General features: G+C 39.3%; 1 protein-coding gene across 1 annotated transcript; it reads right to left on the reverse strand.

Annotated features, from left to right (window-relative positions):
- Positions 1-19,220: 19,220 nt before the first annotated feature.
- On the reverse strand, positions 19,221-47,931 carry DGKE (diacylglycerol kinase epsilon). Its single transcript, XM_036755350.1, has 12 exons — positions 47,804-47,931; positions 45,690-46,161; positions 36,293-36,449; positions 34,677-34,796; positions 33,401-33,544; positions 32,808-32,965; positions 31,592-31,643; positions 31,129-31,242; positions 29,287-29,358; positions 28,021-28,148; positions 27,646-27,757; positions 19,221-23,655 (listed from the first exon to the last, which is right to left on the reverse strand). The coding sequence occupies exons 2-12, from the start codon at positions 46,145-46,147 to the stop codon at positions 23,488-23,490; spliced, it is 1,683 nt and encodes a 560-aa protein (XP_036611245.1). The 5' UTR covers positions 46,148-46,161; positions 47,804-47,931; the 3' UTR covers positions 19,221-23,487.
- Positions 47,932-65,820: the final 17,889 nt, after the last annotated feature.

Genomic DNA, 65,820 nt, shown 5'->3' on the forward strand with positions numbered 1-65,820 from the left:
ACATTTTTTTACTTCATATGGCGGGAGGGGGGTGGGGCGGTCCATTGTGGCACACAAGGGATAATAGATTTAACTAAGCAAGAGTGGTTTATTCTACACACTATCCCGATGCAACTTGCATGACTACCACTTGTACAACTTGTGTGGCTTTTAATCAGCTTGTGTTTCAAGTCACATCCACTGGTGGCCATCTGCTAACTTGCCCCCTCTCTATGAGCACTTACAGAAAAAGATTACTATCGTGTATATGTTAGGCCTTGATCAAGGTTGAACTACTCTCCAGTTCAGGGGTGGGGAATCTTCAGCCTCAAGGCCACATGTGACCCTCTAGGTCCTTAAATGTAATGGTAGTAAATTAGACAATCTGATCAGTCCTTAGGTATGTACAAAAGGAATAAAAATTATTTATACCTATCTCTCAGGGTTGTTGGGAGAAACATATAGTGGTGAAGTGCTTAACACAGTGTCTGGCTTGATTCCTTTGGCTTCAGTGAAAGGGCCACACTTGAGGACCTAGAGGGCCACATGTGGCCTCAAGGCTGCAGGTCCCCACCCCTGCCCTAGTTCTAAGCCCACCATAGCTTTCACCAAGGAAACTGTGCCCAGGTATGACCCACTTGCCTACATGGACTGTGCTGGGGGAATTTCATCTCATCTCATTCTCATCCCATTGTATTTTAGAAATGGCCTAATTTTCTCCCTTTGGCTTTATCTGCAGACAAAGGTGGGGAATGATAGATGAATTGATGAAATTTGTGAATGACAGTTGTGAACAGATGAAATTTGTGAATAGTTTAAAACTTCCAGATGAAATTTTGAGGCTAATATATGAGAAAAATAGCAATTATCTAGCCTCAAGCTCTAATTAGTGAAATTTTGCTGTTTGAGGAAGAATCTCTTGGGACTTTGATTTGCTGCTATTCTAAGTCTTGAATCCAGATATAAGTGTCTGGTCCTTCATAAGGCTGCTGGTTCACTGTCGAAGGGAAATACCATGTGCCTCTGTAGTCTGAGGACTGCTATAGGTGGATGTCTGGCCCTGGGAAAGTTGAGAGAAGGACCTTGTGAAGGTGAACGTAGGATTCTCTTGACCTATCCCCACCTTGCTAAATAAGACATTTTCCCACCTGCTTAATTCTGAACCTGGCTATGACATCCTGTCATGCAATTGGCTGCCTATGACTCATACCTGAAATCAAATAGAACAAATGCTACTATGTCCCTGCCTTTCTCCTCATACAGCAAATTCCATTGACAAGATGACAAGATGGGACAAGTAAGCACAACACCTTCATCATCATCCTCCTCCTCTCCACAAATGGTTCCTAATCTACCTGTTCCTGAGCCGGCAGTGATTGGAACTTCAAATCCTCTTTTTCAGTCAGTCCCCTACTTTGGTTTTGTTCCTCTACTGATAGCAATGACTGATATAATACTGGTAGTTCCTTTGTTCATGAAGCTGAATCGATTTCTCATTTTCCTCCACTGTCTATGCTACCTCTGTCTACTTCTGTCTGTGTTGTCTGCAGGGATGTGGCCTTTCCTCACCATAATGGAGAGGCTGTTTGTCAAAACTGTGCATCATTTTCACAAATTCAGATTTCCAGAGGCTGTATCTAGGGCGAACAAAGCTCACTTTGTGATTGAACAAATGCTCTGTGGTCCCCTGATGTACATATCTTACAGGGCATGTTTCACTAGGAGGGACCTGTCTCTCGTGGTTCTTGGTCACTGAAAGTCACCTTGGACATTTATTGAGTTAATGTTTAACATTTTCCACCTTCTCTAATGTCACCTTTTCAGTGGGGACTGCCTCCTACTGGTTTGGCATCGCCCATGAAGGACTGCCCTCCATAGTTAACAATCCAAAGAAAGACTGGGGCCTTTCTCTGGATCAAAGCGGGGAATGAGGAAGTTAATTCATTTGGACCCTTACTCTATTTCAATCAGTAACAATCTGATATGATTCCATAGGGGTAGTGATCACAAGTTCTGTATATTAGGTCCCAGAGCTGTGAGCTAAGATCACTTGTGTAATTGTAGGAAGCTAACTAGAGGCCCTCCACTCTTGTTTTCCCTTGTCATGGTGACCAAGCCCAGGAGGTGACTCAATTACATGGAAAGTCCTCCAATTTATTTTTGTACCTCCAGACATACTCTTTTGTCCAACATGAGCAGGTGACCATCTTATGACCACTTAGTCAATGAAGATACCCCATGCTTCAATCAACTCATGACCCTACTGATAGATCGTTTTTGCTTATTTTGTTCTATGTCAATCAATGGAATTATTCTGTATTTGGTATAGCAGTTCTTGAATGTTTAGACATCTTGGCCATATAAAAATAGGGCCCTGGAAGGAGCCATGAGGAAAACCTGAGGTCCACTTCATTAGAGGGGAATTTATACTAAAGTGCCACCAGCTCAGAGCTCTGCCTTAGTTTCCCATATTGTAGGTTGGACAATTTTACTCCCCATAAGAGCAGAGAAAGTATTTGTGTGAAATGCTACAGAGAGGCCAAGAAATATCAAGAAAAAGGAATAAGAATCAAGAAAAAAACTAGATTTGATAAATAAGAGATTATTGGTAATCTTGGAGAAAGCAGTTTCAAGTTGAATAAAAAAGCTACATTGCAAAGGATTGAGGAGTTAGGGAGAAAAGAGGAAGTGGAGGCAAAAAGGATAGGCAGATTTTTCTAGTTTGCTTGTGAAAGGGAGGAAAGCATTCTCCAGGTTAGTATGTTTCTATTTTGGTATTTCTGGCTTGAAAAAAAAATAATGTCTCTAAATACATGTTTGTGAACTACAAAAAAAGATCATTATAGAAAGGTTCTGTATCTTCAAAGATAATCCTAATTTACTGTGCAAATTTGGAGGAGGTTACCTGCAGGACCTCATATATATTGTGTTCTGATGATTTACTGGTCTAGGAATTTCAGAATGACCTTGTGCAATTTTGCAAGGGATAGTTTGGTGGGTTTTTTTTTGTCCTTTTCAGCTTTAAATCTATGATCTTATGAAGATTTGATTCCAGAATACTCCAGCAGTATATCTTTATACAAATTGAGGGGTAAAGTAGTTAAGTCTGTGGTGAATCAGGTTGGGAGGGAAATAACGAGGGTCTTCAGAAAAGTCCAACCACCAAAAGTAACCTTCAGATGCTGCTCCAGTCCTCTCCACTGCTCCCATATATAACTATCTGGGACAGGGTTAATAATCAGATGTGACACATAGAATCATTGTTAGGACTTCATAAGACTCTCATAAGTACTGAGGAGCAGGCCAATAGCCTTACCATTTTAATTGTTTCTATGATTTGTTCTTTGACCCACTCATTATTTAGGATTAGGTTATTTAGTTTCCAATTAATTTTAATCTATCTTTTCCGTGGACCTTCACTGAATGTGATTTTTGTTGCATTATAATCTAAAAAGGATATATTTAATATTTCTGCCTTTCTGTATTTGATTATGAGGGTTTTTATGCCTTAATACATGGTCAATTTTTGTGTAGGTGTCATTGTACCATTGAGAAAAAGGTATATTCCTTTCTATCCCCATTCAGTTTTCTCCAAAGGTTTATCATATCTAACTTTCATAAAATTCTATTCACCTCCTTAACTTTTTTCTTGTTTATTATTTTGGTCAGATTTATCTATTTCTGAGAAGGAAAAGCTGAGTCTCTCACTAGTATAATTTTACTATCTATTTCCTCACTTCTCCTATACAAATTTGGATGCTATATCATTTGGTGCATATATGTTTAGTATTGAAATTAATTCGTTATCTGTGGTACCTTCCTTATCTCTTTTAATTAGATCTATTTTGCTTTTGCTTTGTCTGAGATCATTATTGCTATCCCTATTTTGTTTTCACTTCAGCTGAAGCATGATAGATTCTGCACCAACCCCTTACCTTAATCTGTGTGTGTCTATCTACTTCAAATGTGTTTCTTGTAAAGAACATGTTGTAGGATTCTGGCTTTTTAATCCACTTTGTTATCCACTTACATTTTATAGGTGAGTTTATCCCATTCATATTCACAGTTATAATTTTTTTAAACATCTAATAGTATTTAATTTTTTCCAATTACATGTAAAAATAGTTTTCAGCATTCATTTTTGCAAGATTTTGAGTTCCAAATTTTTCTTCCTCCCTCTCTTCCCTCCCCCCTCCCCAAGACAACAATCAATCTAAGTCATACATGTACAATCATGTTAAATATATTTTCACATTCATCATGTTGTGAAAGAAGAATCAGAACAAAAGAGGAAAACTACAAGAAAGAAAAAAACAAAAAAAAACCAACAAAAAAGTGAAAATAGTATGCTTCAATCTGCAATCAGACTCCGTAGTTCTTTCTCTGGATGTGGTTAGCACAAGTCTTTTGGAACTGTCTTGGATCACTGTATTGCTGAAAGAGCTAAGTCTATCATAATTGATCACGACACAATGTTGCTGTTACTGTGGACAACGTTCTCCTAGTTCTGCTCACTTCACTCAGCATCAGTTCATGTAAGTCATTCCAGGTTTTTCTGAAACCCACCCACTCATCCTTTCATTATTTCAAATTTTGATTTCAGTTACATTTGATTTCATTACATTCATTCTAAAATGAGGTTATTTAAATATTTTATTTCCTTTTCTGTTAATCTGGGCAATTTATATACTTGTAAATATTCATCCGTTTCACTTAGATTGTCAGATTTATTGGCATACAGTTGAGCAAAATAGCTCCTAATTATTGCTTTAATTTCCTCTTCATTGGTGGTGAATTCACTGTGTTAATTTTTTACACTGATATTTGGTTTCCTTCTTTCTTTTTTTAAATGAAAATAACCAAAGGTTTATTGATTTAATTTTTTCCATAAAACCAGCTTAGTTTTATTTATTAGTCAAATAGTTCTTGCTTTGAATTTTATTAATTTCTCCTTTGATTTTCAGAATTTCTAATTTGGTATTTAACTGGGGATTTTAAATTTGTTCTTTTTCTAGATTTTGTAATTGCATGCCTAATTCACTGATCTCCTCTTTCCCTATTTTATTTATGTAAGCATTTAGAGATATAAAATTTCCCCTAAGAACTGCTTTGGCTGCATCCTATAAGTTTTGGTATGTTGTCTCATTATTGTCATTCTCTATGATGAAATTATTGATTTTTTTCTATGATTTGTTGTTTGACCCACTCATTCTTTACAATTAGATTGTTTAGTTTCCAATTAGTTTTTAGCCTATCTTTCCATGGCTCTTTATTACACATAATTTTTATTGCATCATGATCTGAAAAGAGTGCATTTAATTCTTCTGCCTTTCTGCATTTTATTGTGAGGTTTTTAATTCCCTAATACATGGTCAATTTTTGTGTGGGTGCCATATATCACTGAGAAAAAGGTATATTCTTTTTTATTCCCATTCAATTTTCTCCAGAGTTCTATCATATTTAACTTTTCTAAAATTCTAATCACCTCCTTAAATTCTTTTTTGTTTATTTTGTGGATAGATTTATCTAATTCTGAGAGGGGGAGGTTGAGGTCCCCCACTAGTATAGTTTTGTTGTCTATTTCTTCCTGTAATTCACTTCTGTAAAAATTTAGATGTTATACCACATGGTGCATATGCTTAATATTGATATTACTTCCTTGTCTATAGTGCCTTTTATCAAGATGTAGTTTCCTTCCTTATGTCTTTTAATTAGATCTATTTTGCTTTTGCTTTGTCTAAGATCATGATAGCTATTCCTACTTTGTTTTTTTTACTTCAGCTGAAGCATAATAGATTCTGCCCCAGCCCCTTACCTGTATTCTGTGTATGTGTCTCTGCTTCAAAAGTGTTTCTTGTAAACAACATGTTGTAGGATTCTGGTTTTTAATCCACTCTGCTGTCCACTTCCACTTTATGGGTGAGCTCATCCTATTCACATTCACAGTTATAATTACCATGTATTTCCCTCTATCCTATTATACCCACACCCTCTGTCTATGTATACTGATTCTAACTGCTCTAATACTAATAAAATTCTTAAGAGTTACATCTAAGTATCATCTTCCCATGTAGGTGTGTAAATAGTTTAACCTTGGTGAATCCCTTATGTTTTCTCTTTTTTGTTTATGTTTTTATGCTTCTCTTGAGTCTTGTATTTGAAAATCAATTTTTTTTTGTTCAGCTCTGGTCTTTACACTAGGAATGCTTGAAAGTCCTCTATTTCATTGAATACCCATTTTTTTTCTTCTGAAGGATTATAGTCAGTTTTGCTGGGTAGGTAGTAATCATAACTTTTTGCCCTCTGGAATATCATGTTCCAAGCCCTCTGATCCTTTAATGTAGAAGCTGCTAAATCCTGTATAATCCTGACTTTGGCTCCATGATATTTGAATTGTTTCTTTCTGTCTCATAGCAGTATTTTCTCCTTGATCTGGGAGTTCTAGAATTTGGCTATAATATTCCTAGGAATTTTTATTTTGGTACCTCTATCAGGTGATCAGTGGATTCTTTCAATTTCTATTTTATCCCCTGGTTCTAGGATATCCTTCATAACATGGTGTCTAGGCTCTTCTTTTGATCATGGCTTTCAGGTAATCCAATACTTAAATTATATCTCCTGGATCTATTTTCCAAGTCAATTGTTTTCCAATGAGATATTTCACATTTTCTTCCATTTTTCTATTTTTAATTTTGTTTTATTGTTTCTTGGTGTCTCACACAGTCATTAGCTTCCACTTGCCTAATTCTGATCTTTAAGGAATTATTTTCTTTAGCTAGCTTTTCTACCTTCTTTTCCATTTGGCCTATTCTACTTGTTAAGGAGTTGTTTTCTTTTCTTTTTTTATTTTAAATTTATTTATTTTTAGTTTACAACATTCAGTTCCACAAGCTTTTGAGTTCCAAATTTTTCTCCCCCTCTCTTCCCTCCCCCCTCCCCAAGATGTCATGCAATCTGATGTAGGCTCTACAGATACATTCACATTAAACATATTTTCACATTAATCATGTTGCAAAGAAGAATTATAACCAATGGAATGAACCACGAGAAAGAAGAAATAAAACAAAACAAAAGAGAGAGAGAGCAAATAGTATGCTTCGATCTGCTTTCAGATTCTGTAATCTTTTCTTTGGATATGGATAGCATTTTCCATTATGAGTCTTTTGGAGTTGTCTTACAACCTTGCATTGCTCCGAAGAGCCAAGTCTATCAAAGTTAGTCAGTGCACAATGTGGCTGTAACTGTGTACAATGTTCTCTTGGTTCTGCTCCTCTCACTCAGCATTGGTTCATGTAAGTCTTTCCAGGTTTTTCTGAAGTCTGCCTGCTCATCATTTCTTATAGCACAACAGTATTCTATTACACGCATATACCACAACTTGTTCAGTCATTCCCCAATTGATGGACATCCCTTCAGTGTCCAATTCTTTGCCCCCACAAAAAGAGCTGCCGGAAATATTTTTGTATGTGTGGATTCTTTTCCCATTTGTATGATCTCTTTGGGAAACAGCCCTAGAAGTGGCATTACAGGGTCAAAGGGAATGCACATCTTCATAGCCCTTTGGGCATAGTTCCAAATTGTTCTCCAGAATGGTTGGATCAGTTCACAACTCCACCAACCATGCATTAGTGTTCTAATTTTTCCACATCTTCTCCAGGATTTATAATTTTCTTGTTTTGTCATGTTAGCCAATCTCATAGGTGTAAAATGGTACCTTAGAGTTGTTTTGATTTGCATTTCTCTAATCAATAGTGATTTAAAGCATTTTTTTCATGTGACTATAGATAGCTTTAATTTCTTCCTCTGGAAACTGCCTGTTCATATTCTTTCACCATTTATCAATTGGGGAATGACTTATATTCTTATATATTTAACTCAATTCTCTATATATTTTCGAAGTGAGGCCTTTAACAGAGACACTGGTTGTAAAAATTCTTTCCCAGTTTTCTGCTTCCCTCTTAATCTTGCAACCATTGGCTTTGTTTATACACAAACTTTTCAATTTAATGTAATCAAAGTTATCCATTTTGCATTTCATAATGTTCTCTATCTCCTGTTTGGTCATAAATTCTTCCATTCTCCATAAATCTGCCAAGTAAACTATTTCTTGCTCTCCCAGTTTGCTTATAGTATCAGCCTTCATATCTAAATCATGTACCCATTTGGACTTTATTTTGGTATACAGCATAAGATGTTGGTCTATGCCCAGTTTCTGCCAAACTATTTTCAAGTTTTCCCAGCAGTTTTTGTCAAATAGTGAATTCTTATCCCAGAAGCTGGAGTCTTTGGGTGTAACAACAATGTTGCTAGCAGCTGCTTTGGGGGGAAGACCAACAATACCAGCACACAGAAAGGCTGCTAGCACAGGTTCTTTTGATCTGCTTTTCTAAGGAAAGCAACTTTAACGGGTTTACAATCTCATTTTAATCAAACCTGCATATATCATTCACTTAGTTCAGGAGGAAAAGCCAGCACCCTGAACTTCAGAGAGAGTACAAACAGAAATCACAAGCATACATTATGCAAACAGAGCAAATAAACACTAATCAGCAGACAGGCTTCTGTCTGTCCAAAGAATACATAGTTACCAGAGAAGCACCAACATCTGGGTTTCTTCAAAGCTGGGGGGCTCCTTAACAACGGCTACCCAGAGTCTCATCTGATCAAATCACACAATACTCCTCCAGTGAGTGACAACCCCAAGCAAAAATGCTAACCTCTGAGTTTTTATACCCTGTTCAGGGCTCAGAGCCTACTTAACAGAAAGGTGTGGGCCTGGCGCCTGGCGCCTGGCACCTAGTTAGTGAAAGCGTGTGGGCCTGGGGTTTCCACACCTAGTAAGACTTAATCAAAGGCACTTGATTACTTTAGCATTCTAAAAGAGAAAACAGTACAAAAGTCCCACCTAAACTACCAATACATTGGGTTTATCAAACAGTAGATTACTATAGTCCTTGACTACTGTGTCTTGTGTACCTAACTTATTCCACTATTCCACCGCTCTAGTTCTTAGCTAGTACCAAGTAGTTTTGATGATTGCTGCTTTATAATACAATTTAAGATCTGGTACGGCAAGGCCATGTTCCCTAGCATTTCTTTTCATTAATACCTTTGATATCCTGGACCTTTTCTTTCACACGAATTTTGTTATTTTTTTTCTAGCTCTGCAAAAGAAATTTTTTTGGTAATTTGATTGGCATGGCATTCTCTCATTTCTCTGTACCACATAATTTAGCAGTCCATAACAGTTTAATAGACATGGCTGTCATGTGATGAGGATGTAGACAAATATACCAGAATGGGGCAGCTAGGTGGCACAGTGGATAGAGTGCTGGGCCTGGAGTTAGAAAGACTCCTCTTCATGAGTTGAAATCTGGCCCCAGACACTAGCTGAGTGATCCTGGGCAAGTTGCTTAAGTCACTTAACCCTGTCTGTCTGGGTTTCCTCATCTGTAAAATGAGCTAGAGAACTAAATGGCAAACCACTCTAGTATGTCTACCAAGAAAAACCCATGGGGTCGCAAAAACTCGGACACAACTCAATAACAACAACAAAGCTTTCTAATACTTTAAGGTTTACAAAGCACTTTACATATACTATATTATCTAATTTGATTCCACCAACCACCCTGTGAGGTAGGGGCTACTATCAACCCTATTTTACAGATGATGAAACTGAGGCTATAGTGCTTAAATTACTTATCTGGGTCATGTGGCTAGCATCTTATGCAGGGTTTAAACTCAGGTCTTTTTAAGTCCAAATCCACACCCTAGCTATTACACTATCCAGTCGTGCATACAATTTGACAAATTCTTGAGAAGCCTTATTCAAAGTACTTTTTCTTTTCTAATAATTGGAACATAGGGTCATTGTAATTAGACTATCTGAACACAGACACTGGTTTGCTCCTAGACAATTTGAGGGAAACACTTGACTTAATAGCTCAGCTTAAAATTATGGGGAAATTAAAAGGAAAAAAATGCTACAGTCAAGTTTACTATATCCTCACAATTGGTTTCTTTTGGAGTTTACTGCTATTTTCCTCCTATCACTTTCCAATTGTCAAAGGAAAATATTAATACTAGGCAACTACCTGTTGCAGAGGCAAGAGCTGCAGCCAGGAAGATCTGAGTTCAAATCCTGCATCAGACAACTAATAGCTGTGTGACCTTGGGCAAGTCACTTAACTTTTGTGTGAGTCAAATGAATCATAGTTACAGTTAGTAGCTTTGTGGATTAAATGGATTACGGTTACAGTTAGGAGCAAGAAACTCATGAATATGCTAGCTAGGTCAAGAATGTCCTTTTTCATTTGGCCAATTCTACTTTTTAAGCAGTTTTCCAAGCTGTTGACTCTTTTTTCATAATTCTCTTGCATCATTGTATTTTTGAAATTTTTCTTCTACTTCTCTTAATATGATTTTTAAGCTCCTTTTTGAGCTATTCCATAAGTTCTTTCTGGGCTTAAGACCACTTTCCATTTTTCTTTGGAGTTTTGCCCATAGCTGTTTTGACGTTGATGTCCTCTTCTGAGTTTATGTCTTGGTCTTCCCTGTCTCCATAACAACTTTTTATAATCAGATTCCTTTTGTGGTTGTTTTTCCTTCATTTTTTTTTTTTTGGCCTTTCCCCTTTCTTTTAAATTTGATCTCTGCTCTCAGGGTGGAAAGGGCTGTGCCTCAGGCTTCTTGTGCCAGTGGCTACAGGCCCTGGCTGCTTACCTGGTGCTGTACTGATGTTGCCCTGAAGCCCTCAGAGGACCCACATGTCTGGTACTGTGTTGAGGGGGTCGCTGGCACTGCTGGAGACCAAAGGGGTCTGGCAACTTACCTGGTGCTGAGCTGGGTTCCTAGTGGTAGTATTAAGCATGTGCTAATCCGGTGCGGTTTTTCTGCATTTCCCCAGAGCTACACTGAAGTACTTGGAGGTCTGGCCACTGGAAGGTACCTGTTTGCCCCGGACCAGGGGTGGGGAGCCTGCAGCCTTGATGAAGCCACATGTGGCTTTCTAGGTCCTTAAGTGAGGCCTTTTGACTGACTCCAAATTTTACAAAATAAATCCTTTTTTTAAAATACATTTTGTTCATCTTTCATATTTTTATTTTAAAGATGAACGTGTTTAAAATACCAAAGAATAAAATAAGTTTCAACAAAATAATCCTCCCAGATTGACCAGCACAATTAGAACATTAGTAAGACATAAGGGCTAAATTAACGGCCGTTACACTCATTATTCAGTTCTAACTTCCCCCAACTGACTGGCACCACTACTGCATGGGGCTGGTTGGTGAAAGTTTATGTGGGTCAAGTACACCAGTCTGTTATCAGCTTTTGACAATGGTGCACTGTGTTTGTTTGGAGTGGAATTTGTGAAGGATTGCACAGTTTAACAGTGTTTTTTAATTCTGTCTACTTAATAGCCCATCATGTCAAAGAAGACCAAGAGAAGGCTGAAGGAAGAAAACAGATTTTTAAAGGAGGATTGGGAATTTCAGTACTATTTTGTTTCTGCTAAAGATAAGATGATTTACTTTCTTTGTGATATTCCAATATCAACATTAAAGAAATTCAGTGCTTACCAGCAATAGAACACTCATAAAGACCACAAATATTTCAAATTAGAGGGAGAGGCATGAACGGTTGTATTGCAAAAATTAAAAGATGAAAAGCAAAGACAATTCTTTCAAGCAACAGTAAGACCTGGAAATAACGCCACTGAAGTGACTTATAAAGTAGCTTATATACTCAGGTGGAAAAAAGGAAGCCATTCAGTGATGTAGAAATTGTGAAAAGGTGCATTGTCAGACTTGTAGGATGCTTAGACCCCCCAATAATGTTTCAAAGTACAAATAACTGCTTCTTTCAAGGAGAACCATAACTGATCAGCAGCATGAAGTAGCCTTCAACTTAACAGAATAACGTCATGCAATTCTTCAAAAGGAAAATATATATTAGTCAATTGCTTTGGATGAATCAACTGGTACTGCTGACTTGATGCAGGTTTTATATTTCATTCAGGTCATAACAGATTTTCTTTGCTATGAAGAGTTACTTGCTATGGGCATTCTTGAGAACAGAACACAGGGAATAGAGGTTGTCCACAACTTTTTAAAAAAAATAATTAATTTATTTTTAGTTTTCAACATTTACTTCTATAAGGTTTGGAGTTTTAAATTTTCTCCCCCTCTCTCCCCAAGATGGTGTGCAATCTGATATAGGCTCTACATATACATTTAAATTAAATGTATTTTCACATTAGTCATGATGTAAGAAGAATTAAAACCAATGGGAGGAACCACAAGAAAGAAGAAACAAAACAACAAAAGAGGAGAGCAAATGGTATGCTTCCATCTGCATTCAGACTCAAAAGTTCTTTCTCTGGATATGGATAGCATTTTCCATTGTGAGTCTTTTCAAGTTGTCTTAGATCCTTGCATTGTGGAGAAGAGCTAAGTCTATCAAGGTCAGTCATCGCACAGTGTGGCTGTTGCTGCGTACAATGTTCTCTTAGTTCTGCTCATTTCACTCAGCATCAGTTCATACAAAGTCTTTCCAGGTTTTTCTGAAGTCAGCCTGCTCATCATTTCTTATAGCACAATACTATTCCACTGCATTCCCATATCACAACTTATTCAGCCATTCCCCAATTGGTGGACATCCCCTCAATTTCGAATTTTTTGCCACTACAAAAGAGCTGCTATCAATATTTTTGTACATGTGGGTCCTTTTCCCATTTTCATGATGTCTTTGAGATACAGCCCTAGAAGTGGTATTTCTGGGTCAAAAGATATGCACAGTTTCATAGCCCTTTGGGCATAGTTCCAAATCGTCGACAACTTTCAAAATAAATGTCGTGAAGTTGGACTGAATTTGGTAAATTTAGTGATTGTATGTACAGATGGTGCACCTTCCATGACAAGAAAACATGAAGGCTTTATTGCAGATTAACAGGTATTAACAGATCCAAATGCTCTCATTTCTTCTCATTGTATCTTGCATCAGCAAAATTTCTGTGCTAAAGATACTTTTTGAAGTGACGCTTTGTAACAAGTTACAGATATCATCAATTACATTCATGTAAATGCAACACAGCATCGTCAACGTAACACGTTAAAATTGAATGATGAGGTATTCAGTGTGGATTTGCCATCTCATTTTCAAGTGTATTGGCCATCGCAGGGACAGGTGTATTAGCCAAAACTTTATCTTTGCAAGAACACATAGTTAAATTTTAAGAAGAACATTATCAACAATGTGAATTATTGAAAGAAGATTGCTATAGGAATGCTGCATTTCTGTGTGATATCATGTCAAATCAAAATGAATTGAATACTTCTTTGCAAGGCAAAACTAAGTCTATATATGATATGTGGCAAAAAATCAAAATATTTTTTTAAAAAAGCTATCTGTTTTCAAAACATTTCTTCAAAAGGAAATTTTGGATGAACATTTTCCCCAGTTAGCAAACCTCACTGATGAGGGGAGTGATCTATGCAAATCATGTGAAGAATCCACAGCTGTTATAGAAAGGTTCACTGACTGAGAATCATGACATCACACTCAAGTTAGCGTTTCAGCCTCACCTAGTTGATATCACCAAGGCACCTAAAGAACTACAGATGGAATTGATTGGGCTCTCAGAAGATGACATTTTAAAGTCATTGGTTTGATGCTAAGAAAGATCCAGTTGAAATATGGGAAAATGCAGTAGAATGCCCACGCCTTGGGTAACATGCCTGAAAAATGCTTTCTTGCTTTTCAACCACTTACTGCTGTGAATCTACATTCTCCTACCTAACCCAAACTGAGATGCCCTTAAGGTCACAAATGACTGATACCCATCTGGAGGATTAATTGAAACTGTGGACCTCCATGCTGCAACCAAATATTCAAATGCTTTCCAACAAAAAACAGACACAACAAAGTCATTAAAAGGTTAGTTAACTTTAAAATTAACAAGTAGTTTTCATTTTATTATTAAGTCCATAGTACTTAAATTTTTACAAAAAATGTACATTTTAAAGTATTATCTAATTGGAGTTTCTTGAATGTGGCCTTCTTTGATTATAGCTAAATATTAATGCAGCTTTCCAACATGAAAAGGTTCCCCACCCCTGGCCTAAAGCTAGAGAAGGCACATGATTGGCATTGCAGAAGAGGAGTCTGACCAAATGGGAGAGAATGTTGCTATGTCGCAGAGGAGAAAGTGGCCTTGAGAGAGATAATAGAAGACGGATGAGATGTGATAGCAGATAGCACTTTGTGAACCTTAGAGCCTTATAGAAATACTAGATATTATTTTGGGGATGCTTGCAGATGGGTGATTGAGAAAAAGATGGACATTAGGGCGTGTGTGTGTGTGTGCAGGGAGGGGAATGAGTACAAATCATGCCATGACTTAAGGTTTAATGACCATATAGTAAGGGGCTAGGGATGACCTGATGTTACAGTTGGGGGGAGATCTTTAGGCAAGGGGCTTTTGGCATTGGGAAAAAGGAGTGGTACAAGGACACACTAGTTGGGATGACGCCTACATGCATCACTTAGAGTACAAGGTATCTTAGAGGTCATCTAGTCCTAAAGTTTCATTTTCTTTTTTTTTTCTTAAATTTAAATTTATTTATTTAACATATTTAGTTTTCAGCATTGATTTTCACAACAGTTTGAATTACAAATTTTCTCCCCATTTCTACCCTCCCCCCTACTCCAAGATGGCATATATTCTGGTTGCCCTGTTCCCCAGTCAGCCCTCCCCTCTCATCCCCTTTTCCCTTCCTTTCTTGTAGGGCAAGATAAATTTCTATGCCCCATTGCCTGTGTATCTTATTTTTTAGTTGCATGCAAAAACTTTTTTTTTTGTTTTTGAACATCTGTTTTTAAAACTTTGAGTTCCAAATTCTCTCCCCTCTTCCCTTCCCACCCACCCTCCCTAAGAAGTCGAGCAATTCAACCTAGGCCACATGTGTATTATTATGTATAACCCTTCCACACTACTCATGTTGTGAAAGACTAACTTCATTTTGCTCCTTCCCAACCCATCCCGCTTTATTGAATTTTCTCCCTTGACCCTATCCCCTTTCCAAAGTGTTTGTTTTGATTACCTCCACCCTCATCTGCCCTCCCCTCCATCATCCCCACCCCCCTTTTATTTTTTTTTTTATCTTCCTCCCTCTTCTTTCCTGTGGGGTAAGATACCCAACAGAGTATGTATGGTATTCCCTCCTCAGGCCAAATCTGATGAGAGCAAGGAAAGTTTCATTTTACAAATGAGGAAACTGAGGCCCAGAGAGGTTAGTTGCCCAAGGTTGGCTTTGGTTATAATTAGCAGAGCTGGGCTTTGAAGTGAAATCCATCATAATATCTCTCCTGATTACAAATCTGGTATTTTTTCCTTTATATTTCATTTCTACTGGGAAGAACTATAACCTTTGTTTTTGGCTTTCACCTGGCTACCATAGCAGGAGCACACCTTTGTCCTTGTTCAGTTGTTTTAGTCATGTCCCCATGCCCACATAGTTTTCTTGGCAGAGATACTGGAGGGGTTTGCAATTTCTTTTTCCAGCTCATTTGACATGAAGAAACTGAGGCAAACAGGGTTAAGTGACTTGCCCAGGGTCTCACAGCTAGTTAAGTATCTAAGGCTGGATTTCAACTCCGGCCTCCGTGACTCCAGGCCTGGCGCTCTATCCACTCTGCCACCTAGCTGCCCAGGAGCACAGCAGACCTGGTTAAAACTGATGAGGGTTGCATTGAATCAAAGCAAACAAGCTCTACAAGGTTAAAATGATAGTTCTGCTACTTACTATATATTTGTAAATTTGTAAAAGTTTGAATGTGTGTAAATATGTGTAACTGTGTAAATTTGAATGTCACCTTTCAGGGCTTCACTTTCCTCATTTGGAATAAGGTGCTTTGATTAAATTATCTCAAGGATCCTTTCCAACTCTTAATTACTAAGGTTACTCAGAAGCAGGCCATGCCCTAGTCTTGTCTTTGTAACTAATTAATAAATTATGACACCTTGGGTAACTGGAAAGGAGGGGGTTAGATGATCTGAAATCTTTTGGAAATTTAAACATTTTACATTCCCTGTTCTAACATTCCATGCTTTGAGATTCCTTGAAATTCTGACAGTCTGCGGTATCCTGTAACATTCTATGTTCTAAGGTACCTTCCAGTTGTTCCATTTCTCCATTATTCCCATCCTTATTCAGAAAGACCTGAGTTCAAATCCCAGCCTCAGCACTTACTGCGTGACCCTGGGCAAGTCACGTAACCTGTTTGCCTCAGTTTCCTCATCTGCAAAATGAGGATAAAAATAGCACCTACTTCCCAGGGTGGTTGTGAGGATTAAATGAGATAATTATAAAGTGCTTGGCACAGTGCCTGGCATATAAGAAGTGCTCTATAAATGTTAGCTATGATGCTGATGCTGATGATGGCATCTAGGTGGCATAGTGGGCCTGAGTTCAGATCCAATCTCATTTACTAGCTGTTTGCCTCCTCTGTAAAATGAGCTGGAGAAGGGAATGGCAAACCATTCTAGTATCTTGCCAAGAAAACCCCAAATGGAGTCACGAAGTCAGACATGACTGAAACACAGTAATAATAGCGAGCATTTATACATCCCTTTGATGTTTGTAAAGATTGATGGAGGTGCAGCGGACTGGATTCTTGCTTTCACTGGTATGTTTCAGGGGTTGATGCACAAGAAAGCCTCAAGACCCAAAGAATTATCACGCTTAACCCTTCTGACAATTTTCAATGAGAGGATTCCACACTGAGGATGATAGACAAGACTTGTCAGTTTTGAGATGAAAGCAGGATTACCTCATCATATTTAGGAATCAATTACATGGCACCATCTTGTTGAATGAAGGATACTCCCAAGACATGTATAGGTTTCTTCCACCAATAATTAATGCCATGAGCAACAATAAGAGTGATGAACTTTCCTAATTCATTTAATGTAATGGACTAGTTGGCATTGCCTGTTTACTCGTTGGTCCTCAGCATTTGCATGTTGCTGAATGTTTCTAAGCAATTGCTTATTAAATAAAATTCAAAAAGAAATGGGACTTTTCTCAATGACGTGCATTGCAGGACGGGTCAGATCAAGGTGTAATATTTACTTACTGCAAACATCCTCACAATGCCTGAAAAGTATTGGGCTGTTGCTAAAAGGAATCCTTTTTAGCCTTTGCACATTGTGATTCTTCATCTCTTTTGTCATGGACATGGGTCCAAAAGAGCCATGTTGCTCACTGCCTTTTAGATTGTCAGCTGTAGAGGAGACACCACTGATGGACTTATTGTTGTCAGAGTCAGAGGAAGAATAATTCTTTCTCTGCCTTGTACGTTGCATTTGTAGCATTTATATAATCAAATTCGCTATGTGAAAATTCAACATCGGATGAATGGGATGGAGTATTTCTGACTAGTTTTAAAGCCTGTTCATCAGGGAGTGTCTCATTTTATCAGTAAGGATGTAAGCAAAACTATATTATGACAAGCTATAAACTTCAACATCTTCTGCCAGAGAGGTGATGAACTTACAATGGAGAAGAACCATACATTTTTGGGCATGGCCAACGCAGGAAATTTGTTTTGCTGAAACTTCTAGTCTTCTGACATCTCACTCCCCACTACATACTCTTTAATTCAGTGACACTGTCTTCCTGGCTGCTCCTTGAACACAGACACTCCATCTCTCAGCACTGGGAATTTTCTCTGTCCCCCATCACTGCAATGCTTTTCTTCCTCAACTATGCCTTCTGATCCTTTTCAATTATACATTTCAGTGAACTGCTTTATTTCACTTCTCGTGTATGGTTGGTGCTGGTGGTATGCTACAGACTTCATGTCTACCATGTGTTCCTCCACTGTTCCCTGGGCCATGCGCAATTTTGTTTCTTTGTAGAGAATAGTATTCCAAGATTCAGAGCCATATAGGTTTCATCATTGGTAGAATATTGATGTTAAAAAAGAGGAGTCTTCAGGTTGGGATGACTGAAAAACACTGTGCAGTTTCTCAAATGCTATTTAGTCTCTTCTATCCAATGCTGGCTGTGTATCATAACCTGGGCAGTCGTCTTCCACTTGAATTTTTTCTTGAGTGGCTTTAAGCATCCCTTTTTAATGTCTGTAGAAATTATCAAGACCAGATGATAAGCTTTAAAAGTAAAGCAATATGCTGTGAAACAACCTGAACCATTTAATAAGTTAAAAAGCTTGTTAAGAGGTTGAACACAGTCTGTTCACTCCTATACACGACACCACGATCAGGAGCATAGATTTGGAGCTGGAAGAGACCTTACTGGCCCCTGAGGCCACCCTCTACACCCTATTTGTTGTTGGAGTAAACTGAGGCACAAAGCCCGCTTACCAGTCACATAATATTGTTTTCTATTAAATGCATTTCCCACCCCTACTCACCCCCATACTTAAAAAGAATGCTTTGGTCATTTGAGAATAAGGAAAGTAAGCTTTCCAACTAAACTTTTAAGTGTGTCTTATGTACTTTTAGATTCTGCAGCCTTCTGCACAGACTTGTGAGAACATAACACACAGGGGCTTCAATCCTTAAGGGCAAGTACGCTAGTAGGTGATTGATTTGCCTAGGGTCACTAAACTACTAGGTGTCTGAGCCAGGATTTGAACCCAGCTCCTCCTGACTCCAAGTTCAGTGCCCTATCTGTTCTAGCACGCTGCTTCTGCTCAATCAGTTTACATATATCTATATCATCATTGTTTAGTTGAGTCCAACTCTTTGTGACCCCATGGATCTTTCTTAGCAAAGATACTGGAGTGGTTTGCTGTTTCCTTCTTCAGTATGTCCCCCTTAACACAGGCAAATAAGGGTTAAATGACTTGCCCAGGGTCACACAGCTAAGGACTGAGGCTGGATTTGAACATCTGGGGATCCATGCACTGCCCCACCTATCTGTATACATGTTTATAAGAGTTTGTAAGTTCTTTAAATGTCTATGTATAGTTTAATGCCAACTAAATTAGAATTTCCTCGGGTAGGATTATGTATTCTATTTTTTTTTCATATCTTCTTCTTTTCCACATGTCTCATAAACTTACATCCTTCCTCACCCCAAAAGTAGGTAATCTAGAACTCACTATGATAGGCAATGGAATTTATCAAGGCTGTTGACTAATTTAACTGAATCCAGATCATTTTGGCTATTTTACCTGTGTCTGTAAAGTTGTCAAATATATTGTAAGACCAGACATTTTTTAAAGGTACAATTTTATTCTTCTGAAGAAATAAATAATTCATGCCTGAAGTTTATTAAAATGTTTTAATTCACATTTTAATTCACATGACAAAAGCAGAATGTAGCAGTTAATTGATGGATGGTCAGTGGTATTTTAAATAAATAAATATTAATTTACACATCTAAAAATAATAGAAAACAAAGGAATCACTTCTGCACTTTGCTAGAACAAAGGAAGAAGGGGCTAAAGCCAGTGCTTTACTACTCATCAAACATATCTTAACATCAGGAAATGACCAACTCACCACTGCTTCAGAAAACCTCCAACAAAAACAAAATAAAACAATAGAAAAAACTTGTGAATATAAATGAAAAATCAAAGGAGAAATAAAAGAGTAAGAAGTAAAAATAACTGTACACGAGTCACCAGTTACTAATCATACAATATTTTATGTTTTCTATTAAACACATTATCCTTTCCCACCTTGTCTTAGAAAGAATGCTTTGGGTATCTGAGAAAAAGGAAGGTTAAGTCAGCTTTTCAAGCAAATTTTAAGTGTACCTGATGTGCTTTTAGATTCTGTGGTTCTTCTGCACAGACTAATGGGAACAGAAGATATAGGGGGCATAGGCCCTAAGGGCAATTACAGCAGCAGGCTTGTCAATTTCTTTAAAATGCAAACAAAGCAAAACAAATCATACTCTTTGTACTTGTGTCTAGGAATGCACCTTTACAGAGCTTGGGCTGGAGTAAGAAAAAGGGCATTTCCCCCACTTTTAAGTTTTTGCTTAGTTTTCTTAAACTCCATTATGCCACACTCTTATCTCCTCAGATTTGCCAGAAAGGTTTATCTCTAAATAAAGTGCCGATTCTCCCTTCTCCATCAACATTCAGTGTGGGGGAAGGCCTGGAAACTTCACCCCTCTCACTACTCATTTGGGACAAACAAAAGTTTGATGCGTTCAGACCTACATTGATCTGTAAAATGACAGAGCTTTAAAAGAAGTTCTATTTAGTGCAACATTAGAATTTCATAATACATATCAAAATAAAAAAAATTACTTATATTACAACTCTAAGGGATTTCCAAAAAAAGGAATACATTTTCACTTCTGACATGCTGGTAGTTTCTGGGTTTACATGGCAAAAAGGACTTAGCTTCTGAGTCACAGTATTTTACAATACCAAGTAAGCTATTGTATTTCAAAATACAATTACTACACGTTTCTATGACAGACCTTAAAACAACAAAAAATAAACCACTTTGCCTACAAAAATCCTAAAAATGTTAGTAAATTCACTGCTAATGACTACAGAAAACAAACATTTCAGATAATAAAACAAAAGCTGGTGGTACTCTTAATATCAGATCGTCTTTTTTAAAAAACAGTCAAACTGAACTTAAAAAACAATCTTAAATGACTACAGTCCTATTTATCTAAAGCTCAAAGAGAAGCGCAAGTGCCTCAAAAATTTTCAAATAACCACACTTATTAGGAATTAGGGATGTATCAAGATAGTGAAAGAGGAGAGGAATCTGGATATGTACTTATTTTGCACAAATGTTCTCTTCCTGAGAAATTATAAGTTGATTTTTTTTTTTAGGAAGGGAAGTATATAAAAGCATTTTTTAAATGAACTAGGAGAATGCACAGTGAACAGTTCTATGAAATGAAACATCCCTTGTGATGCAAACACTCCTCTTAAGACCAGGCCCTGCCACTTTGGACTTTCTTCATTAGATTTTCTTAAAGTGAAGTTCACCTGTATACACATTTATACTGCTTGGCTGTGTGTCCAAAAGCTTAAGCATACTTTGTTAAAACAAGATAGGAATACTTTTTGTAGGACATTTTCCCTCCTTAATACACAATGACATCCCATAACAACTTTTCAAATAACAAATTTTGTTTAAAATCTTCACTTTAGTGACACTAGAAATGACACTGGAAAATGGTATGTATAAGGAAAGAGAACATTGAATGGATGAACTAATTAAGATACAGGGCTATTTCAAAATCCACTAGGTGATTTTGCTTAAAAAACAGTTCTTAAAGGTTACTTTATGCAGTGGTCTGACTTACGACTATGATTGCTTGAGAGAAAATTATGGATGTGAGACAGTGTTGAATGAGAGAAACATTCATTTAACTAGTTCCTTTGTCCCTACCCTTAGCACTATGAATTCCAGGAAAAGGATGCTTCACCCCTATGTATTAATCACAGGAAAACATGAAATGTGCTAGTGGCCCAGGACAGAATGTTGATTACGGATCAGATCATATACCTAATTTCATTATACTCATACATGATTAATCTGTTCAAAAGAACAAAACAAAGCAAAAAACCAAGCCTGTGAAATTCTACCACTACTATGATAAAGTTCTTCACCAGATCTTCCAATGCTAGAATCAGGGTTCACTCCCTGAAACTTGGAAGAGATAAAGTTAGGACAAATAAAAATGGCACACATAGCTCATTATCCCCTAAACCAATTTCTAAATTTTATATACATATACACACATATATGTGTGTGTATGTGTATATATGTATGTATACACACACACACACACACGCACTCATGTTCAATTATTAAGAGAAGCTAGGAGTGTTTGTGGTGTCAGAGGTACATTCTTAATATTTTGAGGCTGATGCCAAAGAGAAACAACCATGCCTCTTCTAATAACTGTCAGGACTTTGTCATGACACAATAAGCTGGATGGAAACCCAGTGGGCCAGTCTGCTTGCACCTGTAAACAGTGGCAACTTGGGGACCAGTCCTGTAGCACGACCTCTCACATGACTTTACTAGGCTAGACACAATACGAGAGCTTGGTGACACAATCCAATCCAAGTAATGGTTTACAAATGTGCCAGTTATCCAAAAGTCACTTACGAGTGCTTTTGATTCTTTTTTGAGTTTTTAGGAAGGCTATAATTGGAGAACAATAATATTTAGGTAAGCTGTGGTCTCCCATCCAGGCAAAGGCTATGGATTTCCTTAAGCAGTCACTGGGCTGGATTTAATTGCCATCCAATAAATTTCAATCTAACAGAAGTAGCTACCACAGTGTATTAAATAAACTGATATGTGTTGCACAAACACAGGCACATACCAGGCAAATAAATAAGTAAAAATATATATACACACACATATATTTCTTATTTTAAACAAATCAGAAGATGTAAACACATTCATTGGTTTTTTTAAAAATGGGAGAACAACAACATTATATTTCAAGATATCTGAGAATATTAAAAATGCCTACTTACCATACTCCTGCATTTTTTTTCTTAAAATTTCCTACTGCATGTAAAATGCATCAATTATTCTTGCTGGACAATGCCTGTTAACAAATTTCACTTGCACATTTTAAATACTACCTTAAAATTTCAATGTCTCTTTAAATTACCATCTGGAAGAGAGTGAAGTGACAAGCACGGATTTCAACGGATAGTGAGTTTTAACAGTGCTCATACAAAATATTCAACTATAGGTTTTTTCCCCCCCAATTCATTTTTAGTATTTTTTGGTTAAAAGAATGTTACAGGGATTCTGAAACCAAACTCTTAACTTATCATCAGTTGGTTAACCAATTAAAAGATGGTCACTGGCCTGCTGTCTGAAAATGGTCCTATAATAAAATTTATGGGTGCCATCTTTCTTTAATGGCAGTCTTTTTTAGTTTCCTTAGAATAAGTATTTGTGGATGGACTCTCTGCCTGGTAACATAGGAATCTTCACTTAAACAAATAAAGTGCAGCCAAGTAGATGGACATTTTTATCGGTGTCTAAGATTTCTTTAAAATTCCATGCAGTCCTAGCTTAAATCAGTGCATTTCCATAAAAGTAATAGATAAGTTTTTAAATGCTCCAATGCTATCAACTAAAAAATGGCAAAGGAAAAAACTCAATTTTTTCAGATCACACCTTGATGCACATAAAATGTGCACACCAGATGTTTGCTACAAGAAAAAAGAACGAGATGGTATAGACTTAAAAGAATGAATATCTCTCACTGAAAAACATACAATTAAAAAAATACATTTTGCAAATGGTGTAACTTCTATAACTTTTAGTTGAAGAGCATACAATAGAAGTATTTTGCTGAAACAAAGCATTGAGTTTTTTCAAATAACTAAAAGCTTAGTTTTCTTCAGAATGTCTTTTTTTTTTTAAACCAAGCTGACAACATTCTAAAGAAACCGAAGAGTGGAATAGGATCTTGATGGTTGGCCTTATGTAGTTAATCACATGTCTTCATCAGTAGTTTGAGTCTCTCAGGTGTGCTCCTGCTCAGATGTGCTGGAGGCATCGTCATCAGTTTGCTCCCCAGAATAATACAACATCTTTGCACGTGTCTTATGAGTTATGGTAACTGTGCAGGGCCCTTGAGCCCAAGGCTCTCCATCTATCTGCATTGGCATCTTTGAGCTCTTCAAAATTAACTAGATTGGGGTGGGGGGTAAAATTAGAAAAAAATTAGTGATCAGTGGCAGTCCACAGAAGCCTTGCTAACTAATGCTTACCCAACTCTAGTGAATTGTTCCATCAATAGATGTGTTTAAAAGGAAGCTAGATAACTACTTGTCATGAAGGGAATTTATGAGTTATGTAGGAGCTGGATTACAAGAGGGATTCTTAACCTTTTTCATGTCATAGACCCATGGGTCCCTTCTCAGAATAATGTTTGCTGCCTGAAGAAAATGCTAAATTTTACTTAGAGGTTAGTGGGAGTGGGGGGGGAACATTATTCCCCCCACCCCATTTAAGTTCTTCTGAAATTTATCCACAGATCATCTGGGAGCCCCTGGACCTATGTTAATGTTTCTCTACCCAAACTATACTGAAGAAGGATAATATCTAAATTTTTTACCTTGGACTACTCTAGTTCCTAGTGTCTGAGGAAGTGGCTCTTAGCATTTTGGTGTGAGGTAGGTAGGAAGGGACTAGGAACTTGGGGAAAGGAGAGAGCTAGGCTTGGATGAGCAGAAGTTAGGTGGGTTTTCTGCTTGTTGACACATCTTAAGAAGTAAGTACTAGATCTTAAACTGTATTGTAAAGCAGCAATCACCAAAACTACTTGGTACTGGGTAAGAAACAGTGTAGTGGGTCAGTGGAACAGGTAAGGAGCACAAAACACAGTGGTCAATGACTATAGCAATCTACTGTTTGATAAACCCAAAGACTCCAGCTTCTGGGATAAGAACTCACTATTTAACAAACACTGCTGGGAACAGTATCGCAGAAACTAGGCACAGACCAACATCTTACACTGTATACAAACATAAAATCAAAATGGGCATACGATTTAGATGTAAAGGCTGATACTATAAGCAAACTAGAAGAGCAAGGAATAGTTTACCTGACATATCCATGGAGAAGGGAAGAATTTATGACCAAACAAAAGATAGAGAACATTATGAAATGCGAAATGGACAATTCTGATTATATTAAATTGAAAAGTTTTTGTACAAACAAAGCCAATGCAACCAAGATTAGAAGGGAAGGAGAAAACTGGGAAAGAATTTTTACAACTAGTGTCCCCACTAAAGGCCTCAATTCTAAAATACAAGTCATTCTCCAATTGATAAATGGTCAAAAGACATGAAAAGGCATTTTTTAGATGAAGAAATTAAAGCTATCTATAGTCATACGAAAAAATGCTCTAAATCACTATTGATTAGAGAAATGCAAATCAAAAAACTCTGAGGTACCATATCACACCTATCAGAATGACTAACATGACAAAACAGGAAAATGATAAATGTTGGAGAAGATGTGGGAAAATTGGAACACTAATGCATTGTTGGTGGAGTTGAGCACTGATCTAACCATTCTGGAGAGCAATTTGGAACTATGCCCAAAGGGTTATAAAAACTGTACCTACCCTTTGACTTAGCAATACCACTTCTAGATCTGTATCATACAAATAGGAAAAAGGACCCACATGTACAAAAATATTTATAGCAGCTCTTTTTGTGGTGGCCAATGACAGGAAATTGAGGGGATGCCCATCAATTGATGAATGGCTGAACAAGTTGTGGTATATGAATGTAATGGAATACTATTATTCCATAAGAAATGATGAGCAGGCTGACTTCAGAAAAACCTGTAAAGACTTACATGAACTGATGCTGAGTGAGGTGAGCAGAACCAGTAAAACACTGTATACAGTAACAGCAACACTGTGCGATGACTAAGTTTGATAGACTGAGCTCTTCTCAGCAATGCATGGATCTAAGACAACTCCAAAAGACTCATGATAGAAAATGCTATCCACATCCAGAGAAAGAACTGTGGAGTCTGAATGCAGACTGAAGCATGCTATTTGCTCTCTTTTTTTTTTTTTTGTTTCTTCTTTCTTGTGGTTCCTCTCACTGGTTCTAATTCTTCTTTACAACATGACTGATGTGAAAATATGTTTAATATGAATGTATATGTAGAGCCTATATCAGATTGCATGCGGTCTTGGGGAGGGGGAGAAAATTTAGAACTCAAAATCTTATGGAAGTGAATGTTAACTAAAAATAAATAAATTAATGATTAAAAAAAAAAAGAAGTACCTTTGGTAGTAAACATTTTGTGGACTAGATGTTGAAGAACCTTTTAGTCCCTTCTGACTCTAAGCTTCTGAGGATTTAATTCCACAACAATTCTACATTAACTTGTATGTTGGTGTTATTGAGTCATCGCAGTAATGTCTGACTCTTTGTCCACATTATTTCTACCACAGGTGTGACCATGTCATACCCTTACTTGAGAAGTATCAGTGGTTCACTATCATCTCTAGGACAAAAGACAACCCCACTTTGGGCATTTAAAGACCTGCGAAACATGGCTCCAGCCTATCTTTCCAGATTCTGGTTCCCAGTCACACAGGCCTAGCTGATGTTTCAGTACATGACATTCCATCTGTTTCCATTTTTTTTTGGGTCGGTAGGTTGGGGTACAAGCTTGTTTCCCACTCTCTAGAAAGCCCTCCCTTCCCAACTTCTGCCTCTTAGAAAATCATCCACTCCTTGGCTCACATGTATAGCCACTGAATCTTGTCTTTTCTATCTCCACATCTCTCTCCTCTGTTCCTTCCCTCTCTTCACAGCCTCCAACCTAGTCCAGGCCCTAATCGCCTCTTGCCTGGATGATTGCAATGGTCTCTTCACTGCTCTCTCTTCTCTCTCCAATTCATCTTCCACATGGCTGCCAAACTGATTTTCCTAAAGCATATGTCTGGCCTCCACTACCCAAGTTTTAACTGCTTCCTTTTACCTCTAGGACCAAATATAAAGCTCTCTGGCACGTAAAACCTTTCCCAACCTGGCCCCAACCTACCTTCTTGATGTTATTAGTAATAAGCTCCTCCCTCTCATGCATGTTACAACCCAGCCAAAATGGACCTCTTTAATGTCTCCCCATGTCTGACATCCCATTTCCTGTCTCCAAGTCTTTGCATTGGCTGTCCCCTTTATTCTGCCCTGAATATTTGCTCCTTACCTCTACCTCTTAAAATGCTTAGTATTCTTTAAAGTATTCAGAAACATGAAGCCTTTCCTAATCTCACCAGCTGCTGGCCCTGCCCCTCACTCACAAATCACCCTATTTTTATTTTGTACTTGTTCACATGTATAAATGTTACCTCTTTCAACAGAATGTAAACTCCATGGGAGGAGGCCCGTTTCCTTTTAGTCTTTATATTCCCATAGCCTATGACAGCGCCCAGCATATAGTAGGCCCTCTAGTTCTCTTTGAGGTCCAATTACAGTGCCAGCTCTTAAGAGAGGCTTAGAGGTTTTTCTGGATTCCTTCCATTTTTAGTGACTATCCCCTCCCAATTTCTTTGCGTTTATTTTTTATATATTCCACATTCTGCTTATATGATTCCTCATGATTCACCACCCCCCACCCTCACCCCCAACATGCTGTTTTTGCTAAGTGGAGTATAAGCCCTTCAAGGTCAGGGGCTATGTTTGTGTTCCTATCTTAGCACGTGGTGCAGGGTCACATACCCAGTCAATGTTAAGCAGCCACAGTCACTTAGTTAGAACCACAACTTTTATGTTTTCTATCCCACATTATGTTCCTCCCCGGAGGCCTAACCCTGCCACCTTCTTGTAGGACAGAGGCAACCTTGGTCTCTGAAGGCCAAGACAGGGGCAAGCGGGCAGCTCCTACAAGTTGGAAAGGCCCCAGTGCTACACCCGCTGAGGCTTTGGTCTTTGCTATCTGGGGAGGTGCTTGGCAGCATGCTTACTCGTAGGTGATGCATAGCATTTCATGAAGACCAGCAATAAGAGAAGGGAAACCACATCAAAGAAATCACTGATCCTTCAAGTACTTGAAAAAAAGAGTCACATTACTTCAAGAATGGAATATTTAAGAGTGACCTTAAACTGACAGTTAAGAAATGAATAGGGATAAGCCTATTCCATCATACTCACCCGAACTGTATGTGCCTGTCCTATTCGGACAGGATTAGCCAATTTCACTTGAATCTGAGCACAGTGGAAAGACCCATACACTCCAACTACTTCTAATAACCCATCATCATGCCTAAAATTGGAAAAGCAAACAGTGATTATACAAGAGTATAAAATAAAATCACTTTGCCAATTGCAGTTCAAGGCAATGCCTGATTTTAACAGGGTGGCAACACACAAAATTCTATTAGCTTGCCATTGTCATTAATGTTATTTATTCATAAAAAGATAGACAAACAGAAAAATCTGCAAGGGAAAATATTTTTCAACTTAGGATGGACACAAGAATCCTTTAAAAACCACTGACAAGATAACATGAAGGATGAGCTTACATACCTGGCTAGAGGATAAGTCTCATCTCCCATTCCTTCCCACAGTCTGCAGCCGCCTCCCCAGTATCCAATATTGAGAACTATGATTCCTTCCAAATTAGGCAGATCTACTCGCTCACCGTCCAACTCTAGCTTTAAAGAGATACAACAAGTAGTAAGTAACTAAGAAATAAACTGCCCCCAGATGTACTTAAGTCATGCTTAAAAAATAAAAAATGAAACAAAAAAATCCAAAATCTTTGTCCATGGATAGATGGCATAATAACTGCTTATTATGATTACAGGGGAGAAGAAAGAGACATGATGGATAGAGGACTAGTCTTGGAGCAAGGGTCACCTGGGTTCTGTCTCTGCATCTGATACATACTGGATGTGATCCTGGCCAAATCACAACCTCTAAGTGCTCAAGGCAACTCTCTTAATCTGTAAGTTACAGAAAAAATGCCAATCTGAACTGGTAGAATGTCCTTATCAGGAGTTCCTGAAATCAATGAAATCACAGGTCCAGTTTCTCTCCCTATCTATAAAGAAACCCATGGGCATTTCCATCAGTACTGCATTGAATCTATAATTCACTTGGGAAGTCCTGACATTCTGGAGAGAGAGAGATTATATTCACTACCCATTTGTCCTATTGATATGCAAGGGACATCCTTCCAGTTGGTCAGTGATTAGGTACAATTAACACTTGCAATATCAAAACTAGTCTAAGGATGGATATCCCTTGATTAAACTGACTAATGTTGAAGGCACGTCTGAGGACTATACTACTGTCTGGGTATGCTATAGTAGGGATTCCTTCTCTTCCAGGTCCCAAATTCTAATATATTTTCTTCGCTTACCTTAGATATAATTTCAAAAGTTGTAGTTTATTGAGCACCTATCACATACTACATGACGCATGCTCCCTGTCTACAACACTAAACAAACATGTGATAATTACAATCTAAGTATATATAACAAAATGGCAAATTGTGTGATCTGAACCACAAAGAACTGTCAATGTTCAGAAAAAAGGGAGATAAATAATGATAAAAAAAAAATCTCATGAGAGGATGAATTCTGTTATACTGTGGTAATTACTAACAACTTCCATTGCCAATAAACTTTGTTCATAATTTTTACTTTGTAAATAGGATAAATACCCAGATATCTAATTGGGTCACTAGAAATCTAGACATGTTGGGAATGCAAAATTTTGCCTTTTTAAACAGGACTCTTAAAAAAAAAAAAAGAAACATAAGAACTGGAAGGAATGTGAATGTCTTACCTCAACTTTTTTATTCAGATCTTTACATTCTTGCACTAAACAATCTTTGGTTCCATAGAATAAATAAACAGCCTACGGAAAAATGAAAGAGAATATAACATTAAACATGTGAGAAGAACTTTAAATATTAAAACACTACACTAAGCTTGCCTCTTTGACATATGATGAAAGGGAGGAGATACTAAAATAAAGATGTTCTCTGACATACTGTGAGAATTCTGTGTAATTCCAGTTTATTGCTGCCTTTCTCCTGGAAAAAATACCCCTCAAATCAACCCAACACTCTTTTTTTTCTTAAAAAGAAAAGATTCTGGATGAAGAATTTATGCAAGGTCTTCAATGGAGACTTAGGATGAAGTAATGGAAAGATGAAAGAAGCTATATTATGTTTTATTCTATTACGTTACTGGTAGTTTGAAAGTGCTAGCAAACTCTGGAATGGCAGGTTAAATGACCACTCTTTTAGTAAAAGACTGACTTAACATTTCTTAGTTGTTTTCATGCCTTATCCCCATTGAGAGTAGGGGTCATTTAATTCTTTGCACTTGTATCCCCAGCACCTAAGACGATACCTGGCACAATTAGGTACTTAATAAATGCTTGCTGATTGAATGAATGTATATTTTGACTCATTTATTTTTTATTTAATTTTTTACTTCAAAAGGCATATCTAAATTTATGAATTAAGCTGTATTTTAAAGGAAGTAACAAATCATTTCACTCTAGCAAATTGGTCATTGGTTTTGAAGGTAGAAAGCTGAAGTGCTTGAGAAGGTGAGACAATTCAAAAATCTTGCAAATAATCATCTTTGTAATAAAAATTGTCAAAAGTGAAGGTTTAAACCCATGGTACCTGAGTGCAATGGAAATTTACTGTGTTGTAAGAAACAATGAATATAAAGAAAAAGGGGAACATAGGGAGACTTATATAAACTATAATGTAAAATGAAATAATTGGAACCAAGAAAACAAGATACACAAAGTGATGAAAACGGAAGAAACTACAACAAAACCATTAAAACGGAATGCTCTGAAATTATAATGGCCAAACTGGGCCCCAAAGAAGGGCTATGAGCAAGCCCCTCCCTTCCCTTCTTGACAGAGGTGGGACAGGACGCATGTTGTCAGCTGGACTGACATGTGGCTTGGTTTTATTTGACTGCTGTTTTTCCCTCCTTTGATACATGGATGGCTCTGGGTCGGGGAGGAGGGTAGGATATGCTGGGAAACAAAGGGGTGGCAAAAAGTAAGATATCAATACATTTTTTCTTTTAAAAGAGAAGGTTTTAGAAATGTGTAACAAGACAAAACAAAATGATTCTGCATTTATTTTGTATGTCCTGTTGCTCAGGCTTTGAAAATCATGTTGAAAACTTCCAAAGGAAATTGATTTTATGAGGAAGTTAAAGGAATAATTCTGGCTAATGGCCACAGCAAACAAGCCATCTCTATTTTTGCTGTGAATTTTTGTCAATTCAACAAAAATATTTTTTTTTTTTTAATCAGTAAAGTAAATGTTATTTCACCAAAAACTTCTTTTGGTTAAAATTTATTCTTGATTTTGGCTGGCATCTAGTCAGAACAAGTTATGAACAAAATATGCTAACTTTTCATTTTAAATGACTGGATGGTTGTTATAAATTACATTGGACTTGATGGAAAATTTTCCCTTTATTTAAACACTCAATTTGACAATTTTAAATGATCACACACATTGCAGAATGTGTACAAATGTTTTTATGAGTTAATTCAGTACTTCAAAGGATGCCAAATAAGAATGGAACTGTTTATTTTTACTGTACCTTCAGCAATAAGCAGGAAATGTTATTTTATCCAACACACCTTATTAATAATTCTGCTGGAAAACAGGGATGGCGTCTTCTCACGGTGAGCATGAAAATTTAGAGCCATGAGAGCATCAGGTCCAACAGAAAAATAGTTGTTCATTGTGAACACCTGCCAAAAAAAAAATCAGGAATAGTAACATACTGTTCTTCAGCCCAAGATTTTGTCACACACTCAAGTATATGAGGTTTTAGTCTTCATGCCTATTGAAAACAGTAATACTTGCAATATTTGTTTTTTCGTGTAAGACTCGTGTATACTGAATCATAGAATTTTAAAGCTGGGGGGAACCTTTGGGATTATCTAGTCCCTTTCCACCCCTTTACAGAGCAGGAACCTAAGGACCAGAGAGGAAAAGTGACTTGTCCAGACCACAAAGACACTAAACAGAGATATCTAAGTGGCAGTTCAAAAACTGATGATCCACCGAATATACATCTTTGAAGAACACAAATCATACCTTTGGCTTCCTTAAATTATAATATCCTTTCTTCGTTACCTGGACTTTCCACCTAAGAACAAGAGAAAAAGATGGTACTCCCTTGGCTCCATTGCTTTCTTCTCTCTTTTGGGTAAAACAGTCCTTTGCTTGATTTTTAAAGCAATCTTGCCCCATTCTATTTCCAGCCTTAGCTTACATTGCTACCCTTCACAAGCTCTATGTTCCAGTCACCTTGGTCTTTTCTCTTGATGTCCCACATGCTCATCTACCTCTGTGGCTTTGTGTATGGTCTTCAAAGCTACTGGGACCTCCAAGGTCACCTTGTCCAGCTGACACCAGGTTGAGAATCTCTTCTACATTATTGATAAGTGGTCAACTCGTCTGTGCAAGAAGAACTCCAAAGATGGGGAACCAACTATATTCCAAGACAGTTCATTTCACTTTTGGATGGCTTGAATTTAAGATGATATTTTCCCTTACTTCAAGCCTAAATTACTATATAATTCATTGCTCCTAGTTCTCTCTGAAGCCGAGCAGAACAAATCTAATCCCTCTTTTCCATGACAACTCTTTAATTACTTGAACCATCACATCCCCCTCCTAGGCTCCTCTCCTTTAGCTCCTTCAAATATTCTTCCTATAGAAAGTGCTCCAGTCCTATGCTCAGAATGTATTCTATCCCCTCTTTGCTTATCGAAGTCCAACTAACCTTTTAAAACCCAATTCAGGGGTATCTTCTCTGCACCCTAAGCCATTAACAACTCCTTCCCATGGACTTCACACAGCACCAAATTTGTATAAAGTCTCTAATGCTCTTAGAACGTAATATCTATAATAATTATACTTATCTAAGCTTCTGCCTTTTCTTCCCTACTAAACTGTAAGCTCCATGAAGGTAAGCACATGTCTTATCTACATTTTCCATCTCTTAAGAAACTAGTGCAGGTTTTCAATAAATGTCTTAATATTTCCAATATGTCTTAATACATAAAACAATCCTGTGGTACAAAGTTGGCAGCATTTCTGTTCCTGTTTTTGAAAGAGTCTTAATGATTCACTCTTATCTCTCTGGTATTACTTTTAAATATACTCAAATCTCAACAGCTAAGTGTACCTGGTACGCTGCTGCTCAGCACTGAAATTGTGGTTTGCTCATTATGGCTGCAGTTCTTCAGATTTGAATGTCAGCAATACTCCTAAAGCTCAGGAATTTTATTTTTCCTTTATTCCTTACCGATCAAGTTCAATTCCATCTGCTTCCATTACATTTCTTAAAATCTGTGCCACCGGAATTTCACCAGCATATCCTGCGCCCCAGCCCAATGTATTGGCCAGATCATTACCCGTTCCGAGAGGCAAGATAGCAACTTGTGGAATGTACTGTTCTTGTCCCTAGAATTTGGAATGGACACATTTTAGGTTTTCTTATTTCTAGGTCACCACATTTGACAGAATTCAAAGTCCAAAATGATAAGGCTAAGGATATAAGCTAGATTATTATATTAAAGCATATACTAAGGAGAAAACACAGGAAAAAAAACTTAAAAGATTCAATTTAATTTTTCCTAGTTGACAATGACTTCAGAAATCTACTTGTATCCTTTACAACCAAGGTTAGTCTTCTACTCTATATCACCAGAATTTTAAGTTTCCTTATCCTTTTAAATTTTATTAATATAAGATGATCATATTCTGACAGGAAACCAGTTTATCAACTTCTACATCTATGACACTAAAGTTGCCTCTGGCAGGGGGAGGGAGGGGGAGTCTCATTATGGTAGCATATGAGGTTGAGTAGTCGCAGTACCTTAAAAAATATTTAAATACCTTGATCTTCATTTCATCAATTGCATCCAGGACCCAGCCTACAGTGCCATCCCCACCACACACAAGAACTCGAGCACAACTATCAGGAAGAAGAAGGCAAAGCTGCAAGGCCTTGGAGGGGGGAATTTCGGTCAGATCAAAAACCTTGAGAGAAAGGAATACCAAAAAGATGATTTTATGATTCAGTACCTTCCAAATCTTAAGATGACTCAGTGATAGTGATTTATGTTCATCCCTATGTCCAGGTGTAGCTAAAAAGATGATCTTTGCTATATGAAATGTAAAGGGTTTTCTTTTGTCTGGAATTGCAATTGATATGAAATACAATCTACTTCCTCACCCTGATGCCCAAATCTTACTCATAAGACTGTCCTATGCCCATGTTATTTTTCCCTTTTCTAAAATATTTCATTTTAGAAGTATGGCTTGCAATTCATGGGCACGGAATATTTAGACTACAGTATATATATAGTTTGGCCAGATACCACAAATGGATAATAAACTGGGCCCTGAAATGAATAGAAAGGAAACATATGGGATTGCTTTTGGGAAACTGAACAGGGATTTTAATGACCCAAAACTTCTCCATGAAAAAAAGGCTCACCTTTTTAATGTTAACATTCTTCCAGTGATAAATAACATGCAGCTATGAGTCATAAAATGCTTCAGTCCAGGAAGAATGAAAGTTTTGGGGCCTCCAAAGGACAATGAAGAAGTGCATGGGGGGAATCAGTACACTGAAATACATTACCAATCATTGCATAGAAAAAGTGGTACAGAGGATTTCACTAGAAAGATGTATGTCCTGAAAGGGAGGTGGGGTGGCCACAGAGTATGAGCAAGGCATAACCAATGGCAGTCAGCCTGCGAACTCCACTGGCAGCCACCCCATGTTCAGAGATGGAGAGGAAAGCACCAAACCCTTTGGGGGTCTACACAGAATGAGGTGTGGATAGGCTGTTATTTGCTCTGTTGGAAAGAGCTTTCTCACTGACAAGAGCATAGATCCATTAAAATAAGGTAAGTTCAAAGACCATCTTTGCGACTTTGCATTTTCAGTACCTTCAGTACCTTTACTCAAAAAACTCTGTTTCTGAATGACATACTGTGGTTTTTCACAACTAAAGATGGCAGTACATAAATACAACTCTAAAATGAATCACGTAATTCCTTTATACTCATTGCTTATCTCTACAATAAAATGGCTAACATTTAGAAGGGCTAACAGTGTATGTGAGAACAAGAATTTAACAATTAAGACTTTTCCAACAGTTACCTGGACTGGGTTTAGTAGCATCTTAAATTCTCCCAGTAGGCCTTCCCCCATGTTATTTCCACTACGAGTATTGGCTAGGATGATTATTGGGGTCCACTGTATTCCAAAGGGTAAAGCTAGCTATAGAAAGAAAAACACACAAAGAAATAGGTGTAATAGATAAGAGGTGGTAAGAAGTGAATTTTCCATTCTCTTTTATCATAAATAACCTGTGCTTTTAAAGTGATCATTGCTATAATGTGCTAAGAGACAAAAGCAGAATTCTCAGTACCAATACCACAGCATACCAGCATAGGTCTTAGGAGAAAAAGACCTGAAGTGATACAGTCCAAACTCCTAGAAAATGAAGAAATCACATCTACATTAGCCCCGATAAATGGTTTCCAGAATCTTAGGACTATTCTGGTGACAGGTAGCTTACTAATTCATGAATGAATGAAAAAAGGATTTACTTAGTATAGCACTGTGCTAATAAAGTGATCTGTTTCAATGCTGGACAACCTGAATTGTTAAATTCTTATGTATTGTGAACCCAAAGCTACCTCCCTCTAACTTTTAGCCATTGTCCTAGCTCTGTTCTTAGTGACTTCAGGGAATATGGTTCCTTTTCCATATAACAGTGCCTCAAATAGAAAAGAATACTATATTATTCTTCTCATTAGCCTCACTATTCTTCCCTTAGCCTTCTCACATTCCAGTGTGGACATCAATCATTCCTCATGATACGGTTTCCAGACCCATCCCCATCTTAATCACTCCCTCCCTTGGATGTCAGTGCCTCTCTTAAAGTGTGGCACCCAGAACGGAACACAAAATACTAGATGCTGAAAGGCTGCTACATAGAACAGAGGTCCTTAACCTTTTATGTGTCATGATTGTTGTACCAAAAAACAGTTTTGGCAGTCTTCAGGTGAAGCACACAAATCCCTTCTCAGAATACTGTTTTTTAAATGCAAAAAATAAAATAAATTGGGATTACCTAGGAAACTAACTACACTAAAAATTGCCAAAACATGGGGAGTGGGGGGGAAGTACATGGACTGTAGGTTAAGAATCCCTGATGTAAATACAGTAGAAGAATACTTTTATTTCCTATTATTTAACCACTTTTCCCCTTTTCTATTTCGCTTCTTCACAGATGTATCGACTGTGACTCTAGGTCACAGCTTTGCTCAGTAATTCTTACCTTTGAGTTGATGACACCCCCAAGGTATTTCTAATCATCTCAAAGAGTGTTGCAAAATATATATTTTTAATAAACATACATACATTTGGTAGTATATATAGTTGCTAAGAAGGCTAGCCTTAGAATTGGGATGATGTTGGTTCAAGTTCTGCCTCTGATCCTCATCGGTCTGGGATCCTAGCTTAGTCACTTGACCTCTGAGCACCCTAGGTAACTCTCTAAGACTCTGAGTTGTTCTGTGATTGTATCTTTCCTAATGGATGTAGTAAATCTAAAACACGGAAGAGACTGTGGGCATTTTGGTCCTCAGGCTCAGACTGAAGACTGGCCAGGCACTTACGGTGTAAAGCCTGATGCTGAACCTTTGCCCTAACACTGAGCTCACAGTAGGATATTTTAGAGAGCTATTTTGACAGGAACTGTTAAGTACCTTTGCATAATCATTTTTTTTGTCTATATCCATCCGACTGATGTCTTTCAAATAACCTGGGGGAATGATGAGGCTTCTGAATTCTCCAAAATCACACTTTTCATCCTTTACGCTTTCCAAACACTCATCATGTACTGTGCGCTGACACCAAATGCACCTGTAGAAGGGAATATGAGGAGAAATTAAATTTTTACAGAGACTGTAAAATGTTCAAACACTGTCATTCAATTTAACAGACAATTATTTTGGGACTCCTCATCAACTGTGTGTCTTTTCTGATTAAAAGCAAAATGAATCTATCATCAAATCAGAATAAATTATCATAAGAATTTTGTAACAACAGCTTCTAAACACCTAAAAATACTTTGAAAATAGTGGAATACATATTTCAATCTTTGTGATACTGAAAAAGAGATCAACCTAGGGAGAGCAATAAAATACAGTCAACTTTCAGCTATGCAATAATGAGGAAGAGATGAGACAATGTGAAAAACTGACAACAGGACATTACTGATACACTGAAAGGTGAAATGAAACAGGAGTTTACAAACAAATTCTCTCCTAGGTTTGTCCCACCTATTATGACATAGAACTCTAAGCCAGTAGGATTAAGGTTCCAGATTTCCATGATTTCCATTCACAAAAAACTGTCACAAAGCAGACTGAACTCTACAAAGAGAAGCATAAGACAATGGTGATAAAAGGAAGAAAATGAATTTGGCTTCACTCTCTTGGTTTTTTCTGTCAGAACTCCAGAAATATGAGGTCAGGAACAGTGGGACCAAGAAGCCATCTTTATTGCTCACAGAAAGGAACCAGCATTTTTTATGACCTGAAAAGAGAAGAAACTTGGGAGTAACTTCTAGAGCAGTTTTGTGTTTGATCTGAGTGAAATTGAGGTCTGGGCAATTGTTGGAAAAGATTTAAGCTTTTTCTTGTAAATCAGAAGTACAATAACATCCTCTATTTTTACCACTACTAACTATTAAAATGATAGTAGAAGTTTTCAGCTTTATGGATGTACATAAAACGTCAACTCTCAAGATTTCCCCCCCTAGTTCATTCATCCTCCCAGGTGATAAAATGATAGTGAAATTAATCAGATATGTAAAATAAGCATTTTCTTTTTCATCTGACATAAATTATTACTTTCTTTTACTAAGTGTCTATTTCCATAAACTTATTTTAATAATTATGCACATGACAACTTGCTTTGATCCAACAAGCATCAGAATTGCCTCTTACACGCAAGGAGAGAGGCAGTGTGGCTTTAGTGCATTGGGAAGGCATCCCAGAAGTCAGCAAACCCTGAGCTCAAGCCCTGCCTCGGACCCACTCCGGATGAAGGGTGAAAGTCAAATCCCCCCACCCCAAGCCACGAACTCTTAAAATTTCTAAGGGCCTAGTAAGTACTAATGCAATGTGTAAACTGGCAAGTATAAGCAGGAAAATTAGAGGATTAGAAATGTTGTGCCCTGTTCCCCGGTTTACCCTCCATCTTGCCCCCAGCTTGCCCCACAGTTTGTGCCCCCATCTCCAGGAAATAATCCTGCCCCAGCTTGCCCCACTGTTTGTGTTCCCATCTCCACGAAAATAATCCTGCTCCAGCTTGCTCCATAGTTTGTGCTCCCATCTCCATGGAAATCAGTTTGTGTTTTTTCCCTTTAAATACCCTGCCCCTGCTCGGGGCTGTTAGTTAGGTTTGAGTCTTTACTCCGAACAGTCACGCGCTTGAATCGGCACAACAGAAATGGCTTCCTGTAGAAGGCTGCACATAACTGTGCCTAGAAGGTAGAGATTCTGAGGGGCAGGTGAGCATAAGCCTTATTCCAGATGTGGGAGATAGCCTGGGGAGAGGACCAGAAGTGGGAGATGGATCAAAGGCCAAATTTGGGCAACAGCAAGCAGGCTGTTGAGTAATATTGAGAGTAATGTGCAATCAGCCTGGAAGGGTACAGTGAAGCCAAAAGTAGGATAGGTTTTAAATTCCAGCCTATGGAGTACTTAAAGGTAAAGGTTCTTGGACAGGACAGTGCTAGCAGGCTTGTACTTTAGGAAAATTATTCTTGCAGCTTGAAAGGTTCATTTAAATTTTCTAAAAGTTTCTCCTAGATGGAGGGAAATACAGTTAGTCTTTCACAACATGACTATAATGGAAGTGTTTTGCATAACGATACATGTATAACCTCTATTGAACTGCTTGCCTTCTTAAGGAGGGTGGGTGGGGAGGGAAGAAGGGAGGAAATTTGGAACTCAAAGTTCTAAAAACAAATGTTAAAAAAATTGTTTTTACATGCAACTGGGAAATAAGATATACAGGCAATGGGGTACAGAAATCTATCTGGCCATACAAGAAAGTGAGGGGGAAGGAGGGTGATAGAAGGGAGGGCAGACTGGGGAAAAGAGCAATCAGAATGCATGCCACCTGGGGGTGGGGGGAGGGAGAGATGGAGAGAAAATCTGTAACTCAAAATTTTGTGGAAATGAATGTTGAAAACTAAAAATAAATTAAAAAAAATAAAAATTTCTCCAAAAGTCATACTTAGAACTACTTACATTTTACTCTGGAGCTTTTCACCATGTGTTTATAATTAGGTCCCACTCCTCTTACCCCCTCCCCCATATATCTGTCTTGAGCTAGAAGGTCAAATATTACTTTGATATTAGTCTAATATAATTAGTATAAAAGCAGCCACCAATTAAAAGCTCACACAATTAGAGGCAGCTGTGGATAGAGAAAGACTTGAGTGCAAACGTGACCTCAGTCACTTACTAGCTGCGTGGTCTTGGGCAAGTCACTTAGCCTCTGTTTGCCTGGCTTTCCTCGGCTATTGAATAGAGATAATAATAGCACCTACCTCACAGGGTTGTTGTGAGGATTAAATGAGACAATAGTTGTAAATCGGTTAGCACAGTGCCTAGCACATAGCAGGCACTACACAAAAATGCCAGCTATTATTGTAAATGAATAATATGTTAGTCCCATTTTCAATAATCAAGAAGCAACATGGTGCTGGATTTGGAGTCAAAATGACCTAGGTTCAAATCCTGCCTCAGACACTTAGTAGCTGTGGGACTCTGGGCAAGTTACTGAACCTCTCTGGGCCTCCAATTCCTCATCTATCAAATGTGGGGGTTTGGACTCTGACTTCTAAGGTCTCTTCCACCTCGAAATCTATGATCCCATTACTAAATCAAACCCTTAAATCAACTAGAGATTTAAAGAAGGTATAGTGCTAATATCAGTACCAACAAAATTATATTTTCTTCCATAACTTTTAAATTAGTAGTACAAAACCCTCTAATAATTCACCATTAATATAGTTACAATTGCATTCAAGCTTAAAACTATTTCTCTTAACTCATCACAGGAACATACCAAGCAAAGATAAAAAGAATTAAAAGGAGAAAAGGATAGAACTGAATAAAATGCCCATGTTGAATCTCAGCATTGATGTCAGGTGGGAATTGCTTATGACTGTCACTAATTTCCACAAAGACATTAACACAAGGAAAAGGTACTCTTGGCAACGCGGTTTGTTCTTTTGTCTAAAAATAACTACCAGTTTACATCAGACTGCTCTTCCTGAAAAACACTGGATGAGAATTTGGTGCCTTTTTCTTGCTTCAGAAATAAGTGCTGTTAAAGGAAATGTTAAAAACATTCTAATTGTAAACAAATACAAAATCATAGACCAAACCAAACAAAGGAGACCAATTAAAATCAATTTTTAGGACAGTGAAAAGGAATCTTTTCTATGAATTTAAAGGCAGAAAAAATAAGCTGAAAGTCAACTTAACTTTTTTCCCTTAGAAATACTGCCATAACTTGGAATTATACAAATAAAACGGTTAAAATGTCTATGATTTCACCAAGAGGCATATAATTCAAAGGTTTTATTTAAAAGAAGGATATAATGAATTTAGCAAAACATGGAAAGATTTATGTCAACTGATGCTGAGCAGTACATAAGTAAACAGAACCAAGAAAACAATCTATGTATATATTGTCAGATGTTTTTGATTTGTCAGTTTGGGGGATTATTTTTTCTCTTCTTCCTCTTTTTCTTTTAAAAATATATTCTTTGTTTTATTAAATGACTCTGGAAGGGGGAATAAGGAGGGGTACAAAAGAAAATTTAGGTAATGTAAAAGCAAATATATCAATGTAGAATGTATTTAAAAAACAAAACAACAGAACATGGCCAATTATCTGTGCCTGCAGAAACATTTCCTTCTAGATGTCCTGTAGGCAATTCAATATATCTAGAATAAAACTGATCACCCAGCTCTTAAATCTTATCTACCACCCAACTTGAGGGCGCCATCTGCTCAGGTTTTCAGCCTTCGACTTTGTCTTCTCCCCCAACCCAAGTCAGTTGCCAAGTTGTGTTGACTCTACTTTATCCATTAACACAGATGTCACCCTAGTTCACACCCTCACAGTTTCCATGGGACTAGCATAAAGGGATTCCCTACTTCAAATCTTTTGCCTCTCCAATTCCATATTCCACATTGCTGCCAAAATACCCTGCCTAGGGCACACGATGATCAACTCTGCCTCAGACTCTTTAAGGACTCCCCATTGCTTAGAGGAAATGCAGTCTTCTTGGCCTGGCATTTACGGCTCCCTCTCCATAATCTGACTCCTACCTTTCTAGTCTTATTTCATATCACACTCTTTCATTCATTTGCTGCTTCAGCAAACAGGATTGCTAGCTGAGTCCCAAATTTGACATTCCATATCCCGCTACCTCCATGTATCCTTACTATATGATCCATCTGTGATGGCTGGAATGCGCTCTCTTCTCAATGCCATTTCTTAGAATCATTATTTTCCTTCAATGGTCAGCTCAGCTGCCACCCTGTCTGTGAACCCTCCACTGATTATTCCTTCCTCCTCAATCTCTTTCTTAATTTTCCTTCTATTATACTTATATGTATGTGCATGTGTTCTATCTCTTCTTGAAGAATGGATGCTTCTTGAGGGCACAGACTCTGGTTTGTTGTGCCCCCAACACCTAGCTCAATATCTTGAACATGGGCAGCACTTAACAAGTGTTTGCTCAGATTAAAAGTTCAATTCACCAGCTTTTAAGGTAAAGAATATAGGACCGGCCTACAGAAGGTTAGAATGTAGAACTTCCAAACTCCTTTTTAACAGATAAGGAAATTGAGGCCCAGAGAAGAGAGCTGACTTAGTCAAAGTCACCCAATTAATCACTGTTAGAACTAGGACTAGAACTGAGGCTTTCTGACTCCCAGTCTTGCACTTTTTCATACTCTTTCAGTCCTCATGCGTTTAATGACCATTTCTAGACCTGAGTTCAAATTTGACCTTAGATATTTGCTAGCTGTGTGACCCATGGGCAAGTCACTTAACTTCTCCATGCCTCTGTTTCCTCGACTATAAAATGAGGTTAAAAATAGAACCTACCTCCCAGGGTAGTTGTGAAGATAAAATGAGATAAATTTGTAAAGCACTTTAAATGCAAGCTATTAATATTATTATGATGAAAGCTTTATAACTGTTGACAAAAAAAAATATTTAAAAATCTCTACACAGATGGCTCCAAGACCTTTATCTCCATCCCTAGTATCTCTCTAGTCAAATATCACCAAATGCCTTTTGGATGCTTCAAACAGTATGTCCCACAGACATGTCAAACCATCACTGGTGAGATCTGCTCCCTCAAAGGCATCCCTCTTCTGAAGTTCCCTCGTTCTGTCCAGGTTACAAATTCAAAACCTTGGTGCAACACTCAATGCCCCACTCTTATTCATCCAACCTGTCTAGTCAGCGGTCAATCAAGTCTTTTGAATTCCCCCACCACATCATTAGTATCCATCTCCCCACCTGAAACTCTTTATAAAACCTCTTGCCATGACCACCGTAATGGCCTAATTGGTTTTTCTGTGGTCAGGTTTCTTCGTACTCAAATCTGCCAAGCTGTCACAACGCTTTTTGTTAGGTTTAAGCCTGAAAATGTCACTTCCCTGAGCAAGTTTCGGTGGCTCTCTATTGTCTCTAGGGTCAAATGTCGGTTTCCTGGTTGGTCTTTCCAGCCAGTTCCCAACCTATCTCTGTTGTCTGCCTCATTATACATCACAGTCCTTCCCACACTCTGTTGGGTTTGTTTCTGTTCCTTTTCCATACTACTCCATCTTCAATCTTCACGTCTTTACACAGACCATTCCCCATACCCAGAAGACTCTCCTTCTTCACCTTTGGCATGGCAAAATTCCTACTTCCTTTAAGACTCAGCTCAAGAATCACCTTTTTACATGAAGCTTCTGTGCCTCCTTCCCTAAACCACTTGGTATTTAGTCTGTATATACCTATATAGATAGGTACATGCTATCTCCTCCAACTCCTTGAAAATAGTGACCTTCATCCTTTTCTTTATGTCCTCAATGCCTGGTTCTAATGACTGCTGTCTTTGCCTCTCTAGGCCTCAGTTTCATCGTCTTTGTATCTGTTTCCCCTGGGCCTAGCACGAGTTGCTGTTGTCCAGTCTTTTTTTTAAGTTGTGTTTGACTCTTCGAGACCCCACTTGGGGTTTTCTTGGCAGAGATACAGTAGTGGTTTACTATTTCTTCCTCCAGCACATTTTAGAGATGAGGAAACTGAGACAAACAAGGTTAAGTGACTTGCTCAGAGACACACAGCTACTTAGTATCTGAGGCCAGATTTGAACTCAAGAAGATGAGTCTTCCTGATTCCAGTCCCAGCACTGTATCCCAGTGGAGACACTGGCAACCTGGCTGCCTGGCACGATATCTGCTTAATAAAAGCTTATTGGTTGATTAAGCAAATAGGTCCTGAGACTCAGGGTTAGCCTAAGTTAAACTTCCTTATTTACTTAGACTTAATTGGACATCTGACTTCACAGTAACATTTAAAAGGTCAAAGATGAATCACTTGGTTAAACACTGTTTATATTACTAGTGCTATTTTTTAACCTAAAATTTTGGGGAACTTGCTGCAGTTAGAAAATATTGCCTGAAGACTCAGATATAATCAAGCTGAGAACCAATTTGGCCTGTTTCAGAGGTTCTAAATATCTATTCCCTTTATTTCTTGTTCTGAGCCACCTCACTCTTATCAATGGTCATAGAAGACTACAATGCTGTATAAAATTCCTGACTGAAATAAATCTGCCTCAACATTACTAAATGTGCTGCCCTTCCAAGCAATGTAGTCTTTCCCTCAGGGAAGTATAAACACTTAAAGGGAGAAAGTAAATCTAACTAGAAACAAGCCAGGCTGCTCACAGTGACCTTTAAGAATAAATTCTTGAAAAAAGGAACCACCATTTACCACTGATTGCTAAATACAGACAACCAAATTACATAAAAGAAATTTGTTTTTGTTAATTTTATTGGATGAAAAATGCTCTAGAAGTTATCGTTGAAGAATCAACTTTTTTAGAAAAGGGGGAAAAGAAGGCAATGGTTTCAGGATGAATCCTAAATTTACTAGGGACAAATCTACTACATATTCAAAAATAAACGTCCACAGTGAGAGAGCCTTAGGTTCACCTGTTATGTAGAATCCGAAATGAATTATTTTATGCTAATCTAATCAGCTTGTCAGCTGTTTAAGAAAACCTCTTTTATCTCATTCTGCTCAGAGCCAAAGATTGGGAAATATCACAACACTATATTTGTGACTACCTTCTTTATAACCTAATCTCAATCCTGTGGGATCAAAGCTTCCCTACGAGCAGCTATGGAAAGTATTTCAAGTCACTGCTAATCTAGCTCTTAATGAGAATAAAAGGATAAAGTATAAATAGAATGCCAAATCCTTAAAGACAAGGGACCATACCACTGTCCAGACCCACCTCTTTGAAAGCTATCACACAAGTCTGCGAATCTCCTAGGACACGGGAGGAGGCTTTAAAAATAAAAACAAAAACCAGAGTCTGACACTACAGAAATGTCACCATTACTAGTAACATACATAAACCGGCCTTCTTATAGAAAATTACAAAACCAAAAGAACATTAGGAATTTAACACAGTGTCTCTGCTTTCACAAAATCTCATAGTGGGAAGGGACCTTAGGAACCATCCAGTCCAAATCATATCTGAATAAGAATCTCCCTAAACATATCAGACAAGTGGTCAGCCATCCCTCCAATGAGGGGAAACTGACTGCTTCCGCTTTGGGATACCTCTGATCATTAGGAGGTTACTCTTTATCGTAAGCCTCAATTTGTCTCTTTATAACTCCTACCCATTCTAATAATAAGAGTTGATATGTAAACAGTGTTTAAGGTTTGCAAAGCACTAAACATACATGATCTCAGAATGTAAGAAACCACACATTCAGGAGAAGGAGGCTTGTTCATTCTTTCTCTCCAAGTTTCTCTTATTTTTCTAACCCTGCTCAGCTTGCCTCGGTTGAAGAGAAGGCAAGAGCAAGAGATGTAACAGGAGGGAAGATCCTCAACTGCTGCTGCAGTTTTATCTTTGAATCTTCAGGACCTAACTCAGAGCAGTTGTTTAATAACATCCGTTGAAATAATTTGTACAGCCCTTTTTTTTTTAGTAGAGGAAACTCCGGTTCAAAGGAATCAAGGGCTTTGCCCATGGTCACATGAGTATCCAAGGCATGATTTGAACCCAGATCTCTCCTGACTTTAGTCCAGCACTCTTTCCCACAACAAAAGTGTTAACAACCTTGCTGCTTCTGGTAACACACACCAGAGGAGGAACAGCAATTTTACTTTTAGACAGTAATGGTAAATTACCATCACTTTTCCTTTCAGACTGTATTCCTAAAATTAAACCTCAGCACATAGGAGCAATGAAGAATATGAATGTGGTTAACTAGCACTAGTGCACAAAATTAATTACAAGTTCTTTTTGCTTAGTCAAAGTCACTAATTATTAATACAGTGAAATCTGTTAAGCAGACTTAAGATCATCTGTCCAAAGAACCATTTTTCTACGGGCTCCTTAAGCAAGTAAGGCTGTCGATAGCGTCCATATGGGGACTCTCAAGAACTTTAAGGGGCTGTCTAAGAATGTCATCCGAACACGAATATTTTTTTCTGCTCTATGTGGTGACTAGGAGACTTTTGAATTAAGAATAAATTAGTTTTACAATCCTCAGAAAATATTTAATATTTTTCTAACCCCATCCCCAACTCTTGCTCGAGGGCTGAAATGGATTGGAAGCATAAGACACATACTGTACATTCACTGAATGGTTCCCTTATTTGTCACTGCAGTCCATCGTCAGTGCTGGTGAGATGAGTCATACCAGTGATGCTAATTAGAGCCTGCTTATGAAAGCACCCAACCCCAGAACATTAGCAGAAATCAAAGTAGGCCTCCAGATCGACATCATGCAATCATCCTAACCTTGTGCCTTCCAACTGCAATACCTGTGATCGCAGAGCTTGGGTTGGTTACCACATTGCTGCTTGCAAACAAGACAGTAACTGCAGAGAGGGACATTGCCACGGATCCAATGGTGATTCATGCCATTCTGGTCAACATCGTCACTGCTCAGCATGATCTCTTTGCAATTGAACGAGCGATCTGCTTTCTTGAGGCAATCTTCACCAGTGCACAGCCCGCAACAGTTACAAAAGGCACCCTGGAGGATGTGCTGAGAGCACACACAGCAGTAGGTCGGTTGGCTGAAAAGGTCCGTGTCCCGCCAGGTGTGTTTGCTCTTGCGGAAAATGTCCTTCTGGTAAAGCTGCCTCCGGGACCTCTGGTAGCTACACCACAAGGTGATCAAAACAGGCACCAACACAGAGCAAAGAGTCCACAGGATCAAACTATTATCAGCAAACATAGTAGTAGGAGTGACAGATGGTTGCTTATTGCCTTCCATGTTTTCAGTTTATGCTTGTTTAACAAGAAAAAGAAATAAGGATTAACGTTACTATTTTTTTCCTCTCCCCTTTCACCCTATACGCTATGCTTTTAGGGGAACATGACCCATAGAATCTATAATTTTCCTCTTTCACTTTTCTGACATATATCTTACTGCTCTCCTGTCAGCACCAGCCAGGATACTCTGTCAAGGAAGTTACTGCAAAACAGCTCCCCTCAAAACCACCTTGGGTCCAATTCGGCATCTCTTCCCTCAACCCTGCTCCTCCCATGCCCCCAGAAGAACTGCATGAAAAGCAGTCTCTTCTCATCTCAGTACCTCTTGACTATTATCTTGGCAAAGCTTTCTCATGGTGTCATAGGATTTAGAAATGGAAGGGATTTGATATCAACTAGCCCAGCCCAATCATGTTATTTCTCTGCTCAGAGACAAGAGATCATTTCTTAGCCATGCCTTTACCTTCTCCAACAAAGACCTTGAAATCCTGAGTTGTCCTCTTAATGAACAGACCACAGAAGAGGAACAGGATGCCCATGCCAGCCTCCCCTCCTCCTCCCTCCCCCTCATTAGAGCTGGAAGAGACCTCAGAAGTCATCTAACCTGGGGTCTTCCAACTTTTTTTTACCCCTATACCCCTTGACTTTCAGTAAATCTTCCTATACTTTCTATTCAATATAAAAGGAAATAAATTCTAGAGTTTACCAAGCATATTTACAATTAAAAAGACTTTTCCATGCCCTCTAATTCACTTTTCAGCCCTTTATCTTATTTCTAAAATGAGGGGTTTGAACTTCTTCTAGCTCTAAATGCAGGATCCCACGAGATGTTAAGAGCTTCCATGAACATAAGAAAAAAAATAAACGTTCCCATACCTCCAATTCAATAATCAGTCTCAGTTTTTAAAACTGTAAAATGGGGGGGGGGAGGGGTTGGATTTGACGTCCTCTGAGGTCCGTTCTAGCTCTCGATCTAGGAGGCTAAGGCATTCAAGCGTGTACCGTGCATATGCACGTAAGACGTTCCCGTACCCCGCTAACTTAATAACCAGTCTCGGTTTCTACATCTGTAAAATGATTTGATGGCCTCTAGGGTCTAAATCCATGATGCTAGGGCACCCCAGAGTTTACCACGCACATGTAAAACCTTCCCAAGTCGGCTAATTCCTGACAAAAGGAAACAAAGACTAGGATTTGCCATGCATATAGACATACGAAATAAAATAGATTAAATGCGATAGGATAATTGCTAAAATAGTCCCCCGCCCCCAATCCCTTGACGTGCTTTCTCCTGCGTAGCCCAGCTTGGACACTCCGGATCTGGTCCATCCCCAAGCCCTCTCTTTTTACAGATGGGGAAACTGAGGCCCATAGTGCGGGGTGGGGGGGGATCGCCTACGGTCCCACAGAAGGTGGTAGTGTCAGGAGCTGAACCCAGGTCCCAGGGTTTCCAAGCCCTGCCGCCTCCCATTCGAATCAACAGCTAGAGCACCGGCTCTCTGCCGGGCGCCGGGGATACAGGGACAAAAAGGAAATAGCCGCTGCTCCCCAAGAGAGGGAGGAGACGGGCCTCAGTTTCCCCAGGGGAGGGAGGCAGGGATTGGGCTGCACCTTCCCGGTTCTAAAGCCTGATTCTGACCAGTGCGCGCCCTCCTACCTGTCGGCGCCGGAGGCTCGGCCGCTCCCGCCCTGCCTTCCTCCGGGCTCACTCGCTCCCTCTCGGCCCCGGCGGGGCCCGAGGGCCTCGACAAGCGGAGCCGGAGCCGGGAGGCAGGGGGCGGGGCCAAGGCGGGCCTCAGAGCGCAAGAGCGGAAGTGGCATCACGGGGGCGGGGTGATTGTGGAGAGTGAGCAGATCATTGGCCGAACAGTCCAGGAATCGTCCCAGGGGCGGGGAAAAGGGTGGGACCCGAGTGGAAGGAGGTGGAAACCCGAGGGGTGGGGCCACAAGGGAGGGGGAAGGGAGAGGAGAGGCGGGAACTTAGAAAGGCGGGAGTTCGGGGTGGGGCTAAGGAGGTGACATCATGGTCTGTTATCGAGCGGAAACTTCTTCAGGACTGGGGCCCCTCAGGTTTTTTTGTTTTTGTGGTTGTTGGTTTTTTTTTTTTTTTTTGTATCTGAAGCAGCCACCACGGAGAAAGGCTGGGTGGCAAAGTGGCGTGGCTCAGTGGATAGCGTCCTGGACTTGGAGTTAGGAAGTCCTGGATTCAAATTCCTCCTCTGACACTTACTAGCTGTGTGGCCCTGGGCAAGTCACTTAACTACAGTGCTGGACCGGAAGTTAAAAGTGAGTTCAAATCCATCTCTGACGCTTACTTGCTGTGCGACCCTGGTCAAATCACATTAAGTCAACAAGTAATTTATTAAGCATTTAATACTTACCAGGCACTGTGAAAACCACTAGGAGAACAAAGAAAGGTAGAAGACGGTTCCTGCTCTCACGTCCCTTACAGTCTAACTGGGAGACAATATGCAAACACCCCAGTACAAACGAGCCGGACACCGGATAAACCGGAGGGTAACTCATGGAGAAGGCATTAGCGTTAAGTTAACTGGATAAGGAAGGAGAGACTTCTGTTGTTCGTCCTTCATTCTCCAATAGGACCACGACGTCGGGAAGAGGATGCCACGACTAGCAAGTGAATTGGATATAATGGTGCAAAGTCACCAGCCTCACTCTCTCCTCCGGAGCCATCTGGGTCCGGTGGCCAGATGTAGATCAGGACCGCTGGAGATGGCCAGAGGAAGGAGTGTAAGGGAGCCTGTGCAGATGAGGAGGGAGAGCATTCCAGGCACCGGGGATAACCAACTTGCATTGGAGTGAAGAGATGGAGAGTCCTGTTCCAGAAACAGCAGGGAGGCCGGTGTCATTGGATCTAGAGTATGTGGAGGTGAACGAGACTTAAGAAGACTGGAACGATGGGGGAGGGGCGGGATAGGAAGGACTTTGAACACCAGAGGCCCCTAGGTGGCCCAATGGATAGAGTGCGTGACTTGGAGTCCCAAGGACCTGAGTTCAAATTTGCTCTCAGGCACTTACTAGCTGTGTGACCCCCAGGTAAATCTCTTTAACCTCTGTTTGCCTTAGTTTCCTTATCTGTAAAATAGGGCTAGTAATAGCACCTACCTCACTGGGTTGTTGTGAAGACCTACGGTAACGTGTTTAGCACCGTGCCTGGCGCATACTAAGTACTATAAAAATGTTAATAATAATAGCTAATAATAACTATATAAATATTGATAATAATAGCTAGTAATAACTATATAAATATTGATAATAATAGCTAATAATATAATAAATATTAATAATAGCTAATAATAACTATATAAACATTGATAATAGCTAATAATAACTATATAAATATTGATAATAGCTACATAAATATTAATAATAGCTAATGATAACTATATAAATATTAATAATAGCTACATAAATATTAATAATAGCTAATATAAATATTAATAATAATAGCTAATAATAACCATATAAATATTGATAATAATAGCTAATACTGACTGTATAAATATTGATAATAATAGCTAATAATGGCTATATAAATACTGATAATAATAGCTAATAATGAGTCATTTAACTAGAGTGCTGGATCAGTTATTCAGTCAGCAGGCATTTAGTAAGTGCCTACTATGTGTTAAGCACTGTGCCAAATGAACACTTGGGATACAAAGGAGAGACAATCCTTTATCTAGAGGGATGGAATTGGAGTTGGGAAGACCCGGGTTCCATCAATCGATAAACATTTATCCATTGCTTATTGTGTGACAGGCACAGTGCTAAGTACTGGGGATGCAAAAAGAGGCGAAAGACAATCCCTGCCCTCAGGAAACTTACAATCTGATGGGGGAGATGATGTGCAAAACACATATACAAAGCAAGCTGTATACAGGATAAATAGGAAACAACAGAAGGATGGCAGTGGAATTAAGAGGGGTTGGGAAAGGCTTCCTGTAGTGTAGAAGGTGGGCTTTTAGTCGGGTCTTAAAGGAAGCCAGGGAGATCAGTAGTCAGAGATAAGGAAGAAGTTCCAGGCTTGGTCAGAGAAAATCCCTGGAGCCGAGATATGTTCAGGGAACAGCCGGGAAGCCAGTGTCACTGGCGGGTCTAGGTTATGAAGGGCTTTGAATGCCAAACTCAAGAATTTTTGTTATTTGCTCCTGGAGGCAATAGGAAGCCACTGGAATTTATTGAGTGCATCAGGTTGATATGACTGGACCTACATTTTAGGAAAATCACTTTAGTAGCTGAATAGAGAATGGAGTGTGGTAGGGAGAGACTTGGGGCAGGCAGACTCATCAGCAGGCTATTGCCATAATCCAGGATGTGATGAGAGAGTGCACCAGGGTGGTGGCAGGAGACAGAGAAGGAGTGGTAAGATAGGTAGAAGGAAAATCAGGAGAGAGGGTGTCCCAAAAACCTAGAGAGAAGAGAGAGTGCTCAACAGTGTCAAAGGCTTGCAGAGAGGTCAGGGAGAATGAAGATTGAGAAAAGGCTGTTGGATTTAGTAACTAAGAGCTCGTTACTTTAGAGAGAGCAGTTTCAGTGGCATGCTAAGGTAGGAAGCCAGATTGTTAAGGGTTAAGAAGAGAGTGAGAGGACAGAAAGTGGAGGCACCTATTGTAGAAGCCTTTTAATGAAGATGGAAGGATCAAGTACAGTTTTTTATTTTTAAGGTTGGGGAGACATGAGCATGTTTGTAAGAGGTAAGAAATGAGCCCTGGGGCAGCTAGTGGATAGACCACCGGCCCTGGACTAAGGAAGATCTCACTTCAAATCCTGCCTCAGACATGAGCTTTGTAACCTTGGGCAAGTCACTTAACCCTGTTTGCCTCAAAAAAAAAAGAAAAAAAAGAAAAAAAAAAGAAATGAGCCAGTAGAGAGAGATTGAAAATAATTGAAAGAATGGGGATGACAGAAGGGGGGCAATCTGTTGGAGGAGATAGGATAGAGTGAAGGAAGAGTTAACTTTGGTAAAGAGTGAGGCTGCTTCATCATGCGAGACAGGAGTGAAGGAGGAAATAGTGACAGAAGGCACCTGAGTGATAGGAGGTGAGGAAGAAGGGGAAGAAGAAGTTCATGGCTAAGGGCCTCAGTATTTTCTGTAAAATATGAGGCAGGGTTCTCAACTGAGAGAATGGGGGCAGGGGAAGCCATGGGAGGTTTGAAGGGGGATATAAAATTTTGAAACAGTCACTGTGGAGGGTGATAAGGGAGTTGTAGTAAGATTGCCTTGCAGCAGAGAGGGCCCAGTTGGTTCAGATCTTGCCTCTTATATGTTCTTAATTAGCTGCATGTCTCTTGGGGAAATCCTTTAACTAGAGTTCTGGACTTGGAGTTAGGGAGATCTGGGTTCAAATCCATCCTCCAACATTTACTAGCTAAGACCCTTGGCAAGTCATTTAAGTTTCCCTTGGCTAGGGTCATGTAGCTATTAAGTGTAGGAGGTGGGATTTGAACGTGGGTCTCCCTAACTTCAAGTCCAACATTCTAGTTAAATGACTTTCCTAAGAGTTACCCAGTTAGTAAGTGTCAGAGGCAAGATTTGAACCCAGTTCTTTGCAACTCCAAGTATGTAATTCTAGCTAAATGACCTGCCCACTGTCATGCATACATATAAGACACACTCTCCTCTGTGATAAACATGCTAGATTAAATAGCTGTTAAGGTCCCTTCCAGCTCTAAATCTATGTTCTTTTGATCTATGAGCTTTCCTGAGTCTCAGTTTCTTCATCTGTAGAGTGGGGATAATAATACCTCACAGGATTATTGTAAGGATCAAATGAAATAATAATGCACGTAAAGTACATCAAAGAACTTAAACCATTTATATAAATGTCAGCTGTGTTTGATAAAAATCCTCTGCGTTCTGCCCAAGTAAGAGCAGGCTTCCAGGAGTACATGAAAATAATTTTTTAGATATACATATTTTAGGGAAGGAGACAGATTGACTTATTCGGGAAATTTAGGTACACTGAATTGATTCAAGTGTAAGCTATGTTCTCTCCCAAATCTGACATTTATAAGAGTTGGGTGTGGCTATAATCATAGACACTTTAATCTCTTCAGCAGCATCATCTCTTTCAAATCTTTTCTTGGTCTTAATTGTACGAATTGTGAAGGGTAGAATGAGAAGGAACGTCTCCCTCACTGTTCCACACACCCTTCAGAGGAGACACAGATGTTTCTGTAAGGGACACTGCAAGGGGCACTTTCTGCCTTTGCACTCCTGCACCCCTGCCCTCTAGAGATAGGGCTCTCACCTCCAAAGTCATCACCTGGTCCTTGAGACTAAAGAGGACGCCGACAGTCCTTCTCTCTAAATAATGTTCAATTTGTCCCAGGCCAGAGCTCTGTTCTGTAAGTAACAAGGTGGCCCAGTAGATAGTATGCTGGATTCAGAGTTAGGTAGACCTGAGTTCACACTCTTTCTCAGATACTTACTAGCTGTGTAATCTTGGACAAGTCACTTCAACCTTTGTAAAACAGGAATGATAATATCACCTACTTCCTCAAAGTACTGTTTTGAGGCTTAAATGAGAAGGGCTATATAAACACCAGCTATCATTATTATTATTTCTAGTTAAATGAGGTGAGAGTACTGTCTGCAGATGCAGAGATGATTCCTTGGGACTCTGTGGATCTTAGATTGAAAAGGGGAGAAGAAGGGAGAGAAGGAGGGTGTTGGGCTTGATTGATTCTGTGGAGCCGTTGGATCCGAGAATTGAACTGGGGCCAGGGAATGGTCTAGAAGTAGAGAAACAAAAGACAGACAAGTAGGGTAGGGCAGAGCTCCTGAGAGTGACCCATCCAAGTCAGTCTTAGTTTGAAAAGCCTGTTTACATTCTGGGAGGGGGGCGGTGTGTGGGAGTAAGTCCTCTTTGCATCCAAAACTGCTGAACAGTAATTATTTTTCATGCATGACTATATGTATTTTTCCTTTCGAAGGGATTTTATTTGAGAGGCACAGCCTATATATTAGAACCTCCCATCGACGGATTAACATAGTAATAAAGGATATGGTTATAGGTCAACAAATGTCCATGTGTCGGTGTTGCCACCATGCGCAAACCAGCACGCTGGGGACTGATCGGCAAAGCCACGCAGCCTAGCCCTGTTTCTAAACTCTGACCCATTGCATCCCATGTTGAGAGACTTAAAGTTGGGAAGGACCTCAGAAGTGATTTGGTCCAGTATCCTCATTTTTCAAATGAGTAAATTGAGTCATAGTGAGCAGAAGTGACTTGCCCAAGGTCACCCCGGCAGTACCGAGCAGAGCTGGGATTGTAAATCAATCGAGGGCCTCTGATGCCAAATCCAGCATCCTTTCTCCCTTGCCACATTGCCCTTCCCAGATTCCTCTATTTCAAATCCTGCCAACTGGCCCGGTGGAAAGGGTACTTAGATTTGCAATTGGAGGGCTTAGGTTCTAATCCTGGCTCTGCCACTACTACCAGTGGGACCATGGGGAGTAATTTCATCTCTCTGTACTCATCTGTAAAATATGGAGGCTGGGCTGCTTGGCCACTGTGTTCCCTTCTGTATGCTCCCATGGCCTCTTAGGAGGTCAGTTTGATAGGAGTCAGAGTAAGACCATTTTGTGTTTAATGTTCCACCAAAGAGAGTTAGAGACCCAGACTTTCAGATGTTGAAGGGATGTTTAACCCCCTTACTTACAAACATCCTTAATTTTTTTCTTATTTTTCTTTGCCAAGAAAACTCCAAATGGGATCACGACTGAAAAAACAACTGAATTATAAGAAATGAACTTATATCCGTGTACGCATGGTTAATATATAATATATTGTGTAGGGAGGATGACAAGACAGGACCTGTGTTTTAGGAAAATCGCTTGTAGACTTATATAAATCATCATATACCTACAGCAATCACATAGATGACTCTAACTATTTTATTCACAAAGTTATGGGCACACTCACACACTTTCATAGGGTCAGATTTAGAGCCGGAAGTTACCCTAGGAGCCATCCAGCTCACTCCCTACCCTCCTTATCTTACAGATGGAGATAATGAGACTCCAGAAGGTTAAAGTGACTTGCTCACTATTACCTACATAGCATGTAGCAGCAGAGCCAGGCTTTGACACAGCCTCTGGGGCTCCTTTTGCTCCACTAATTTGAAATAGGGCATCATCCCAGTGTAGTGACATACCTACTAGAGGGAAGGACTTTATGATGCAGTGGAAAGTGCCGGCTCTGGAATCAGAGGTCCTGGGTTCAAATCTCACCTTCGATGGTTGCTGGACAAGTTGTTTAACCCCTCTGGGCCTCAGTTTCCTTATCTGTAAAATAAGGGAGATGGACTAGATGATCTCCAAGGTCTCTTTCCACTCTAAATCTATGAACCACCCACATAGAGGAAATTATAGCTCCTTGAAGTACTAAACTATAAATTCTACAAGGAGAGTGAGTGTGTCATTCATCTTTGTAAAATCCCTGAAGCACAGTGCCTTGCCCATAGTCTATTTGCAAGGGGAATATGTGTGTGTGTGTGTGTGTGTGTGTGTGTGTGTGTGTGTGTGTGTTTAATAGGAGAGCTGAGGAGATGTCACGTGGGATAAGAGGGTCAGGAATGATTTATAAGATTGAAAGGAGCAAGATTTTATTTCCCTTTAAAACCAAGGTAGCCGCTAGATGGGAAAGTGGATAGAATGCTGGGCCTGGACCCATCTTCCTGAGTTCAAATCTGGCTTCAGACACTTATTAGCTATGTCACTTAACCCTGTTTGCCTCAGTCTCATCATCCATAAAATGATCTGGAGAAGGAAATGACAAACCACTCCAGTATCATTGCCAAGAAAACACCAAATGGGGTCATGGAGAGTTGGCTGTGACTGAAAAAAAAACAACGAATGTCAACAGCAAAACCAAGGACACGTTTGTAGGAAAACTCCATTATGGGCCCTGATCGTGATTCCTCAGACTCACACCTCTCAATACATTCCACCTAAAGAATGAGCTTGTGATTTGGAAGGGATAAGACTGGCCGTCTGCGGCTCACAGATTAAAGCTCATTACTTTATAACTGCAATGCTAGCAATGCTCCCAATTGCTTCTGAATAATGTATTAAGTGGCAGCTGAGAAGTGATTTCAGAAGTGGCAAGACTCTCCTTTCCCCCCAAAATACTTTCCGTTCTTGGCTTGCTGATGCCAGATACTTTGCCACTAGAGATCATTTCTTTGGTTTAGAAGCCCACAGACTTAGGGCTCGAAAGGGACCTTAAAGGTCATCTAGACCCTTACAGATGCAATTCAAGCTTGCTAAAGCGTTGTTATTGTTGGTGTTCGTTGTTTCGGTCACTTCTGACTCTTTGTGACCCCATTTGGGGTTTTCTTGGGAAAGATACTGGACAGTGGCTTGCCATTTCCTTCTCCGGCTCATTATACACCTGAAGAAACTGAGGCAAACAAGGTTAAATGACTTGCCCAGGGTCAAACAGCTAGTAAGTGTCTAGTAACTTGTCTCAAATCACAAATGTCTGGAAGATCCAGTGTTTTAACTGAGATCCTCTGATGCCATATCCAGAAATTTCCTATTACCCTAAACTGTCTCTGTGTTTAAGTCTTTGCTTCTTACAATGCAAATATCCCTGAGAGATAGAATACTTTAAGTCTCCATGGTGACCGGCAACTTTGAATTTTTTTTTCAAGTCTTGCCCTGTGGGCATTTCATAAGGATGGGAATTGGAGAGGAGGCTGGGAACATTTAACATGCTACGTCATAATTTTGATGAAGTTCTAGGCCTTACCTGTTGTAATAAGATTGAGTTTGAATTATGTTATAAAGCCCAGATGGGCTATAGACACCTTTTGAAGGGTGGGGGAGATGGAGGATGGTAGACAAGTATCCCTTTTGGGGCTCAAATGAGATAATGGATGTAAGGTCCTTTGTACACCTTAAGTTGCTATATAAATGCCAGTTATTATTATTATTATTAACCTCCATCACCAAGCCGTCAGTCTGGTGATAACTTCAATCTCTTCTGCTGCGCTCCTGCTGAGCTCCAGCAGTGTTTAGAGAGCAATACTGGGGTGGTGCTGGTAAATGTTTAACATCAGAACTGGGGGTAGGTGGAATGATTCATTGGAATACTGAAGAAAGTATAGGGAGGCAGATAGATCTGGTACCAACATGGTAAACATCTGGGAGTAGAGGGCTACCGGCCTGCCTAAAAAGGGGCAAAATGGACCAGGCTGGAAAAATGGATCAGGTTAAAGTTCCCATGTTGATTGGTAGTGGGATCAAGCCTATGAGTGGCCACTAAACACCTAGAATGGACAAGATAGAGTGAAGAAAAAGGAAAAGAAGAAACATGAGATCCATGTTTATTGTTTGATCATAGTTTTCAGGAAGTTCATAGAGTTTTAAATGGTCTCTTCTGGGCCTTTTTTCCAGGTTCGTTGTTTTTGATAATAAAATACCTTATGTTTTCTTTTTTTTTTCCTTCTATCTTTTAAATTTATCTTATGGAGACATTAAATTCTGTCAGTTCCATTCTATTTTACAGAGAGGCTACTACTTTTCCCTCTTCTATTCAAGGCTATTAATTCTGCTTCCAATTTTTTCCTCAAGAGTTCTAGTTTTATTAAATCTTTTTGGTTCATTTCTTCTGGCAATTCTTGAAGTCTTTGTGGAGAGTATTTTTTTTTTAATCCTCTGAGGCTTTGCTTGAGTTTAATGCCGGGTTACTTTCTTCTGCATCTCCTACTTGAGCTTCTCTTAATTTATAGTATCTTTTCATTGTATTTGGCATTCTCTTCTGTTTCTTCATATTGGTTTCTGCATTGGGTTGTGACAGAACCATATTCTGCTCCTTCCTGTAAACCCAAATGGGCAAACCTTGCTTGTTCTTTTCCCGTCTGTAGCCTGGATGCTATTCCGTGTTGTTGCTCTGGGGCAGGTTGCTGGTGTGTTAGCTTCCAGTTTCTTGGAAGGCTTCAGGTCCCAGAAATGTAATTATTACAGTTCTGGATCAGGTAGGTAGAGTTGGACCCAACCCTTTGCTAGAAACTCTGGCTTCTGGGTCTATCTCCTAGTGGCCCAATTTAGCTTTGCCACCTTTCTGTTTCCTTCTCCTTGCACAATCCCAAACGAAGAGTTAACTCCATCCTTTGCTGTGGCTCTGACAGACCCCTGTCATAGATTGCTCTACTCATGGGCTTCCTTCAAGTGTTTCTGTTAGGTCCTCTTTGTGAAACATGAGCACGAGAGCGCGCGCACGCACACACAGGTAACCTTATCCAACAGCTATGCCAGTGGGCCATAAACCCTGGCAGATTCTACCAATCTGTAAGCTTCTGAGCAGGATCATGCCAATAGATTATGCCTAAACTAATTTAGTTCAATGAAGACTAGTTTATCATGAGGAGTTTGGTCACTAGGGGATGAATTCTTTGCCTAAGGAAACCCACGAAACAAAGAAAAATGTAAAACTGTCCTTATTCTTGGAAGAGCAGTGAAAAAGTAGGCAAAGGGCATTGAAGATCATTTAGTTTTTAGGTGATCTATATACTTTCACTTAGCTGTTGGCATTCTAAATGTGAGATCTATCTATCTGTCTCTCTATACTAATAGAGAGTATTCCAATGAATCAACCTACTATTGGAAAAATGGAATTACATCAGTGTTTACATTCATGCTATAAAGGAAGCCAGAAGCCAGAAGTTACAGCTAAATAGAAGGATGATCAATCAGTCATTCAGTAAATATTTATTAAACTCCTACTCTGTTCCAGGCTCTGTGCTAAGCACTTTGGATACAAAGAGAGGCAAATGACAGTCCCTGCTCTCAAGGAAGCTCATAGTCTAAAGGGGGTAGATAACATGCAAAAAACTTTTTGGACAAGCTATTTACTGGATAGCTCACAGTTTCTCCTGGGAGAGACAAATAAAAGAAATGGAAAAATTGTCTTTAATTATGCATTCAAAGCTAACGAGACATCATTTCATGGCACTTCCCTGATTTGTCATGATGAGCTCCTGCAAACTGGTCTCCTGAGAAGAAGACTGCTTATGAATCAACTTAAGATCATACGTAGATCTAGAGATGAAAGGGCCCTTTAAGCCATCTAGTCCAACTGCTTCATTTTATAGATGAGAAAACCACAACCTAAAGAAGATGTATGACTCATACATGGCCCTCATGCAGGTACTAAATGCCAGAGCCAGTCTTTGAATGCAAGTCCTTCATCTCTTAATCCAGTGTTCTTAACACTGCACACACACTCCACACCCCGCCTCCCTTCTGTTGCAGAGAATGAGGAAGTAGAGAATTTCCTGAAGACTCTGATAAGGCCTTCTTAATTCAAGATATTTCTATTCTGTTTCCTTTCATTGTTTCTTCTAGTTGTGAACATCATCACTTTCCTTCCATTTTTCTTCTTCTTCCCCTGTACTTTGTTTAGAGCTTTGCTAGAGTGTTTCTGATTGGCTAACTCCCAGAATGGCTATGTCTAGAATGCTCTCCCACCTTATCTCTGCCTCTGGCTTCCTTCAAGTCCTGGCTAAAATGCCACTTTCTATCAATCCCCTTTAATTCTGATGCCTTCACTCTGTTGATTCCTTCCTATTCATCTTGTACATACCTTGTTTGTACATAGTTGTTTGCATGTTGTCTCCTCCATTAGACTGTAAGCTCCGTGACGACAGGGAACATTTGCCTTTCTTTGTATCCTCAGTGCTAAGCACAATGCCTGGCACATTGTAGGCGCTTACTAGGTATTTACTGACAGACTGAATGACTGAGTGAAGCCAGTTTTAATTTATTTTAATACTCAGTGACTTCAGTAAAAAGAAGGGGAAAGGAAGGATGGCAAAAATTGTGTTGGAAAATATGGCTTGAGATTAAGAAGCGAAAAAGTCTGAAGGCTGCAGACTCCTTAGAAGCTTCATTACCTTATAATACCATGAATACATTTTTTCAAGAAGAGAGTGGGCAGGTAGACATTGTGAATGCCGAATGAAATCATAAAAAAAGACATTAACTATATTTTAAGGAATAGGAAATGATTTGTTATTGACATGGATGTCGTACACAAATCAGTTAACTTGTGTACAATTAGACCATTAACTTGTTAGAACAAAGCTTAAAATCAATACCAAATCAAAACCAAAAATGTGATATGATAAATAGGAGTAAAAATGAGATATGATTGATATCAACAAGCTGTTGATGGTGAAAAGTGGAAAATAGATAAAAAGAACACTTATAGCTACATAGACCATCTTATAGATTATCACCCTTTTCTCTGGAAGTATGATCCTTTATTTATAACTCACCACAATGAAGAGGCTGGAAGAGCTTAGTTATTGTCCATGATCTCTTTGCCAAAAAGGGAGATATGATAGTCAAGGCTGACACTGGTTTAGAATACAAATGTGCTTTTAAAAACTTAGGGAGGATGATGGTGGAAGGTTATGAGCAATATCACTACATAAAACAGTGAGTAGTGGATACAAAAATATTTATAGAAAGCTTGGCAACAATCTCAAGATAGATCATCCTGAGAGCATTTAACTGGAGGAACATGGAAAATGTCTGTTTAGATTTCTAGAACAAACTTTTTTCTCCCCATCAATGACAGTGGGGCCACCACAATTGAATTTTAATATCATAGTCCCCAAAGCGTTATCAGAAAAAACAGGATTGGCGCTAATGAAAACAAAGATGAGAAGGGCATCTAGACCAGACCAGTTATCCACAGAGGAGGGCCATGCTGGAGGTGACACAGTTCGGAGGTTGAGGTGGTATCAATGTTCTCAACCTGTCTGAAAGTGAGGAATATACCAAATGCTTAGAAAAAAAAATCACAGATGTTATCACAATTTAGAGAAAAGGCAACCAAAAGAATAACAATGGCTTTTGACCACATGGCTACTTTTCCATCTCTATAAAATCTGAGAAAGATCTTCCCACGCATTGAGGGCATCTGTGATGAAGGTTCTTTCTGATGACTCAGTCAGTCTCTGCCTTCAAAAGGAGTTAACAATCAGTTAAAGAGGGAGATGGAGGAATTATACAGGACCTGTGATTTCATTGGTATAGAAAACTACCCTTAGGTAGAGCAGGTGGGCACTTGCTCTGTAACTTCTGGTGTTGCCTGGGGCATTGAGAGTTTAAGTGACTCTTAAGGGTCACACAACCAGTATGTATTGAAGGACTTGAATCTATGTCTTCCTGACTACAAGGCTGGCTTTTTACCTACTAGGTTATGTTGTCTTTCATTAATGAAGATGGACAGTGTAGGAGGTAGGTAGAGGGGTTGATAAATGCTCTTTCTCCTTATCTCCACACTGTTCCTTCCCTGCAACCACCATGCATGGCTAGGTGGCACAGTGGATAGAGTGCCAGGCCCGAAGTCAGGAAGACTCATCTTTCTGAGTTCAAATCTGACCTCAGACACTTACTAGTTAGGTGAACCTGGGCAAGTCACTTAATCCTGTTTGCCTCAGTTTCTTCATCTGTAAAATGAGCTGGAGAAGGAAATGGTGAAGCACTCCAGTATCTTTGCCAAGAAAACTCCAAATGAGGTCATGAAGAATCTGACAGCACTGAAAAACAGCAACAGAATTATTGACTCAGAATGCCCTATAACGTTCCCACAGACCCGGGTTTAACCCTAATTGCTCCCCTACCAGTGTATCAAGTTCCTCTCTCTCTAGCTCTGTCTCCCTTTCCTCCTTTCCCCATAACTAGCGAGATCTCTAAAACAAAGCTTACATATGGGTTATGTTTAAGGTTTCCTCCCAAAGCAGGGGTACCAGGGTCCTTTCCCATAAAGGTGCTCAACATACAATACAGGTGTAGCACAAATTTTATTTCACCCTCACAAGAAAAATAACTTAAAGATGTAAAGAACTCAGAGACATTTGTGAAGATGACATAGATACAGAAAACACCAAACATCTCAAATGATCTGTTAGACTCAATTTACTTCCCTCAATCAATTAGAGAATTGGTCAATCAATAGGAGTTTATTAAACACCTCCTATAGGTAGGCACTGTTCTAGGCACTGGGGAGACAAAGACAATGAATGGCAGTAAAGACTGTATATCTTCTGAATGAATCATCCTCCCAGTTCCCCAGGAGAGTGGTTGTTATTGTTCAGTTGTTTTCAGTCATGTCTGACTCTTTGTGACCCCATTTGGAGTTTTCTTGGCAGAGATAATGGAGTGGTTTGCCTTTTCCTTCTCCAGCTTATTTTACAAATGAGGAAACTGAGGCAAACAGGGTTAAATGACTTGCCCAGCACCACCTAGCTAGTAAGTGTCTGAGGCCAGATTTGAACTCAGAAAGATGAGTCTTCCTGACTTCAGGCCCAGAGCTCCATCCACTTTACCAGCTAGCTGATAAAGGGAGTATAATGGTTACTTGCAAATTGTCTCATAAATGAAAATAAAATAATTAAATTAATAAATGATGATTATTAATAAATTATAATGGATAATACCATTTATAATATAGTAATTAAGAACAAATCAAACAATTAATTAATAAGATAAGGCAATTAAATAATTAAAATAAAACAAAAGCTACATCCTCAGACTATATGCTAAATCATGGGAAGCCAGCTAGGTCTTATTGTAAGGCTCTTTTGGTCTTGCTAACTGTCTGTGGTCCGTAAGTCTCAAATAAGCTCCAGACATCTGGAGTAAGATCAACAGAGCACTAGATGTTGCTGATAACTTTGAGATGATGTGAATATGTTTTTTTTTTCCCCTCCTACCCCCAAGGCTTTGGCCCTAAAGTGACTAAAGCCTTACTGCCCCCCACCCCACCCCCGTGCGAATATGTTATTGAACTAAGCCCAAGGTGGCATGGATAAGAGCTAGTCTCTGCTCCACCAAAACCCTATGGAAACGAGACACCAAACTCCTACTTCCCGAGTACTCATCCATTTCCTGAGGGTCCATGCTGTTCTGGTGCTCCCAACTCCAATCCATAATTACATAAGTGACTCTCTGTGCCTCTTCCCTTCCCCAGTTTCTTCCTCATGATGCCTGCCTTCCTCTACCACCCCATCCCCATGTTGTCTGCCTCTGAACCTTCTCCCCACCCCATTCCATTTGTCTCTGTACTTTATGTGCTGTTTGCCTTAGTACTTTTTGTGCCTTATTAAAGTGTGAGTAATGCCTTACTCCCCACATGCTGCCATCATGGCCTTTTCTGGTGAGTATACAAAGAACCTAGCGTGCCTGTCCCCAACGCAACCCAGAAGCACCCCCTTGTGGTCCCATTCCCTATTCCAAAAATTAATTAGCAATTCAACATCCATTTCTCTAGCACTTATACACATACGTCTATATACCCAGATCTAAGAAATAAATGTGAATTATCTTTTTTAGAAGATGGGAGAAGCAAGGGGAGCCAATAAAGAAGACAGAGGAGCATTTGGTAAGGTAGGAGAGAAACAGGAGAGTGAAATATGGGAAGTGTAACAACGACGCTGCCGGCAGCTGCGGTCGGGGTGCAAGACCAACAACACCAGCACACAGAAAGGCTGCCAGCACAGGTTCTTTGATCTGCTTTTCTAAGGAAAACAACTTTAAGGGGTTAACAATTTCACTTTAATTACAAACAGAAATTACAAGCATACATTATATAAACAGAGCAAACACACACAGAAATCAACAGACAGGCCTCTATCTGTCTGACCAGGGAATTACATAGTTACCAAAGAGGTACCAACATCTGGGTTTTCAAAGTGGGCGGGGGGAGGGGGGTTAAGGGGGGTGCTCCAACAGCTACCCAGGGCCTTGGCTGGCCAAATCACTAACACTCTTCCAATGAGTGTGACCCAAAGGCAAAATGCCAACCTCAGAGCTCTTAAATCCCTTTCAGGGCCCTGAGGGCTCAGAGCCTACTTAGCAAAAAGGTCTGGGGCCTGGGGCCTGGGGCCTGGGGCCTGGGGCTTTCTTGTTTCTTAAGCAAGTCAAAGACTCGATTCAATCAAAGTGTGATTGAAACAAAGGCAAGACTTAATCAAAGGCACTTTGATTAGTCCCACCCTAATTACCATAACAGGAAGATAAAGGGAAAGTTTTGGGAAGAAGAGGGTGGTTGATAAGGTTAAATGCAGCAGATACAGAAAAAGAGATAGGAAAAGTCTATTAGAAAAGGCCTAGGTAGCTAGGTGGTTCAATGGATAAAGTGCAGAGCTTGGAGTCAGGAAAATGTTTTTTTACATCATGCCTCAGACTCTTACTAGCTGTGTGACCCTGGACAAGTCATTTTTCTTGCCTCAGTTTCCTCATCTATAAAGTGAGGGGAGGGTTGGACTTGATGGCCTTCTAATGTGCCTTACAATTCTAACTTTATGATTGTATACTTTGATTAGTAGGGCATCATTGGTAACCTTGGAGGGAGTTGTCTCAGTAGGATGATGGAAATAAGCCATTTTACAAAGGGTTGTTGTATGAATGGGTGACTGGAGGAATCAGAGTAGGCAAGTGTAGACTTCTCTTATGAAGGCTAGTGAACAATGGAAGGAGATGGAATGAAGAACTCAAGGGCTGAGGAATGGGGGATGAGGGAGAGCTGAGAGTGTATGTAGTCTAATAGGAGGGGCTTGCCCAAGATCATATGGGCTGGTGGCCAGTGATGGAGCCAGGGCACAAACGCAGTTCTCTTGAATCCCATTCCAGTGCCCCCTCAGGATAGGAAGAAAGGAGAAGCTAATGATTACAAATACTATAGTCATTGGTGTTCATAGAGTGGGTGGGGCATATTGGCTCACAGCATCTATGCTCTTCCCATGCCTGTAAGAGTGGGCAAATTACTCTGAAAACAACAAAAAATACTATAAGAAGTCAAGTTCAAATTTACTGTTGATATTAAAACATTTTTTTCTTCATATTCATCAATATGTGCTTATTAGCTTTTTGTATTTTAAACATTTTTTAGTGGCAGAAGAAATAAACTATTTTCCTATTACTGGTCCCTATAATGTACAATGAGTACCTTTCCTAGAAGGGACTACATTTTGGGGAGCTCCCCACTTTTGGGGGAGACCCTAGGCTCTTAAGCTGTGAGTTTCTTTGGGGTGGCATCAATGAGTCAGGGAAACAGAGACAAGCCTAACGCCCAAACCCCTATTTAGGATCAGGCTCCCCTCAGAATGAACTCAGTCCATTTGATTTCAGAACCAAAGCCCCTTGTGGGACAGTAAGAGGACAGGGGGACAGGATAGATTACATATATTTTTGTCTATACTTCTGTGGGAACATGTCTCCCCTGGAAGAATATAAGCTCCTTGAGGGCGGAGACTTTTTCATTTTTTTTTTTCGTCTTTGTACATCCAGAAATTAGAACAGTGCTTGGTACATAACAGACACTGGATAAATGCTTAGTGATTTGATTGATTACATTTAGTTTATAAATTACCAAATATATATGGTTAAATATATGGCTTGATTAAAGTAGTGGAAAGATTTAATAATCTTTCATTTAGTTTTTCAAAAAACTTTTAGCTTGAAAACATTTTCTTTGGCCCACAAAATCTGAGTTGGATTGTTGCCACATTTGCCACCACTACTACTCCTTTTCTCCCCAACCATTTCCATTACTATTATACACTTTCAAGACCCAGGTTATTATGTGAGCTAGCACTTGCTTTCTTCTGCTGCTCAGAGAACAGTAAATGATGTTTATGATGACGACTGTATTCCAATGTCATCTCTGAAACAGGTAGACTTAATCTTGACAACTTTTGTGGGAGTTGAGAATTCCTTTAAAGAAAGGGACAGTACTGTGTGGCTTTTTGGATTGCATTGGAAAATGCTCCTTTCTTATGTAACTGATGGGAAGAGACTTTTTTTAAAAAACCAAAATTGGTTGTGTATCCTGGCTTCAGAAGAATGACTGTTCTCTTGATTGGTCCTGCAAGGAGAAAAACAGAACTTTAAGGAAGGAATGTGTAAAAAATCTAACACATGCTCTCTTTCAGCAGTGAAGGGAGGGAGGGAATAAGTATTTCTGTAGTACCTACTATGTGGCAGGCACTGTGCTAAACCCTTTGCAAATTACATCTCATTTGATCCTCATAACAATTCTGTGCGGTTCCCTTACACTTAAGGAAACTGAGGCAAAGAGAGGTTATATGACTTGCCTAGGGTCACACAGCTAGGTACGTCTGAGGCAGGATTCGAATTCAGATCTTCCTGGCTCCAGGCCCAGTGCTCTATCCACAATGCCACCTAGCTCCATTCTTAGTTACCTACCATGGGGTTAGCACTCTTTTTGTTTGTTTGTTTGTATTGTCCATACCTGTGATTTTATTGATGTGGGAAACTCCCTGGGTGGAAAGTCCTTCTGGACATGGGTTAGGGGTGCTAAGACCCCCAAAATGTCAGGGTACAGGGCAGTGGTGCCTGGAATGAATTCACACATGCAAACCGTCTTCCAGTCAAGTGGCAAAGTTTATTGTGCCACCAACAGAAGTGGGCAAAGTTCTTTAGGGAACTTGCAACTTAATGGGGGTGATGTTAAAGCTTACATAGAAAAGGGACAGTGAAAAGAATGCCAAGTATGCTAATTAGTGATTCGGGGGCAGGATTAGGGAGTAGTCAGCATATGCGAGCAGTGTGGGTGCTGGGCTGCTGGAATGTATGGGCAAGTTCAGAGAGTCAACACAGATAGCTTT

Source organism: Trichosurus vulpecula, chromosome 4 (assembly GCF_011100635.1).
Source record: "Trichosurus vulpecula isolate mTriVul1 chromosome 4, mTriVul1.pri, whole genome shotgun sequence".
Classification (NCBI taxonomy): Eukaryota; Metazoa; Chordata; class Mammalia; order Diprotodontia; family Phalangeridae; genus Trichosurus; species Trichosurus vulpecula.

What these genes read in the sequence shown, in the direction of transcription:
- DGKE (XM_036755350.1), bottom strand. Translation starts at nt 46,147, where the DNA reads ATGGAAGGCAATAAGCAACCATCTGTCACTCCTACTACTATGTTTGCT. An exon ending in TGCTACTAAACCCAGTCCAG is followed by an intron (nt 33,545 to 34,676) that starts GTAACTGTTGGA and finishes CTTTCTCTCAAG; the next exon opens with GTTTTTGATCTGACCGAAAT. An exon ending in GATGGAATTGAACTTGATCG is followed by an intron (nt 31,644 to 32,807) that starts GTAAGGAATAAA and finishes TCTTGTTCTTAG; the next exon opens with GTGGAAAGTCCAGGTAACGA.